The sequence below is a fragment of the Chanos chanos genome, chromosome 4, assembly GCF_902362185.1.
Source record: "Chanos chanos chromosome 4, fChaCha1.1, whole genome shotgun sequence".
Classification (NCBI taxonomy): domain Eukaryota; kingdom Metazoa; phylum Chordata; class Actinopteri; order Gonorynchiformes; family Chanidae; genus Chanos; species Chanos chanos.
This window is the reverse complement of record NC_044498.1, coordinates 42,736,144-42,789,880: the sequence shown is the minus strand read 5'-3', so window position 1 is coordinate 42,789,880 and position 53,737 is coordinate 42,736,144. Positions and strand designations below refer to the sequence as shown.

The 53,737-nt window shown below is 41.6% G+C and overlaps 3 protein-coding genes across 3 annotated transcripts; all 3 read right to left on the bottom strand.

Annotated features, from left to right (window-relative positions):
* Window positions 1-1,959: 1,959 nt before the first annotated feature.
* tdrd9 (tudor domain containing 9) lies at window positions 1,960-25,740 on the bottom strand. The gene is made up of 35 exons (XM_030772615.1): window positions 25,613-25,740; window positions 17,664-17,752; window positions 17,346-17,410; window positions 16,421-16,642; window positions 15,464-15,586; window positions 15,293-15,373; window positions 14,482-14,646; window positions 14,243-14,346; window positions 14,029-14,151; window positions 13,809-13,893; window positions 13,300-13,357; window positions 12,675-12,779; window positions 12,397-12,494; window positions 12,029-12,160; window positions 11,210-11,369; window positions 10,778-10,841; window positions 10,522-10,585; window positions 10,043-10,087; window positions 9,783-9,836; window positions 9,578-9,694; window positions 8,878-8,985; window positions 8,671-8,771; window positions 8,169-8,342; window positions 7,082-7,193; window positions 6,621-6,836; window positions 6,043-6,132; window positions 5,668-5,940; window positions 5,380-5,547; window positions 5,089-5,159; window positions 4,706-4,815; window positions 4,419-4,515; window positions 3,388-3,526; window positions 3,047-3,165; window positions 2,276-2,348; window positions 1,960-2,058 (listed from the first exon to the last, which is right to left on the bottom strand). Exons 1-35 carry the CDS (start codon window positions 25,738-25,740, stop codon window positions 1,960-1,962), a joined length of 4,032 nt encoding a protein of 1,343 aa, XP_030628475.1.
* Window positions 25,741-26,536: 796 nt separating this feature from the next.
* Window positions 26,537-39,035, bottom strand: kif15 (kinesin family member 15). The gene is made up of 35 exons (XM_030772342.1): window positions 39,017-39,035; window positions 38,711-38,747; window positions 37,745-37,931; window positions 37,498-37,574; window positions 37,324-37,361; window positions 37,103-37,200; window positions 36,619-36,798; window positions 36,272-36,481; window positions 36,008-36,133; window positions 35,590-35,712; window positions 35,293-35,445; window positions 35,081-35,143; window positions 34,261-34,470; window positions 33,921-34,107; window positions 33,472-33,613; window positions 33,248-33,389; window positions 32,728-32,913; window positions 32,415-32,543; window positions 32,025-32,130; window positions 31,605-31,770; window positions 31,292-31,442; window positions 30,806-30,891; window positions 30,603-30,681; window positions 30,288-30,374; window positions 30,101-30,205; window positions 29,636-29,758; window positions 29,346-29,492; window positions 29,021-29,113; window positions 28,600-28,764; window positions 28,364-28,461; window positions 28,117-28,168; window positions 27,983-28,020; window positions 27,611-27,743; window positions 26,831-26,962; window positions 26,537-26,605 (listed from the first exon to the last, which is right to left on the bottom strand). The coding sequence occupies exons 1-35, from the start codon at window positions 39,033-39,035 to the stop codon at window positions 26,537-26,539; spliced, it is 4,137 nt and encodes a 1,378-aa protein (XP_030628202.1).
* Window positions 39,036-40,083: 1,048 nt separating this feature from the next.
* Window positions 40,084-46,208, bottom strand: tacc3 (transforming, acidic coiled-coil containing protein 3). The gene is made up of 15 exons (XM_030772341.1): window positions 46,032-46,208; window positions 45,252-45,355; window positions 43,887-45,134; window positions 43,549-43,609; window positions 43,190-43,352; window positions 42,913-42,971; window positions 42,625-42,758; window positions 42,328-42,409; window positions 41,930-42,079; window positions 41,780-41,847; window positions 41,651-41,694; window positions 41,205-41,365; window positions 40,868-40,974; window positions 40,643-40,763; window positions 40,084-40,149 (listed from the first exon to the last, which is right to left on the bottom strand). Exons 1-15 carry the CDS (start codon window positions 46,206-46,208, stop codon window positions 40,084-40,086), a joined length of 2,745 nt encoding a protein of 914 aa, XP_030628201.1.
* Between the last annotated feature and the right edge of the window lie 7,529 nt (window positions 46,209-53,737).

Here is a 53,737-nt window from a genome sequence, read left to right as displayed (position 1 = left end):
AAACCTGTCCAACTTTGTACAATGTTCAGTGTAGTTCTTTTAAGTCGATGGACTCTTTAACTATTTGCACTTATGTATTTAATTGATGAATGAGACAATAAATGTTCCTTAATGTAAAGTGTTCCGCTCATTGTGTCCTAAGACAAAAAAGAAAAAAAAAAAAAGTTTAACAAAACATCTTGAAAAAGGCAAAATGCAACAGCGTCACTGGCCAATGTATGCTGCACAAAAAGCTAATGTAAATGTTAATACACAGTAACAGAGGGAAGTGGGTGTGACACAGAGAGAGCCGCTGCTATAGCGTGAAATAAAGACAAGTGTCTTAGGCCAGGTCCTCATGTCCTTGGCTGACCCTGTGGCTTGAAACATTTGGATGGGGTCTTTCCTCACCGCAGCTATTGCGAACGATGCACTATAAATACACCACAAAGCTCAACTACCACTAAAAATACACATCTCCCTCTGTCACGGACACCTTTTCATCTGGAGTTATTCGCAACCCCTCTCTCTCTCTCTCTGTCTATGCAGTGAGCATAAAAAAGGGATACATTTGTGTAACGCGCAAAGTATTTTGCCGTTTCGAGTATAACAGCTGATCACGGACTACGCAAGTGACATCCATTCCCGAACAGAGTAGTGACAATGAGAATTACTAATGTTTCGATTCAGGCTTGAAGGGTTTTGTTTTTTCTTCAAACCAGGTCTAAGCAAGTTGCAGAGGTACAGAGAGACTGTCAAAGAAGTCCAGCTCCAGTCAGACTTTGACAGAGGCCTCTGAGGACAAGGCTTTGTGTTAGATTACAGAATTGGGTCCAGAGGTGTGGTGCCTGCAGACTGGGCACCACAGTGGCAGTGTACTAATCTAGACTCTTTGTGGGCTGTAAACTGGAAATAAAACAGTTAAAGTGAAGCACGATATGCTTCTATGCTTTTTTACCAGGTCAGGTCTAGTCCGGAGCTCACCACAGTTCTGAAAAACTGTTTGAAATGCAAAACGTGAAAAAAAAAAAAACAGACAAAATGAGACTGTGCAGATATATACATGCTGATTCATCACTAATGGCTGGTATATACAAATAGAGTTACGCTGAAATTATATACTCTGAGTCAAACCAAAACAGAACTACATTATGGATAAAGGCAAGGGTGGGGGTGAAAATGGACACCGCATCTAAGACCATTCAGATTAGAGCAGTCAGAATGCATGGTTGCTATGTGACACAGAGTTGTTATGCCAACAGTGGAAACCAATATGTAACGCAGGAGGGAGTCAGGTAAGAGAACTGCAAAAACATTTGATAACCTTATCTGTGTTTAATCAGAAGAGCAAACAGAGGTTTTGTGTTGTAAAAAAAAAAAAAAAAAAATCTTTTATTTCCAACTTCAACAATGCCATCTGGTGGCTGGAGGCATAACAGCATTCTAACGATACCACAGGAAACAAAACAATCCAACAACCTCAAACACAGATTTAAAAAAAAAAAAAAAATTCCTAATACCTATATTGTCTCTCTAAACTACAGCTAAATGTCTTCTAAACACTGTGATTTGAGCAGTAACTCCTAGTTGTTCTTTAACCTTATCAAAAATAATCTGATGCCTCCACAGGCTGATACAGGGTAAAGTGCGTCGATGACAACAGCAATCTTCATTAATGTTATAATTAACATTTACCCGATGAAAATTAAACGGCCTTTTTCTTTTTCTAACATCCAACTACAAAAAGTGCAGATGCAACTGAAAGAACAAACATATCCAAGAGCCAGCTTCTCTCTCTCATATACTATGTACTGTGCTTTTACTCTCCCTCACTCATATGCTCGGCTGCGTGGGCTCAAAAGTTGTTAGTAATGCATTACTGAAGATTATTATTCTGTATAATGGTACAGTTCTCTTCATACAAGCAAAATCATGCATTATGGGAACAATGCATTTGTAATGCTGAATGAACACATTCTCTTATATGTCCAGGAGTGTGACAGGGTGCAGGATGAAACAAACATTTCTGCTCTTCCCATCAAACTTTTGTGGAACCTTCATTTGAAGAGATGGGTCAACCTGAGTCACACGCATAGACAAACACACACACACACACACATACACACACACACACACAAACACATTTAGTATTAATGTCAATCCACAGAAAGCTAAAATCCCAGAAAACACAAAAAAAGCACAAGCAATTCCAAAACTGCATAACTTATAAAGTTACAGGCAGTGTTTAGTTGTAATCAGTGAGGCAGAGTAATAATAATAATCTGCAAAGAATCACCTGGTTCCATTTTTTGGGATTCTCATGGAATGCAGGGATGCATTCTTTTCTGGGAGGAGACTTGGTGAACAGCCTGGAACAAATACAGTATATGTATATATACAAGTCTTTCAGTGCCATGCATAGCCTGTACCAGGCTGGTCTTTCATGAGATGTTGTGGGTTGAGCATTCTCATTAAGATTCCTGTTCTCAGCCAAGTTTAAAAATTCAGTTTATTTTTGCATGGCATTCACAACCTTCATGGACAAATTTTCCAGAGCCACCATTTCATGATAGAACTATGATAAGATTTTTTTTGCCTTCAGGCAAGCAACGTGTTTTACACTGCACGGTTCTCCAAAGCACCGCATTATCTACCATTACACGAGCTTAAATTTCCCATCATCCTCCAACCAGAGGTCAATTCTTCACAATTATAATTCACAAAAAAACTCTTTGTCAAGACTCCATATTCCATGTATCACAGAGTTACAACTGTTTGGACCAGGCGTCAGTTTGGTTGTTTGAATGACAGTTAAATTTATGAATTTATGTGAAATGAATGAATTGGGAAGGAGAAGTGAAAACGCACGCGATAAGAACATCGCCACAAATATCGATATCTAAACTTTCCTCTGGGCTTTTTTAAGCGGAGATTAGTGAAGAAACACCCTTAGTTTCGAGGTTACGGACAATCAGATGTGGCCTTCAGTGGGGCTCGTCTTTCAGCACGGGGTCTGCTGTGTCAGTGGAGAGGGGGGAGGGGGTAAACCTGAGAGGCGCGGGTGTACCTGATCAGGCGTTCGCGTGCATCCTCCTGCAGAGTCCTGATCCTCTCGGGCCCCAGGTGCAGAACGCCATTCGGCCCCTCGCACACCAACCTGTTGACAGCGGCTCTGAGAGCATTAATCTGACGGAAAAAGAGAGAAAGAAAAAGCAAGACAGAGTATTACACCACTTCATATGAAATACAGCGGGTGCACCTTATGAGTCCAATCGATTACAAATAAATGTAGATATAAATACTCCTTGTGTGTGTGTGTGTGTGTGTGTGTGTACACGTCCACAACTTCTATAAATTTGCATGAAGCTTCCATACACTTGTGAACAAACAGACTCGTGTGGCAGTCACCTCAGTGATGTCCTCCACGTCAAACGTGACGTCAAACGACAGCACGATGTCATGCTCTGGAAGCACAGGGTCACCGGTGCTGGGGTTCCAGCCCAGACCACAGAGGGCTCCCGTAAAACACGTCCTCTCCTCGTTCGTGCTGAGAACAGGGTTTGACAAACACCACACACATTAACAGTCTTTTCCGAACATGCTAGACCAGTTTATGACCTAGCAATCACAGCTTTCATGATTCAGAATGTATCAAAAAGTTCAAATGGTACAGTAAAGCCCAATTTATACTTCTGCGTCGAATCTACGGCCTACGCCGTAGCCTGACGCGCACCTCCCTAGAAATGTAACTACGCGTCGCTGCGAAGCGCGTCGAAACAGACCGCAACAACTGTGATTGGTCCGCTTGGTAGGATCACCCTCCTTCTGCTCAATCGGTTCAATGGTCGTACACACCATCTCCTCCGATGTCTTCTCTCTTTTCTGTGCTGCAGTTATTTCAGCAAAAGTAACTGCTGTTCAACATTTATTAGCTCCAACTCCAACAGGATCCACTCAGTTTCAGTCGCGACTGAAAATCTTCAGCAAACGGCGAACTGAACGCTCGTTATTTTGAGAGCTCCGTTTGTTTGTCCCCCAAAGAAACTAGTCTTTTAAACGCAAAACTTGTTTTACAGATATTGCTGTGCAATGACTAAATTCCAACTTTTTATTCAACATTACTCCATGGTTTGTAATGCACGAGGAAATCAACACGGTGGCATAGAAATCCCACTGCAAACGCAGAAGTATGAACGCTCACAATGGCGCAGGCCACGCGCGTAGGGCTACGTCGTAGGCTCCGCATAGAGCCCACGCAGAAGTATAAATCAGCCTTAAGAGACGGAAGAAGCTGTAATGATAAGTTTGCTGACTAATGAATATGCATCATTAGCATGATATGGATATGATATTCATAAAGTGACCTGGAGGTTTGTGGCGTGACTAATAAATGACTTTAGAGTGATGCTATTGCGCTTTGTCTCCATGGTAACCGATACCGTAACTCCATGACGGGAGTGAAGAGCATAGTGATGAGAGCAGGCAGACCAGGTATGTGAGGCATCAGTGTGGTCTCCTTTAGCATAAGTTTTGAACCTGCACACACATGCAAACACACACATGCACACAGTGACATTTCACCTGCTTATAAAGAAGGGAGGGGGTGTCATAGACAGAGACAACTCAGCATTACCAACAAGGAATAGCACAAGAACCAACATAGTGTGCTTATGCATATGTATGTATGTATGAATGTATGTATGTATGTATGAGACAGACATTTCACCTGAGGAGCTGAGAGACACAGATCCAGCCACCAGTAACCTCTCATATTTGTCCTGTGGATTCTCATTCACCAGTACAGAGTTAATGCTGTCTTTCTCTATAGCAACTGACCTGTAAACAAACAAATAAACAAATAAACAAACAAACAAAAACAATTCTGCTTAACACTGTCCCTTATATAAATCACAGTCTTAATTCATTCCACTCCCGTCCTGAGAAAACAGAGTACTTTGAGGAAAAACTTCATCATATTACATTTATTCAGTGATACTGAATACTTAAAACAATGTTTGAAATGCTTTAGAAAAAAAAAAAACACAGTATCCACAGCAGCTGTTCTGTAATTACACTTTGTCAATACATTTCAGCCAAACACTAATTCACCTGTACTGGGAGACACTAAACATGCTGTGGAACTTGACTCTGTGAGGACTCATAGGACCATGCACAGGAACCTAAGAGAATGTAGAACAAAACACAAATCAACAGTCATATCGCTCTTCTTCATATTTTAGGAACTGATGAGCACCTCCATCTGATCCTCTGGGTTCTTGTTTAACTGAATGCCATGAGCTCCCTTGTTAGTCTCTCTCTCGAGACAGGGAGTTTCAATACAGCATGGGTCATATTTTTGTCGTCTGTGAGATGAGCCGTGGTGAGGGGAATTATGGGTACCCTGATCTTGGGGGCGCTGTGACTGGTTCTGGAGAACGCCTCCAGGAGACTATTGATGACCCGTTTTTCCTCCTCTTTCTGGTTCTTCCAGGAACTGCTGGTGGAGTTGGGTGTATAAGTGCCATCTTGAAGGTCTTGGTACAGTGACATCAACACTCCATGACTCTGCTGTAAGCGCGCACACACACACACACACATGTACACATACAAGATGACATTCAAAAACAAAAAGTATTTGGAGCATAAAACAAGACATTTATAACCTCGTTACTATGACAGCAGCATTACCTGAGACTCAAAGCTCTCGGGAGCTTTACGGGCGTGGCCTTCCTGCACCATGATGTCGGCCAAGCTGACTTCGCCCGTATCCGTGGTGACGAAGAGGTCGACGTGCATCACACCGTGCAGGATGGAGTAGAGGGACACGATGAAGGTGTGCTGGGACGCTGAAGAAGGGTTCACCAACGTTATGAAACGGTTGCGGGCACGACTGCTCCACTGGTCTCCAAAAATCACAGACTGAGTCGACGGCCTCATCCCGGCGATGCGAAACTCCTGAGCCTGCGGGAGCCGGCGCATTGTCGTGTCACCAGCACCCACCGAGAACCAAGCTATAAAACTACAATTCCCAAGCACACAAACAGAAAGACTCCGACGCGGTACCTGAAAGGGCGGAGACAGCAGGTCAGCCGGAAGCTCCCTCAGACTGCTGCAAGGAACTCTGGAGCAATTCCCAAAATCCACAAAGATTACCTGCAAAAATGGAATGGTGCCATTTTATATTTTATGTCTGTGCCCCGAGGTTTTTCAATCTTCGATGAATCTAGTCCTCTCCATTATAGTTTATGGAAGATAACAGCATCCACAAGGGGTAAAACAGAGAATGTTCAAGTAAATGGGGGATATTTTATAAAGTACAAAAATAGGACACAGAATATTGTTGCAACCTTTTCCGTGTTTCATTCATTCTTTTGGTGGTATTTATTGCGATGTGTTGGTTGGTTTGATTCAGTGTGTTTTGAAGCGTATTAATCAAAACAAACAAACAAAAAAAAAAAAACCTAAAAACAAGACTACACATCCCACTCACCCACTCATCCCACTCACCCATCCCAATACACACACACACACACACACACACACACACACACAGAGTCCAAGCTGTGATCATGTTTCTATGATGGAACCTCTAAGAAACTGTGCTCTTGTATGTGTTTGTGCGTGTGCATATATGTCCTTACTTCCACCAGGTTTCCAAGCACATGCAGTATCTTGGCTCTGAAATAGTTGCCAGGCTCGTGGGTGTCGATGAAGGGGGCCAGGCACAAAAGGTTGGGGTACAGGGACTCTGGGACAGGATGCAGCTCCCGCATGTTAATGGCCGCCGTCAGCTGGGTCTGTTTCGCTATACTCGCCTCGTCGGCCTGGAAACCCCAGAAATGACCCACTTCCACCACCTGCAAAATGAAAGATGTCTTCATTCAGAGAGCTTATAAAAACGCCAGCAGAGCAGAAATACAGGACATGTTAATTCATGCACATTATCCATTTCAAAGACCCCGTGTAACAAATTGGAGGACTGGTTAAATCACCCATTCTTTCCACCACCGCTAAAAGCGTGATCCAAACAAAACAAAATCAAACCAGACCAAACCAAACCATTCTCAGTGGACTTCTTTAATACACATCTGCTGCTTCTGACCTCTGTGATGTTGACAATGAAGACTCTGTTCGTGGGCAGTTTCTCTGGGTCAACAGTACTGCTCAGAACTCCAACTGGGTACACAGAGTGGTTCTGAAAATCCACATTGACCCTGAAACGTAGAAGTAAGACCAAAAAAAAAAAAAAAACCCCACATCAGTCAGGTTGGAATGTGTCTCTGTCAAATCTTACTGTGACATTCAGCTTCTACCTCAGATCCCTCTGACATCTGACATGCTCTGATTCAATGAGATGTCAGCTGGACTTGAGTGACAAGTGCCAGCGTCCACTTGCATCAGGACAGACCATAAGACAGCTGTGCTCACACAGCAGAACATGCCCCATTCCAACCATGTAACCTAATCTAGCACTGAACTTCAGTCAACTCAGCTATACAAAAAACACCAGACAATTGCATCAGCTATGTGTTACGGAAAGCTGCTTTTTTTTTTTGTCGTTTTTAATTATTTTTATCCTGGGCCTGTCAGAGACTGTTTTTTGTGGTGTCAGAGTTTTGCTATCTGTGACCTGTTGGGGGCGTCTCTCCCAGACTATTCAGGACAGAGAGGCTGCTAGCCATGTGTTATACACGTTATGCTATGAAACTTGCTCCTGGTCACTGTTCCAGGTGTGTCACGGCTCATAAGTTGGACTGGTGTGTGAACTAAGAAGAGTTTTTCGTATCATACTGGTCATGTTTCCCCTGACACACTGACCGTATTGACTGACATAGTATGAGAACTTTATATGGAGTTGTAACAAACAGTTCAATCCACTCACTGTTGCCATATCTCACCTGAATTTTAAGGGGGAGATAAAACCTTCTGACATATGGGCTACTTAGAATTCTAACTCAGCTGGCAACTGAAACAATATGGGCCGATATGCCCAGAGGGTGAATTTCTGCTCTAACAGTATAACAAACATAAAACACTGACATCCTCAGGTGAGTCATATGCTCCCTTGTTAATGTGCAAATTGACTGTCTAAATCATTATGCCAACATGAAATGTGATAATGCGCTGCTTGTGTAATAACCGAAAATGTGTGGGAGGGGGTGTTTGTGAGACAGCGCGAGGGTTTGTACCGTGCATATCTCAGGTGGGTGACTGTCTTGTCCCCTGCTTTGGCCTCCACCTCATCTGTTCGATGCACGAGCAGGTGGAGAGGCAGCCTCTGCTGAGACAAGAGCAGGGCCAGAGAAACCTCCGGCAAAACGCCAGAGCCACGCGCCAACGTCCGGTAAAACTCAACATACGCCCTAAACAGAAAAGAAAAGCACAGGTTCGGCTCACAGAGGATGGACAGACACTCATCAAAGAAAATACAAGTTATTCAAATTTTGTTCAGTACTTTTATTTAACTTCAAAAGAATTATTGGTTCTATGCCAGGGGTGCCCAAATCCAGTCTTACACAGGCGGAGTTCTGTTTTCCTATCAACCAAACACTGTGGTCTCGCACTGGCTGACAGCAGATACAGTGTCTGCTACTTATGTTAAAATCACCCCCTGCTTAAGAAGTGAGGGCAACAAGTGGAGAGACTTCTTGTCACCCATGTTCATTACAGCCTTGTGGGAGAAATGATCACCTGGAACCATCAAAGGCGATGGATTTGACCTGGCCACACTGCCTGAACAGAGACTGCAGCTGCTTGTAGTACAGAAAAGCAAACTGAGGGAGATTCCGAACCTGCGGGGGGGGGGGGGGGGTGTCAAATAAGGATCATTTGAAATCGATTGACCCTAAGTTGTCCAGAAAACTTTCTATTTTGTCCACTAAATCCATGACACAATACCATTACGGTAGTTCTGGGATCGTGTCCTGAAAGCTCCTTGGATGCCATCTCTTCATCAATCTCTCCCTGAATGAAGTAGTTTGGGTAGAATGCTCCAGCAATGACAACCTAACAAAGAATGGTAGAAACATGCACAACAGGGAATAAGTACATCTGAGAGACTATAACAGAAATAACATTGTGTAAAACATTGCTTTTCTGCCAATAATCCCCTAATCTAGTAGTGTGTGTCCGGTTCATTATTTTAGGTTTTGTGTTATACTATATTGGAACACTTGATAACAAATAGGACCTGAATATTAGAGAGAAGCAGGATTTAGAGACTCAAAAAACATTTTCAAACCATCTTGGGAAGAGAACTGGGAAGATTAACTGTTCTTCACTCAGGAAACACATCAGTGAAAAAAATGAGAATTTAAGATATTCGCTTCTCAATCACACCTTCTTTTTTGCCTGTGACCAACTTTAAAGTGGACTTCATCTCTGCCCGTCATACTGTTGACAGAACAGTGGTAAATTCTCCATCTTTCTATCATGACAGGTTAGAGTAGTAATTTAAAGTTCCGATGGAATATTTCTTTTTTGTCACAATAGGAGGAGAAGTTTGGAAAAGATAAAACACTTCTGTGCATGGAGCAGTCTTTCATTATCAGAAGCTGACAAAGGCCTGTGTGTGGTGAGATTGCTTTTCTTCACTTACCTGCAGGATGAACCTCTGCTTGTTCACACTGGTGTAGTCCACTGGTGTAGAGCTCTCACTCACTTCCATGTTGAACTGGGACACACGCTTTTTCAAGTCCTCAAACAGCTCAGCCACCTACAGTTCAAAACAGTTTGATGAAGAAAGAGTTCTGTGTGTGTGTGTGTGTGTGTGTGTGTGCATGTGTGTGTGTCTAGCCTTTTACCTCTCTGATTCTTTTGATCTGAATGCAGTTCTCTTTGCCCCACTCTAGTTCGTCCTAAAATAAACAAACAAATAAATAAATACACATATCTTAGCAAACACATTTTGTACTCTTAATTTAGAAGCATTCCAGAGATTCACCACTTGGTTAGAACACTGCCACCCTCAAGTTACTGAATGTTCCAGATATGCATGCAGCTCTGGACAAAGATGACATCATAAATGTACAACACTGCACCAAAAACCAAGTCCCAGACTCACCTTTGGATGTCTCAGTTCCCCTTTACTCCTGGAAGTATGCCAAGCCTTAGGCACAAAGAAATAACACTTACATGCTCACAGTAAGATAAAGAAATTCTTAAATGAAAATTATCACAAATCTAGACACACCTGTTTCCAAACAACTACTCATACACGCACATTCACAACATTTTTACTTTATTCCCCTCCAGTCATGTTTAGCTGGTTTGAAGGAAACTAATAATAATCCGATTACCAGTCTCACATAGTGAAATGTACTTCCTTTTCATGTGTGCTCCATGACCCCAGAGCAGAGGGACAGAGTGACTGACAGCAATCAATTCATGTCACAGTATTGTCCCTATTAAGCAAGATCTTGTCTGTCTAAGCAAGGACCAAATCATTTGTTGACTGGGGACGAGACAGGGGAGTAGAGTGAGAACTAACATGAGGGAGTCTGTCATTAAATGCATGTTATCGGTCTCTGCTTACACTCCTACCTTGAATGCATTGACGAAGGCAACAGAGTCACTGGGGACACCTTGTGCAAACGTCAGCTTGCTCCTGTGTTGTCATATGGATGACATGAGAGACATGACACAGTATCACCTAACATGACAAATCACAGTAGAAACAACAGCAAGAAACAAACACTCCACAAATATCACACTGCAACGGAAGACATTACTGTAGTAACCCGCTCTGCGTTGGCAAGGCAAGAGAGGGTTAAAAAAAAAAAAAAAAAACCCTACTCACCGGTAGCCTGCCAGCTGCTGTAACGCCGGCATGGAGAAGAAACTCTTTAGAGAGAGAGCCGCAGCTGAAAGGGAGAGAGGAAGCATAATAGTCATACATTTTTCAAGACATGCTTAAGTCATAATGTTTTACAAAACACACCAAATCCATTCTCAGCAGTAGCATGGACATTTTTAAACAATGCTCTATGCACAAAACAGAAACATGTCGTATCAGATGCAGCCTTGTACACAGCTTAAATATATCAGTGAGTGAATCTATTTGTTTGAATTAAAATATTAGTTGTAGCACTGCACACAGATTACATACGTCAGTATATTAGCTTAAACAAACAGCTTTTGGGCATAGTTTACCCATACTGGTACATATGACTGTAGCTTCTTTTGCTAGCTCTGATTTAGCTTAAATGATCTGCTTTTATGGAGAGCTTGCCGATGATTAGGCACTCCTCCAAACAGCCAAAGACATGGCCCAAAACAACCATCTTCCCCAGGTAGAGGTCAACGGGCAGGTGAGCCAAAACACGACCCAGGAACGTCAAGTCTCCGTCAAAACGCTTCTCGCTGCTGCTCCGCACAGACAGGGCACCCATCTACACAACACACACACACACACACACAAACATCTCATCCAGAGCCAGTCAGTCAGTCCCAAAGACAAATCAGTTTGCCTTCAAAACTCACTTCCAACTCCCAATACATTCAGACAGTGAGAATGGGCATTATTAGGATCTTACTAATGCTACTTTCAGTGACAAAATGTCATTTTTCCCCCCACACTGCCAGCAGCACCATTCCCTGGGCTAGGCTACAGCACACTGTATAGCAGACTATGCCATACGTATGGTAGCTAAGGTAAGGGAGCCAATATCTAACTAGTTAACTGTGACTGGTGTAGTATGCTTGTATAATGAACATAACCAGTGTAAGGAAATGAAGTGTGGGAAATGCATATTTTGAAGGGCTTTTGAAAGTGAACTGGCCAAAAGGAAACAAAAGGAGCAATGAATTCTATGAACTGAACAAACATCTGAAGGAATTTATCCCTAAACTTGATTTCACATCTGGTGTTTACCATACAAAAATATTAACTAAATCCTTACAATTATAATTTGGAGATTCAAAATGAGTATCTCTCTATTAACCAGTGCCCAGGTTTACTGAACATACCATCCATATCCAACACACACACACACACACACACACACACACACACACACACACACACACACACACACACACGATGCACCACCTCCTTCAGCTGTAGGACAGTTCTCTCAATGTCGTTGAGATTTGGGGGAGAGAGGGCACTCGACAGGAGAGAACGAGGGTCCCCCATATCCAGCAACTTCACCTTCAACATGATACTGGCCAGTGGGGAACGCTGGACACACACACACACACAAAAGCATGCACAGTTACACTCTGAACGAACAAACGGGATCACACTGCAAATACAAAACAGTACATGTGGGCTTGTGCTAATAATAAGCTTTATAAAGTACACTCTGTGTCCTCTCTAGGTTTTCATCTAAAATCTTAACCTCCTTCACACGGATTCTGAGGCAAGGACGAAGAGACGGGAGAAAATAATGCAGATCTCAGAACAAGGATTCTTACCAGCATTTCAGGAATGACATAATCTGGGATTTCATTCTTCCAGAATTCTTTAGTCACCAGGCGATAACAGTAACCTTTAGACACCCGGCCAGCACGTCCTGAGAGGGCGCGGTAAAAAAAAAAAGAAAATAAAGATAGAAAACAGAAAAAGTTCAAGTATCACACGTCAGATGTGAGTTAAGTTACTAGTTGTGGGGTCACCTCAGCGGATAAAGTACTGCAGCTCTAAAACCTTCTCTACAAGTCTGAGAACACTGTAACTCTGTTAAGGACTTCACCTCTCCGCTGGTTACTGCTGGTCTTGGATGCCCATGTCAGACAGAGGGACTGGTAATTTGTCTCTTTGTCACAGACCAGGTGTCGTGCCAGGCAGAAGTCAATTACTGTTAAACACAAATCCATTTCATGAACAATACGTCCATGCCGTAGTCTGTCCTTTCAATACACAAATTTATTTTATATGAAAAAGAGGCTTTGCGTTGACGAGTCACACAGACAGATGAGCCTGTTGGATTTAAAGCTGCCTGCCATACAAGCTGGAGTCAAAGCTCAGTTTTAGTCTAAGTTTAATCTAGACTTCTTGACAGACACCATTCGCTGTCACCATCATTACCAATCAAATGTGCATCAAACTACTTCAAGACACTTGTATAAACATTTTTTGGACAGTGTAATTTATCTCTACTGCAACAGCTGTTGTAACAGCATCAAAATCGATTTATCTCAAGTCTAAATTATCCAAGATATTTGTCAGAAGGAACATTTAAAGACTTCAACATTTTGACAGGGTGAGAGACAACTAAATCTTCTATTTATGACAGAAATCATCCATGACAGAATTTCACCTATATTTAACACTTTATAAAGCAATATGTGAAAAAGACCACTAAAAAACTGTCTCACCATACTTCACATCAGGCACTGTGACAGAGCTCTCTGCTATGTTAGTGGAAAGGATGATCTGTGGATATATAAAAGAAAAGACACACTCCGTTTGAGCGAAAGCAAAGGTTCACTTAAAAAACAACTGTTCTTTGAACGCTGTTCTCAACATTTTTATTCTCTCTCATGTGAATCTCTCAAAATAATAATAGCAGGGTTTGTTTTTTTCTTTCAATTTCCTTTTTCATTCCACAAACTTGATCTTTACACTGCTACTCTGGGTTGAATGCTCAGATGCAGAGGTAGACCACACTAGAAGTGATACACAGATGATTACGGCATCGGCTAGTTTGTCTGACTGAAAATGGAACTCTCTTCCTTGGTTCTGACTTAACGAGTGAAGGCTTCCCAAACAATATGACATCAAATTACAACTGGAGGACTGTAAACGGCAGTGTGCTGTAATTTTACAAACTTTACAGGATGTTTAATGTTTTAGTTCTTATGGTACAGGTTTTACTCCACGTCACCTTCCTGTATCCAGGCACTGGCACCAGGAAAACCCCGTTTTGCTCCTCTAAGGTGACTGAGGAGTGGAGGGGGTACACCTGCAGTCTGAGAATGCACCACAAACACCGACAAAAAACAAAGAAACTGGTGAACAGATGAAGAGAAAACAGACAACAAAGACAACACACGCACACACATACACACACACAAACACACACTTCTAATTAATGACACACTAACCTCTTGCGTACAAGCTTAGAGAGAGCTTCCTGCATGAACTGGATCTCAGCGAGACCAGGTAGGAAAACCAGCACACTTCCCCTCTCAGGCAAAGACAAGGCCTCCTCCTTCTCAGCCCGCCCACTGAAAACACACTCACACACTCATCTTCTGAACATGGGGGGAGGGGGGGGGGCAAGGATGAGGGTTGCTGATTCATACCATGACCTCTGACCTTTGATCTTTGGTCTCCATTTCATCGAAGCTCTGTATAAGACTGACTGCCACATTGTACATTTCGGAATTGATGCGAGGTTCGGCACTCTGGAGAGCCTCCACCTGACACAGGACGATCATTATCATGACAGTCGTAATCGTGCAATACCTGTTGTTTCCATTATTGCTACATCAGTCATCAGTCTTGTTGCGTTGTCATGGGCGAAAGTCTACTTGAATAGTCATTAAGAGTCTTACTCTAAAGGGTAAGATGCTTTTCAAGTCATCCAGATAGAATTCATCTACAGTGTAGGTTGTTCCTTCCACCTCGAACACGTATGCAGGATTCATCTGGCTACGGACCGGCGTTCCAAAATACTCCGCAAATTCCTTACAATTGATTGTGGCTGACATTAGGATGACCTGGAGTAGAGGGAGAGAAAAAAGGTGAGTTTTGGACCCTGTGTGTATGTCAGGGTTTCCGTTAGCCTGTAATTCAAAAAGTCCGGTAATAATACTCATATAAACCGTCGCTATAACGAAGGCTATCCCTAAACAGGACATTTGGGGTTTGACAGCAAAACAGCCTGGAGGAGGAGAGAGTGACGCGGCTTATGCGCGTTGCCAGGTGCAAAGACACACTGGAGATATTTGATATATGTTTGCCACAACGAAAAAGAAGGAGAAAATAAAATGCTACCTGGTAGCCTATAGGCTACATTTGATATGCCATTTAGGCCTAGCGTTTTTTTTAAACAGGCTACAGATGTTACAGATTACAGATGTTTCGCAATAGCCTACATGTTTAGCGGCTAATGTTGAGGTTTTGCTCAATCGTTACTGTTCGTTTTAATTAATCATTGCTGTTCATTAAGGAGTCAAACTGATTTGAAATCATCATTCTTTCGTCCATCTAGGTGTACATTATATTCACATTAGTAGACCGTTATTGAAACATGACCGGTAAGTTTGTCCGGTAAAATAAATTCTTTCCAGACACCGGACCGGCAAGAAAAAATCCTAGCGGAAACCCTGGTGTATGTGTGTGTGTGTGTGTCTCTATGTGTACCTTGACATAGCGGGAATTTGAGTGCAAAAGCTTTCTGACAACCAAGAGGAGGAAGTCCAGCTCTTCTGTCCTCTCATGAACCTGAACATAAAACACAAGTCACTCCAGAAACATGGCCTTGCTTCAGGGGAGGGGGCATTTTTGGCTGTGCACTTCTGTGATGTGTACAACCTCGTCTATAAAGATGTGGGAGTACTCTGTCAGACTCTTTGCTCCCACCAGTTTCTGCAACAGTACCCCAGTGGTCATGTAGATCAGCCTCGTATGCACTGTTGCCATCTTCTCCAGTCCCACCTGAGAACACACACACACACAATTTTTTTTTCTTTTTTGTGAAATGCACTGTATTGCTGTATTTGTGTGTGTGCGTGTGCGTGTGTGCATGTTTGCGTGTGTGTTAGCTGGATGCACTCAAATCCTTTTTCCCTCAGAAAAACAGTTGTCAGAAGACATTTCTGTACCACCCTTCAGAGAAACATTCCCCTCCAGCCTGGGCCACCCAGACTCTCATCTCTCCCTCTGCAGGAGGCTTTTTGTGCTTTTTACTGTCAAATAAATCCCAGGACTGAACAAATGTGCTATAACACCGTTAGCTACAGTGATTATTTCTCCACCAAATAATAGTGCAGTTAGCCATCATGTGTGTCCTACTGTTCACCTGCACACCCCTAAAATCTCCTTTGCATTTGACAGATTAAGTCAACATTAACTTCATAGTCTACTGATAAGTCTTTTTTTTTTTTTAAATATCTAACTGGATAACTTTAGAGAGTTTGGTACTGCAGCTTCACATTAACATATGCACACAAAAAACCCCCCAAAAAAACAGTCCTCTATGGAGGTATTTGACATAACTAAAAAAGGCAAACTCTATTCGAGAAATACTACGCCCTCCTGATCACATCCTTCTTTGATCTCCGAGATGTGCCTTTGGCTGTTTAGAATTTTGCTTTTGCTTGAAGATTCATTTCCTAAGCATTCTCGATTAAATGTTACATACGATCAAAGGTTTACCATCAGAGAAAGATCTCAGTCGATACCATGACACAGGCGGTCTTTGAAATGCCTCTGCCGAATGAGTAGGAATGACGAACAGTCAGTCATAAGGAGTGGTATTCCATCCTGTACCTGGTATCCCACTAGACTGCCAAGGGTGCACTTGCGTTCTTTGGCAACCCAGCGTGCGATGCTGGAGGCTCCGATCTTGCGCGGCTGCGTCACCACTAGGTTGCAGGGAGCGTTTCTCTCATTGTAGTAGTCCAGTATGAACTGAGGCAGCAGGGTGGTCTTACCGCTGCCTGTGGCCCCACGGATTATCACCACAGAGTTATTCTCTATGAGGGAGATCAACTGGAGGAACACACACACACACACACACAAACACACAAAATGATACCTATTATTTTATTACTGATGTATGGAAAAGCAGCCCAGCATTCAAACATGTTGCTGCTAGGAGACTCATGCTTCACAAACAGAGACAACTTGCTGCACAAATGACATTAAATTGTTATTGTCTCATGACGTGACGATTCTTTGTGTAACTGTCTTTAAAGACATTGTATCTTGAGACCATCTTGCTTGAGTGTGGAACATTCTAGTAGGAAGTTAAACGCGTTTAAAAGATGGCTGTTTAATTTGTTTGTTTGCATAGGTTTGAGTGAGGACAGATACTGGTGCAACAACTGTCTGTCAAAATCTCCAGATGGATGGGACATTTTATACACAGAAGAACAAACGGTATCTTTTATTACTGGTCTTCTAAGACAGATTAGGTTTCAAAAGACTGTAATTTATCTTAACAGAACAAAACAATATTCAAAAAATTAATCAGAAAAATCATGTTGCCAATTTCATGAACAGGAGAGAGTTATCAAAACAGACTCATAGCTCATCAAGAGTGTCCATCTCCTCGATAACACAAGCAAGGCAGTAGTTTTGGTTCTTCAACATGACCTTAAGTTGTCTTTCACAATGAGCAACTCTATGTCTTACTGTGTGTGTGTGGGTGTGTGTGTGTACGTGCATGTGCACATACAGTGTGCTTTCTTACCTCTTGTCGGTTTTTGGTGATTGGAAGAGCTGGATACTCATAGTAGGCCAGTGTCGGAGGGGTGTCTGGAACTAAAGTACAAAAAAATTGAGCCAAATCCACATAAAAAATAGGACAGTTAAGAGTAGAATCACAGTTCCCATAAGTAGATCCAAACTGAATGGCCTTCAGAATCATGAGGTGAAAACTAACCACAGTAGTCATGATTAACCAAGTTGGTTTTCACTGGCCTGCACTATCAAATAACTTTCACATAATCAGTCAGTTTGTTTCTAATCCCGGTGGACACCCTGGGACACTTGTCTGGTGATGACTCACTGGTCAGGAGGGCGGCCTTCCTGCTCCTGATCCCTCCATCTGACGAATCTTTCTCTGGACTGCCTCTCTCTGCTGGGGTTTTCACAGGGCTGGACACACACACACGCACAGCACACAGCAAGGGCTTAGTCAGCAAGACAATCAGTTTACAGAGTAAAGAAATAAGACTCTAACTTTTATCTGGCCATTCATTCATTTACTTTTAAATTTATAAGGAGCGGCAGCTTGGCTCACGTCAGCACTAGGTAGCATCTTTCAGAGTTATTTTAATAAGAGTTTGTCTATCAAAGGCAGTTATGTTGTATTAAATTGTCTCTTGAGGTCATCACAAACATTCAAAACTCTTTCAAAGTGCATTACCTTTCCGAAATTAAAAACGCGCAAAGAATCCTGTAAAAATGCATAACGGCAACGAGCACATTTTTAAAAATGAAACATTTCAGTAAAGACTTGCCCAGTGGCTTGGTGCCTTGAGGCATTGTTTGAAGATGCACAGACACATCCCATACCCATGAGTCACGGCTCAAATCCCTGCACCGTCACCCTCGAACAACTGTGGTCAGGACTTTACATGACTGAACATGACTGTCCACGTTCCCAAGGTTGGGGTGAGTTTTTAGATTTAAGCAAGGTCTTTCTCTGTTGACAGCTTTGTTTCCAGTGTATTCCAGTGCAACATTTTTGGCCTTTTTTTTTTTGTAGATGTCTCAGTATTTCAAAGGTAACAATACAAGTAATATACATATCTTTACATGGTCACAGCTGCTCAGAAAAAAAAAAAATAGTGACATTGCTTTCCCAAAAAAGTGTCACATTCACAAACTCAGTAACATCAATGCAACACTGGTTTAAAAAAAATGGGGGAAAAAAACTGCCTTACGGTAGACAGAATACACAGTGAGGTGGGGGTTCATTTTAATAAGGAAAGTCCAGTATGCAGTTCTGTACATCTAAAAACCTGACTGTGTTTTGGAGAAATGAACATCTCCAGATCCAACACAAGACTGTACATAAACACCAGCAGGGCTTTTCAAGGATCATAAAGAAACATTCCCAATGGCACAAAGCTGTTCCTCTGAACAATGACCATGATCCTGTCAAGGTGCAAGCTATGCCACTATTACCATTCCTTCTTTTGCAGGAGGATGAAACACACTTTACAGAAACACTGTGTGTGTGCGCGTGTGTGTGAGGTCATATAAGGAAATGCATTGCGACAGCGAGAGGATAATCTCGAGAACGTAGCCATGAGTGCATGCGTGCATTTGTCTGTGCCTGTTATGGTCTATTTGATGCTGCTTGTCCTTATAATATCTAGGCTAAGCTCTGAGCCACATGTTACACAAACACAGACCAATGCCCACACACACACGCGCACACACACACACACACACACACACGCATGCACACTCACAGGGTCCCTCCTGTAATGGCCGGAAATTTTGTCTTTTTCACATGTGCGGACCTGAGCAGCTCACACAGAAATAGAGCTGTTTGGAGGGAAAAAAAAAGAAAAAAAAAAGACAATTCATTCTCACTAAAAATAGAATCAGCTAAACCTACCCTACAGTGAGAAAGTAGGTGACCTTTACGTAAGCCTGGTGGAAGATTGCTTAATATTGACGTGGTTAAAATATTTTTTCAGGAGTTTGAAAATTGTGCCGTCTCTCGAAGATCCCTTTTATCAGCCATCCTCTTTGATTTTTCTCCATCTCTCTCTCTTTCCATTTGGCTGTTCAAATCAGGCCTCAAATGTTCTGTCTCGCACCCTTACTGTCTCTCTCTCTCTCTCTGACCCACCTCCCCACTAGCAAAGCAGAGTGAGATGACAGCCCTGAGTTAGGCAGCTGGAGAGGCAGGGATCAGAGAAACAAGAGGAACAACAAAAACTAGAAAGAGAGGAAGGCAGAAGAGGGAAGAACAGAAAAGGAGGGCACAGACGTCAGCCACATTAGCATAAGCCCAGAGAGAGAGAGAGAGAGAGAGAGAGAGAGAGAGAGAGAGAGAGAGAGAGCGAGAGAGAGAGAGAGAGAGAGAGGGGGGAATAAACAGAGCAGAGAAAGAGCCAAAAGCCACGAGGGTGGGAATGAGTGCAGAGAGACAGATCATCGGAACATGAATACGTGTGAGGACAAAACTAGTTTAAAACAAGACCGTTTCCACACTTCTACGTCGAAGATTCGAAGTTCCAAGACCGCGGATGGGAACTATTAAATATGGAGAGATTTCGCACAGTGTAGCACTGATCAGACAGTTGTAAGACAGAGTAAAATAAAACAAAACAAAAATTAAAAAAAAATAAAAAACGGCACGGAGAGGAGCAGAAGTATGTTGGTAAAACTGAGGAGAGAAAGGCATCAATGCTTAAAAAGAAACCAGGAGTAATCCAGACCCGTCTTCTGCTCCAGCGAATGAATGAGAGATGTTCTGCCGTGGGTGAGAAGATAACGTAACGTATCGACGCTGGCCGCAATGATCGCTCACACTACTGCTGATAAACCCACAGAACAACACACACTTTCTCTCTAAGACTTGAATGCTGTGAGTACTTCAGTCATAATCTGGGTAAGCGGTTGCTTTCATCATTGATAACATGTTATGGAAAAAGAAATCCTCATTTTTTTTTCTAAAATGACAACGAAAATGTCAATGAAAATGTTTTTAAAGCTATTTATTTATGCTTGCTAGTGTACGACTGAGGGTTCTCGTCCAAACTGAGACAACGCGTGTTTCTCTGTTCTGAATCTGTGAGTCAGTACATGTGCGTATGTGTGTGTGTGTGTGAGTCTGTGTAAGCGTGGTCCTTCAAGTTTGAACCACAGGTGTGAGCCAAAAGGAAAGCTGTTTGTTCTCATATTTCACTCCTGTCTATGTGTGATCCCAAAATAAGCAAAGGATATCAATACTGCATACCTGAGAACAATCAGTGTAGAACAGAAATTAACATATTCACTCCAATGCTTCACCATTGCATAAATGCACTTCTGAGGTTTAGACGACTATTTTCTATTCAAATACTTTTTTCTCCTTAATTTGTGAATTTTCAGTTATTTCAGCCATCTTCCCTACAGCTTCACTGAGTTAACACTGTCAAGTACTGTGAACAGATGGAGCAGATGCAACGACCCTCTATATTAAAATCCATTTTTTGAGATCGGATTATCACCGGCAACATTCAGGTCACCACGGAAACAGGACAAACTCCTGCATTCGCGACTAAACTAACTCAATCAAAATCCATTCCATTCCATCAGCCAAAGAAATTGGTAGATTCACACAAAATACAAACGGCATCAGTTAATATTCTCTGGTGTGTGTTCTGTAAAAACAAGAGAATTCAAAACTACATCTAAAATAAATAAATAAATAAATAAAAGATCTCATATATCATCCTATAAGAGTTTTTTTTTTCTTTTGTTAAGTGTCCCTCAACCATAAAGTTTTAAAAATGCTCTCATAACTGTTTAACATGTCATCATATGTCTATATGAATAATGGAGTGGAGGGCTTTGGCTGACAGAACACCAGGGCTAAGCCATCTCAGCACTCAGCTACACGCTCTGACCTAGATTAGCAACATCGCCCCATACACAGCCTGCCGCCGAAAAAATCCTGACAGCATGTGCGTATGTGTGCGGACACATGTGCGTAGCCAGCAGGGACAACAGATTCCTGTCTAGCAGGGTAAAGAATGAAATACCCAGATTGTGTCTGTGTGACGCCTGGGGGGGGTATTAAAAAAACCCGTCAACATACCGCGAGGTACTCACAAAGACTCACAAAAAACGGCTCCTTTATCTTTGTTACCAGCTTTTGATTCATCAGTTTTACAATAATTGAAAAATAAGGGGACAACGTGAGTATTTTTGGCCATATTCACAGGAACAGGTGTGCCTGTACTCGTTATGATGGATCACATGAGGCTGAAGCTGTTTTTCAATAAAAACATATTTCGACAGCAAAAGGAATTTTTTTTTTCCTCCTTTTAATTTTAGCACTTTGGTCAGAATGTATCCTTCAATGTGCGTTTGTTCTTCTTGTTCTCTCTTCTTAAACCCAGCGTCTCTCAGTTCTCCCATCATGCCTCTGTTCAGCTGGATGAGATGGACACGCGGCAAATTACAAGAGCCCAGACATGAGGAGGTCTCCCAAAAATCACCGACGGTCAAAACCTCCGTCGCCGTGGCACCAGGAGGCACGCTGATGCAAGAGCTGCTCCAGCACGTGGAGGAGCACGAGCGTGTATCTCGACAATACCCTACTATACACTCAGACAGCACACCTGGGCATCAGACACTGTACCCCCAGATACAGTCACTGATGCCAACCTCCGAGAGGAGACAGCTCGAACTACTGTGTGCACAGATTCATCCAACCCAGACTGCAACAATACTGTGCAGGTAAACACACACACACACACACACACACACACAGACAGACATGAACATTTGCTTCTGGTTGGAGACTACAGGAAGAACTGTGTGCACAGTAATAAACACATTGAGATAACAGAGGGTCATTGAACCACAAACCACGTTCTTCATGCCCTAATCATCATCAGGGGACACGACTGGGACCAATCAGATGCTGGAAACTATTTTTACCGCATATGTCAATCCTGTGTAATTAAAGCATCTGAGATGGTGGGTGTCAAAATACACTTTTCTGCATGAATGGAATGGCTCCAAAGAGAGAAAGAGAGAACAAAAGGGGAGAGAGGGGGAAAGAGACAGAGAGATGGAGAGAAAGAGCGATAAAGCAATGGAGAAAGCGAGAGCGAGAGAGGGGGGTGTGCAGTGGTGCAGACAGCGAAAAATTCCTGCGTGAATAATCTGTGGGCATAACACTCTTCCACAATGGTGAACATCAGTCCTGTCAAAGTAATAACTCACGCTCCACCAACTGCTGCACAGAGAAATCACTGATAAAACCATACACAGCGCACCAAGACATCCTGCGGTACTAGACGGGACTCTTTGTTGTGCTAATTAACATTATAAATGAAAATGATATTATCTCCAAATGATTCTGGAGGGAAAACTAGGACAAGTGTGTGTTTGTGGGGGTGTGGGGACTAGGAAGTGGCTATGTGGTGTGGGATCACATGTTGTAAGATGACAGGAACATGGTTCTTTCCCTCGAACTGGAGCAAACCTTGCAGCTTTTATTGATGAATTTTAATTAACGTAATCCAGGTCTTTTCTCTATTTATTGCTTGGAAATCTGACACTCTCTGTCTTTCTCACATCTGTCTCTCTCTCTCTCTCTCTCTCTCTCAGGTTTCGTGAGGTGCTGGCCAGTAACACGATCCTACCCTGGCAGCTGGTATCAGTCTTTAAGCAAGTCTTGACAGATTTCCTGGAGAAGGAGGGAGGAGAAGGTGAGCAGAGGGAAGATGAGGAGACAAACCGACATAGCTCTCTTCAGCGTCCTTCACTACGGCAGTCCATCGAAGTCTGGGCAAACCAATGCCAGACGAAACAGGGATTTGTTATGTTGACCACACCCGACGGCGGAGAGGCCCAAAGAGAAGAGATCCCCACAATCTCTCGTTATGTGGACTGTGCCACGCATGACCCTGCTCCTGGCTCTGTTCACAGAGACCGCAATCTGCCCTACTACTACTCTACCATAGCCCATTCTGACTACTGTTCACGCCTATGACGGCTGGTGACCAGGACCAACAGAATTCATCTTTAGATGCTGAAGAAACCAAACTATAGTGTATTACTAGAAAACGATGAAGTAGTCAAAGAAAAGTAGGAAGACAGAAAATCTCCATAAAAAAAGCACCAGATTTCCATGACTTGAGACCAAATGTCTTTGAGCTTTAATATTCCCTCAGAACATTGAACTGATGCAGTATAATTAGACCCTGGCGAAACAATAGAGAGTTTCGAGAAGAATTGATTCTACAGTATACTTTCCTCAAACACATATCCAATGGTTGAGGGCAACACTGTTGCTTTTATTGTTCAAAAGGAACTCAATGAAGATAAATCTTCTCGAGTAAACGGAGGAACTGAATACATCTGTACTCTGAACAGTTAAAATATGACTCGGACAGAGAAGATTCTTTAAGATGGTATCTCAATGGATCTGAGCAGTCCATCGCTAAAGATGCAAAAATCTCAGTTAGTGTTACAGAAACCAAGAACAATAATGTTCTTTTTTTCTGAGCCATCTTTCAGAAAATGTGTGGGGGGTTTTTTCTAGCTTTGTGAAAGATGTGACACTGGGTGAGAAACACGTTCTACCAGAGAAAACGTCTAGCTACATGTTTTTCACTTTAAAAAAAATGAGAAGGGCAATCAGATTGTAAAGTTCATGTGGAAAGTCACCCTTTTTGATATATGGGCTCATTGCAACACTTCTTTTTGGTGTTAGGTGGTACCTCAGGCAGGGTTTTCTTTTTTCAAAAACACCCCTTTACCATAGCATAATAAAATATTAACTTGGTAAACTTTTTAAGTACACCATTTTTATTATCTGCATTTGTTATGTGCAGGGTTAGGTTAAAATTCATACTGATATTTGCTAAATACTTCAATTCGGCCTGTCAAATATCAGCAACGAGCTGATATCAAACATGAACATCTTTACACAAGAATATGCAGCCATCTAAACATTCTAATTTCACTAATCTAAGTAACCGAAATAACTAAAGAAATCCATGCAATAAGAAACAGAATATTGTGATAAAGGGTGCGAATAAAAGTGCTGCTACTGTGGTTTGATATGTTTAAGGAGAATTTTGTCAGTTCAGTAATTGGTGATGTAGATCAAGATCGTGATGCTATATTGCTACTTGGCAAAATCCATAATTTGCATTAATGCTATATGTCTAAATGTTCAATTTTTGAACTTCAAAAACAAATTTTCTCACCTCAACTTAAAGACAGAAGTGCTGCCTAACCCTCCGAAGCACCAAAATAGTCATATTATGACAGTGCCACCTCGCTGACAGGTAGTGGTGTGGTCACGTTAGGTCAGAGCGCGAGAGACACACAAAGGCTTGTCATAACATGACAGTCGCTGTTAACGGGGTCAACACACTCCCCGGAGCTAGCTCACATCATTTTAATGCAAGGGTCAACGAGCTTTTCACAAAAAAGAGACAAACGAAAGGAAATATACAGGTGTTTCTTTTTTTTCTCAAATTAAGTTTATTCTGAGGAGCTGCCATGTGTGCACTAACTTTAGAATAACGGTTTAGAATAAATTCGTAGGACGCGTGATGGCACTGACTCTGTTAGATGTCCCAAGATGTGCACTACTGCAGAACTTACTAAAAAGTACACCGTGTCCTTGTAATATTTAGAAATCTATGTGTAGGTTATTGATCAGTAGGATCTGTCTGAGCAAAATCGATAGGGAACATCTCAAAAGTAGTGGACTGCATTGAAAAATGGAACTAACACGCAGGCTAATTCTTACTCGCCAAACCCTGCGGTCATTTATAACAGACATCCGGCAAATACACTTGCAATATATTCTGATGAAATGCATACCACACATACTAAAGCAAGCAAATACACTACCTAACATTTATTTTAAACTTCTAAATATTTATCAGCCGTATAAAGTCTCGAAGAGAGCCACGTGCAGCTGACTTCGCAAGTGTATTTGTTTCTTGAGGACTGAGGTTTGCCAGCCAGTTAAATTAACCGGAACCTTTTCGAAACAGCATGCAATTAAAACATAAGTAAATTAATATAAGTACGCGTGCTCGCGCTCCAATCCCGTGCAAACTGTTTGTGACATTCCTGCGGCCTTCACTACTCACAGCTACGAAATAAGCTGACTCATCATATGGCTGTAAACTCAAGTTTGCAAGCCAACATGCCTCCTAAATACATATAGCGCACTGTCGCCGGCCACTGGTATTTATTAAACTATGTGACTACGAGAAAACTAGCATGTAGTTTGCATGCGAGAGTATTACGTACCTTTCTGTTGTACTGGCAGACTCCGACTTTGCCTCTTTTTTGGTTTCATCGGTGATCCTAACGCTAGCAAACTGTGTCCCGATCGTGAACCACTCGGCTATCTGCTCAGATGTTACCGCCTGCTTCATTTTAAATATAACCACTCAGTTCGAATAGACTATACTATGTTTCTAAAAATTTAGAGGCAAATGAAAAAACAAACACATCTAATCGAGAGAAGTGAGTTTCCGACCGAGTTACGTAAATTACATTTACCGTTACTATTTTTTTTCCCGACTTTAGAGCGCATGCGTAATCAACCATAATTTCCCCCCATGTTTTTGGTAATGAATTTGCGACGTGTCAATGTTAGATGTAATGCAAACTTCATAAAACTGTCAGATAACGAGGACACATTATATCAGATGGTAGTCGTTCATTTAAAAGTTTTTTTTATTAATAGGTATCTTAAAAGTATTTAGGAAAAAAAACATGTAATTCATCACTACCACACAATTTACAGTAAAAGATGTAATGATCAAAGGATTAAAAGATAGTCGAAAAGATTAAGACAAATTTGACTTTATCAGATCTTTTAAAGAGGACATTCCAAGAGACAAGGTGTGACTTATAAGGAAGTCAAAGGAAACAGCACATGTATATTCCTGAATTGACACTACTGTCAGACAAACATGACAATTAAATTATACCAACAGAAAAAAAACGAAATCAAGACAACAAACAATATTTTCGGTGACAAAAGGACAGTGACAGAAGAGCAGTAAAAACAGAAACATACATACCCACATTTAAAACGTGAAAACTGACAATTTTACAAGAAGGAAGCCGTACATTTTTGGTATGATGTATAATCACAGTTCACCTCAAATGTGAAGGCTCATGTAATGCCCAGCTGCCCAGTAATGACACACTCTTGTGTGCAGTTCAGACACTTTCAGGATTTCTTGGCGTTTTATCTGATCCTCTCAGCTCTGACCGTAGTTTCTCAATTTCCTAAATGAGACAAAAAAAAAGGCAATTAAATTCTGCACTGAACAAATTTCAAATACATTTCTTGAGGAAAAATATCCAGTAATGGGCCTAGATTCAAACAGGCATTACTCTTCCATCCTTCAGTGTTTAGGTGTGAGTGTTGATATCCTTTTACAGTAACTCAAATGGAATTGTCTTTGGCAATCCCATGAGTTAAGTTCATGATGTTTAAAGAGGAAAAACTACCTCGTGTAGTCTGGTGTTCTCCTTCTTGATTTTGACCAGGTACTCAATCTTCTGTTTGTGGTTCTGATGGCCCACCAGCTTTCCGTTCTCCTCTGTCAAGTAGTCCACCTGCTTTCTGAGGACGTCCACCTCCTGTCAAACACCAGAGGCAGTGGTGGAATGGAGACAAGGCCCCAACGAAACAAAACCATGGAAAAAAAGAAACCCTGACCCAACACAGTTAATTGAGATTATAATCAAAGCTCACAAATTTAAAACGGGAGGTTGGAGAATACAGAACTGAACATGCACCAGAGTGTGTTTTTGGGGGAAATGACGATACTGGAAAATGAAATTGCGTTACTCTGAATGAACTCTTAATTATGTGTGTTTATTCAATATAGTGGACTGATGCCTTGTGCTGCTTTGAGACATCGTTTTCTCTCCTCCCCCATATCACTCTCTCGTAGTCTCTGTCTGTTAACGTTTCAGTCACATTTTAATCGTGTTATTTGAATCTATTTTCGTCATGACAAAAATGACTAAAATCACATTAAATGCAGTCAACAAAAATGCCTCCGCTGGAGTCCTATTTTAGTCTTTACTTTATAAACCTTTTCTTTTTCTTGAGGGTTTTCATCACAGTCAAAAATCAAGTGATCATGAATGAAGTATTTTCCTTCATAGTCTCAGTCGACAAAAACAGCGAGGCTCACTCATCTGCTCTTCTGGTTCCCTCTCTAATCCACAGTTTTTTGTCAGTTTATTTTTGTCCCATTTTTATTTTCATCCTTTTCCTACCTGTACCAATTTCTCCTGTTCCTGGTGTCTGTTCTGAAGGTCTCTCAGCTCCAAACAGCGGTTTCTGAGCTCATTAGTAAGCTCTTGTACGCATTTCTGAGACTGAGACAGCATGACCTCTTGGTGCTGCAGCCTGATCCCAAACACAAACATTCATCTAAGACATCTTGAAATCAAATGATGATGGTTAAGCAGTCAAAAATGGAAGTGTTGCCTTTGCAGTAGTAATAAAAGTAGTTAAAGTAGTAGCAGTAGTCGGAGTAGAGGCAGTGAAACCTCAGAAGTGACGAACATAGTAACAAATAACTATAAAAGTTAACAGAGAAGGGCTGATTCATAGTAGAAACACTAAATGGCAGGACAGTATCTTACTTTTCTTGTGCTTCAGTCAGCCTCTGTGTAAGAGAGCTCTGTGGGAGGGGAGGGGAGGGGAAGAAGGTCATGTGGTCACAGAATCAGGGAGCTGTGAAATTTAAATAAAGATTGTATGAAGGATTCATACACACCTTTGCATTCTTTTCGTCTTGGAGCTCCCTAAGGACTACGTGATGCAGTCCACTGTAGAAAACAAACCACGTTCGTGCACACCATTAAAAAGGAGGAGAAGAGAAGAACATGACAGAGCAACATTCAATCAACGGGAACCTTAATGGACATCATAAAATGTACTCTTAATGCCTCAGTAAGTAAGTGATCAGCATGTGAATGAAGGTTGGGCTAAATGGACAGAAGATTTCTGTGACAGGCACTCACTTCTTATCATGAGGTGTCTGAAGGTTCCCCTTTCTGTAAAATTCGTCCAGAAGGTTCTGGATTTCCATTCGAATGATCTCCTTCTCATTCAGCTGAGCCTAGAGCAAAAAGACACCATTAAGTGGGACAAATACGACCTCAGCTAAAGCCAACACCTAAAGCATCAATTTAGGTTTTAGAACAATCTCAGCCATCAGAGAAATTAAGATTAAACTTCCTCTTGTTTGATTCATTACCTTTAACCTGTGGATCTCATCGTCTTTGGCGCTGCGTTCTGCGTTGAGCTCGTTTAGTAAAACTTGCATGGTCATCATGGAGGACCGTCGATTCTCCAGCTCTCGTTCCTGACTTTCCAAAAGCTGGGACAGATTGGAGTTGAAGCTCCGTGGTGTTTGAGGCGTCTGGACAGACAAAATGCATAGTTTACTGAGGATCAGATCTTTCTGCATGTGGACGTTATTCTGAGAGAGAAGTTTGAATGCAGTCTTCTTTTGCGATGTGTAATGGCTCGACTCACATCAACTCTGATCGCATTGTCATGGTCGCACATTTATAAAGATGTGACATGCCAGAGAGACTCCAGAGTGTCATGAGATTCAGAGAGAAGAGGTATTCTAAGTATGTATAGATGGCTGTTATGTGTAGAGTGGCTCTTACATATGGCTGTGCGTTTGGTGAAACTGAGACGTGTGGAGAATGTTTGACACTCGCGTTCTCATTCTTCTTCCTCTGCTCCTCCTGCTGTTTTAACTGCTCACACACGCAAACACACAAATACACAGAGAATAAAAATGACAGGTCTAGTTAAGTAAGGAGAAAAAAAAAAAAAACTGTTCTCCAGCATCTCAGGAGATTTCATCACAATGCAGTTACTTCTAATTAAAAAAAGTATGATTCGGAAAAAAACGATTTTGAAAATGAAAATACATGCAAGGAACGAACACAGAATGAAATGTCAGACAATAAGAGAGAAGCACCGGACCTGGTCCTGAAGGGTCTGGATTGTAGCTTCGCTTTGTGCATTCTGTTCCTGAGCGCTCTGGAGTAAAGCAGTCTGCTCATCTAAAACTTTCGTGAGACGCTCCACTTCCTCTGAGGTGTACGTCAGTTCCTCCTGAAGCAGCTCCAGCTGAGGAAAACAAACACTTCTGATTGATTTCACCATGGTATATAAACTAACGGATGACCAGAATGTCATAGTTAGTTTCTGTGAGTAAATGACTAGTATGTGCTTAGTGTGATGCTGTCCTGCTCTCTCCTCCTTCTCCTCACCTCTATCCTGTCAGAGGCCACTCGACGCTCCGATGCCTCTCTGTGCTGCAGGACTTCAGCCTCCATGTTTGAGATCAGCGCCTTCATCTGCTCTCGCTCGGAGCACACAACACTGTATTTTTCCTATCACACACACACACACACATGACACAAAAGTCATTACAGAGGAGCTCCCAGAACCGGCCCAAATATAGCTTCAATTTCACCACCCCTGTAGAAAAGTCTTATCATTTGGTTAAAAAACACAGACAATATCTCAAACTGAATTCCTAAAAAAACAAACAAACAAAAAAACCCATACAAACAAACAAAAAATGCCATAACAACATTCCCTGGTTTACCATTTTAATCTTATGTGTAGGAAGAGGCAAAAATTTGTCCTACGTGTCTATAATTCTGTCAATAGCTTCACATGACTATCCTGTCTACAAATTTGTCTATGTCTGATCAGTGAGAGTTGCCTACGGTGATGTCTTTGAGGTCACCAGACAGGAGGGCCAGACTCTGGTCTTTCTGTCCCAGCTCACTACGTAGGTCCCGTGTCTGGCTGATCAGGTCCAACACCACCCCCTGTGACATGGAAATATGACTGAACTGAAAGCCCAACACAGATAAAAACAATGAGCAAGTCACAAATGAAAGAGAAACTTACTTTGTCCTGTTCCATCTTCTGCTCCAGGCTAACGGCTTCAGCATTGGCAGCACTCAGAGACTGCTCAAGGGAAGCTACCTTTGCAGCCTTTAAAACATTCAATAATTTAAAACATTAAACCACTGAAATATTGAGTTATTCTGTCAATAGTCTAGTATATCCAACAGTATCATAAATTACTATTATTCTCAAATTATACATGAATATAAAATAGATGATGAGGCAGTCATTTCCATAATACAATTTAAAAAAAAAAAATTAGTGGTGCTTTATATTTTACAACACACAGGCATGAGATCTAACACAGACACAGACCTGCTGCTGCATTTCTGAGGTCAAATCCAGTATCTGTTTCCTCAACAAAGCATTTTCCTCCATAGACTGCACCAGCTCCCTGCACAATGGAATGCCACAGTAAGATTTCAGCTACAACAACTGGAATTATGGATCTTCTAAGAGGTGCATTTGAACGTGTTACTGCATACAGGACTATGGCTCTTATTCTGATGCAAACTCACTTGGAGGTACTCTCTTGGTCTGCCTTTAGTTTGGATGTCAGACTAGAAGTGTGTTCCCTCTCCGACTGTAGAGAATTCATTAGTTCCTGAAATTTGAAAAAAAAAATTAAAAAATATAAATAAATAAATAAAACCCATTGAATACTCAGTGTTGCTGGGGGGAGAGACTGAAAAAGCAGGTGTAAGGACAAGATAAAGTGAGACAGGAACAGAGAACAGAATGAAACTGTTCAAACGTGGGAATGCAACAGAGAAAAGACAGAGACAAGCGTGAATGAGAGAATGAAATGGAGAGAGAGAGAAAAAGAAAGAAAGAAAGAAACAAACCTAGAAATAAACAGAGCAGAGAAAGAGCGAAAAGCCACGAGGGTGGAAATGAGTGCAGAGAGACAAATCATCAGAACATGTGTGAGAGGACCAACTACTTTAAAACAAAAAGATTTCCCTACACTTCTCTTGCTGGAGATACAGAAGAGACAGACTCACGGTAATTTGAGCCTGTTGGGTGGTGTTCTCCCGTGATCGTTCTTCTAGCTGTTGTCTGTACTGGTCGGCCTCAAACTTGGCCTCTGCCTGCAGCGTGTCGTAAGAATCCTGCAAAAACCTCTGCTGCTTCAGCACCTGCTCCAACTCCAACCTGAAAGAGAAAGAGATAGAGAAGCCGCATAGCCATAAGGCAACATGGAAAGGCCTCTGTTCACTGCCTGGCACAGGGAAAGGACTGTGCTCTCTGCTTCATCCTGTAGTTTTCCCATTAGCATCTACAGGTGTGTGTGAGTGTGTGTGTGTGTGTACATACTGGACTCTGTCAAGCTGTAGCTGTGTGCTGATGAGGCTGTTGGAGTACTGGGTGTTTTCCCTCTCCCTCTCCACTTGCTGCTCTTCCAGCTCTTTCTTGGCACCTGCCAGCTCCTTATCAGACGACTGAAGCACCAAACGCAGATCACGCACCTCACTGCGCAGCACTACAGGAGAGCAGAAGTTAAACAGTTGCCCGATTTGACAGCATTCCCTAAATCGGGTGGGAGGTTCATGTATTATCTCCACTTTCTACAGCACTATCTGTGAGGCAGTATTATGAAGAGTTCATTTACGAGAACAATACAGTTGCCTGCATGTATGATGTGAATAACTAACGAATACATGTATATTTATTATACATTTACATCTAGTCGAGTCAAACTCAAATCTCCCTTTAAGAGTATAATGTTACACTGACCATCCCCTGTTCTTTTCTCCTCTGAGAGTTGATGTTCCAGGGTGCTGATGCTCTCCTGCAGTTTCTGTCGTTCCTCTGCCCAGGAGCTCCTCTCAGCAGACAACTCCTATAAAACCATACAGAGGGATTTAAGAAACAAATGAATTTTAATGTAGAATGTGGCGAAAAGTGAGACTATATGCATTTGATTACACAAACACGGTGAGACATTTTATTAATGCTTAGATGAGCTTCTGCTCTCTCTCTCTTCATTTTCAGTGTAGATGCATTGTGAAAGATACTGGCATCCAAATACCAAACTGCATACATGACTTTTATTTCATTATTTTATCCAATCCCACATTTCATTCATTCCAACCAATCCTGCAGTCCAACGTCCACCCACTGTACCTCCTCCCTGCGTTTGGACTCCTCTGTAGCCATGAAAACTTGCTCCTTCAGCTTGCTGATATGCTGCAATAGCTTTCTGCTCTTTGCCTCCTCTTCGTCTAATTTGTTCTGAATCTGGCTGGCCTGCTCCTAAACATTGAGAGAATAGGGCAAGTCCTTCACCTGTTCATATGCAAGGCATGTCATGTACGTACAGTATGCGTGAAAGGAATCAGACTTGATTAGTTATGCCAATGAGGATCATTCTAAATCAGCGTCATTATAATGAAGACCCTGTCAGAACACAGAAATAGCACAGATGATGGTTTCAAACCTGCACCAGCCTCAGTTCCTCTGTTAGGGCCTCGCAGGCCAGCTCATTCATCTCAGGGGGAGGCTGCTCGTTCTGGATGTCGTCTACCTCCTCCTCACCCTTACTGTGTCCATTCAGGTGTTCTGGGCTGGACAAGGGCACCAGGCGATTACGCAGGTTATAGGCCTTGGTTGGAGTGGTGAGGATCTATGGATAACAGGGGAATAGAGACATTTAGCATATCTAAAGGCGCTGACAGCACATATTCAAAAATAAGTTTTCCCTATCAAAACGGTTCGCCCGTGATAAGAAAATACCTCATGTGACCTCTGGGTCATGCTATAATGTCTAACACATAGATGAAAAATTTATTTACATTTATGTTAAGAATGGATAAGGGAGATCTATGCCTCCACTAGACACTCTGAACAGTGAGCCTGAGAAAGACATAAGACATATAAGCAGGGATGTAAGAACCACATGCTACTGTAATTTACACCAAAAATAACTATGTATCATCCAGGAAATGGCAGATCTATACCTTGATGGTTTCCACATGAATCTTATTGAGCTGCGAGACCTCCTGCTTCGTATGGGCTTTGGTGGCTTCTAGAATCTTCTCCAGATGCTTGTTGGATGTCTCGAGGTACCGCTTCTCAGACTCCAGTTCTGCTAGCTGCTTTCTGTTCAAGACAAGGAGAGACGTTGACATATGGCATTTTCGACAAGCCTGTTTGGCACTGTCTACCAGTCCCAGGCACTTACTTGGTGACCTGCTTGTACTCTTCAAAAGCCTGCACCGTAGCTGTGACCTCAGACTGCTTTTGCATCAACTGAGCCTTTAGCCTCTCCACGGAAACAGCTGACATGGTCTCCGCAGTGACCGGAGTGGAGAACGTGGGTGGAGCTAAAGGGGTGTTCAAGCATTCAAAATCAAAGATGCAATAACAAACTGTGATCACATACAAGTTCTGTCACAACTGAAATCACATAGTCCACAACAGCATCATGATTGCAAGAGAACGTAAGCAACTGGGGGGTGGGTTCAAGAAACAGCTGTGTTATTCATTGGTCTGTAAGACTTGCCAACTTAATCTCAATTTACAACATGAGAGGCTTAGGTTCAACTTTGATGCAACCGTGTAAACCAGTGATATCACACATGCAGAACCTCATTACAGCTTCGTCGGGTTCAGAATGATAATAGGACTGACCTCCTGGACCCTCACTGTTTTTCTCACTCTCTAGAATGCTCCGATAGGCTTCTTCCAACTCCGCAGCCATCTGAGCTTCCACAGAACTGGCAGTTTTCACTGAATCTAGCGCACGCAGCACGCGAACCTCTTCACGAAGGCTGTAGTTCTCTGCAGCAAATCGCATCATACGCGGATGGTGTTCCAACTAAGAGAAAGGCAAGAAAAGGCGAGAAATTCAAATGCGATGCGCTCATCTCTTCCCATGTCTACACACTAATGATTTAGCAGCAAATCATTAGTGTGCACTGTGCACTGTGATGGTTTAGAGTACACCTGTACAGATACTCTGGTCTTGTACCTGGTCACGCAGGATGCGAATCTCCTGGTTTAGCTGGTCCAGTGAGGCCTGGTTGTCCTGGTCCGGGTCAGGTCCCTGGGCACGCTCCAGGTCCCTTTTCAGCTGGGCTATGCGGTCATCTCTGAACTTCAGGATCATTCTGTTTGACTGAATGAACTTCTCCTTCTGGGCCCAAGCCTCCTCCAGCCGAGAGAGCTTCTGCTGAAGAACCTGCGCACACAAACTCAACACTGTGGCTGGAATCCAGCGTACCAAAAAACGGTTCCCCTTCTGGGCTGCTCTCTTTTACGAAATATGATCTTAAAAAAATTCTGTGTACATGGAAGGCATCTGTTTTCAAAGAACGCAAACAAATGAAAAGCAGCGAGGTAACTCAACAAAGAAACTTAAAAATAGAGGAAGAGGAGGCTGCCGGGTGGACTGAGGTAAGTCTTTTTCCCCCACAGCTGTTAGTCTGAGGCCAATCAGAACATTCTAGTGACTGTGAACCAAATGTTCACCAAGTCACAGTACCAGAATACCAACTTTCTACACCCTCCACTCATTCAAATACAAAAACTCCTGTTGTATACAGATGCATGGAAAAAGTACTGTATTTTATCCTCTTGTAAGTTCAGTTAAAAGGCATGGACAAAATCATAAACTCCAAATAATCTGTCATTCACATCTCTTATTTAAAAAAAAAAAAAAAAACGTTTCTCACAATTTCGAAAAACTGGGCAAAATAAGATATTCCCATTCCTACAATGGTCAACATTTCCCTAAAACGCGTTTTGTTGACTAAACAGGCAGAATTTAAGATTAACAGTTCTCTCGGTACCTTCTTCTCATCTCCACGTTTTCTCAACAGCCGCACAGCCTCTAGGAACCGGGTCTTATAGGACTCAGCCTCTGGTGCGCCATCACAGGGACCTACACAAAGACATACTTCAGTTCCAGAACAACAGTTACTCAATTATTCAGGTAATATAATTTTCCAGGCGTGCATCTTGAGCCTTAATGGAGTGCCTACTGCTCAAAGGATTATACAACACACTCTTCACCTATAGGCAGCTGTGGTCCACCAGGGGCAGCGTCAGTCATGTTGTTTCTGGGAGAGAGTGCCTGAGCCAGCTGCTCTCTCAGTTTCTTCACCTCTGCCTGGAGCTGCCTGACATTGCCCTGAGTATCTTCATTTATCATGGCCTGATGGATGAACACGACACACGCATGCATAGCCTTAGAATCCACCAGCAAAATGTGGGATACATACATTTAAAGGAGTAATAGATATTGATGCCAAATTATTATGTATAGTTACATTTTGTATAACGTAATACTGAACTTCACCTTATTCTTAATGAGTTTGGCCCTCTGGGCAAACTGCAGAGTGGACAAGGTCTCTCCAAAGCACTTAGAGCCAGGGTGTACATTGGCTATGATATATGTTTTAGCATTTCCTCCCAGGGAGTCCTGGAGTAAAAAAAAAAACCCCACAATTAAACATCAGTTCTGCTTGGTCAATGTTTTTGTTCAGTCAATAGGACAAGGCTGAGTAAGTTTCTAACTTAATTTGACATTTTTTCTATTATTGCAGTTGGAAATTCACCAAATTTGTTGGGCCTTAGGGGAGGATGAGGCATAGTTTAAACAGTTGGGTCCATCTGTTCTGAACCAGTTTTTGAGAGCCTGTGAGCCTCAACTCTGGACAATCTTGTCTGCTGCCTTACTTAAAGCTACCCTGACTGTTGTGCTCGTTGCCTTTTACCTTGAGCAGAAAGGTGAGTTTGGAGTCCCTGTAACAGACATGTCGGCTCTTCCCATTGGACACATCCATCAGGGCCGTGATCACCTGACCGAGACACATCAGGGAGCGGTTGATGCTGCTCGCCTCCTGATTGTGACGTTGGACGAAGACAGGAAAAGCATTAGCGTCGTAGATGCACGAGACGTTTATTTAAAAAAAGAAAAAAAAAAATCTAACAATCGCTTAAAGATCATTCCTTGCTCCGTCACACACCGACTCTCCTACCTTCAGCCTGGAGCCCTCAGTGTGTGTGTCCCGTTGTCTCTCTGAACCAGCCAGATCAACCAAGTTGAGCTGAGACGTGCGGATATTGACCAGTTCTTGGCTGGTGTCTTTAGACTCCAGAGACATAGTGAAGACAGCATGTGACCGTGATGACTCGCGGTTCATGGACGTTGCCGCCACACGCCTGTTCCGCCAGCCCATCGACAACACCTAAGGGGCATTGATAGACAGACACACCCATCGCCCAGACTCAGACCACCTTTTAGTATAAATAAATGTATAAATACAAAGTGTGTATAGCAAAACACTTTTTTTTTTTTTAAACGTGAAATTATGAGACTGCAAACCTGATAGGCCTCTGCGGCGGAGGTGGCGTACTTCTCGACGGCGCCCTCTACGAACACGCCCTTCTTGATGTCCTCTCGCAGAAACAAACTGGCAGAAGCACTGTCCAGCAGATCATAGATTTGCTCATTGTAGATTTCAATGAAAGAGCACTTACACAGGAAGCTCTTGGACTGTCCAGACTGGAAGAGAGGGAGAAAGATTTAAAGAAAATGTATCAATCAATAGGAATGTACAACTGCTATTTGTCAAGAGTTTAAATGCTTTGTTAGACAAGTGCATTTTATTGGAAAAGCATGTAAATCAACTCTAAAAAGAACATTGAACTGTGCATCTATTGTTGAAATCTCACTAAATAACAACTCTAGCACACTCTTACACAGTGATTTGAAGTAATAAAGGCATAATTTACTCTGGTTAATCACATTCAACAGTTGTGCTACGGTAGGATAGAACTGTTTATAAACACAAGGCCATGGAGCTCACCCTCTCCACCTCTCTGTTGATGAGGAAAAAAAGATACTCAAAGCTACGAGGGATCACTCCTCGCATGTTGTCAGAGAAGTTATCCAACTCTGAAGGACCTGTAAGTGACCAATACAAATATATACTTCTAAAAAAACAACAGCAACAGTATATTCAATAGATTTCTGTAGAAACATGTTAAAATAAATGTTTGTCTTGAATAAAAAAAAAAATACCCTTACCAAGCATTGTAAACGTCTTTCCAGAGCCAGTTTGTCCACTGCAACATTAAAAATACATCATTACATTGGTAACTGTAAACATCATATTTCAACATCATATATTATCAGATATTGAGTTCAATAACTGCACCCATTCAAAAAAAAGGAGGAGAAAAAAAAGTGAAGAGAACTCACTAGGCAAATATGGTTCCATTGTAACCGTTCATGCATGACTCCACAATGTCTTTAGCAACACTTGAAAAAACAGACTCCTACAAAACATAAAAGATGATGATTCAACAGTTGAGCTTGATCTAATCACCGGTTGCGGTCGCTTCTTAATTATGATACTCGGACAAATTATGACAAGACAAGCCTTCAAACTGAATCCTTAATGCGCTCTAACTCCTTCATAAAGAATCCACAGCCAGTTTTCACCTACCTGTGAGGTGTCCATGTCTGCAACATGATCGTACGTGAAGGTACGTGGCTCAGGTTTGGAGTGGAGCCGGATGGTCTGTGGAGAGGTCACAGTCAGACACAGGCTCTGGTCCCCATCTGTGGTCAGACCAGTTCCCTGAGTCAGTGGACGTACACGTACATACACCTTGATGGCATCGCCATCAGTGCTGTAGTGGGACACAGAGGAAGTAAACAAGTAAGGTGCCTTTCAATATAAATTTGATGCTCATTGAAAAACTCAGTATCAATTTGCAGACAAACATTAAAGGAAGGCCTTCTCATACGAGGTAGACAAATTCCTGAGCTGATGCGGTGTAACACTCATTAGGCACACGGATCATTACAGTTTACTGGGTTTTTAAATTATTTCGACCCAGGTTCAATCTGAGGAAAAAAGGTTCTGTTGACTCTAGCCCAGTCCAAAACAAGTTCATGATTAAATACCTTTCTGACTCTAGACATCCTGCAATCACTTGTAGTACAAAATGACACGTGTTAGTGTTAAATATCTTGTTGTCACAAAAGTCGATTGATGGAAGTTTGCTCTAACTGAATACTGAGCAGCCTATTCTTCATGCATAAACGTTTAGCACACAAGGTAACTGCTTACAATGCAGTAGGGGCAACAAAATCAAATACACGCGTAAATAAAAAACTAACGTTGCTGCTTCGCAGGGAATACACAAAAGGAATACACCTGTAGGACGAAACTGGGTCAGGCCTTTATACAGAGCAGTCATTAAGGCTGAAAACATGAGCAGTACAATTCAACATGGCATGACTTCTGCAAAGTATTTCAACAGTGCTTCTCGTTGTTAATGTAAACGCCGCACTAGAAGACAATATTACCAAGCAAAAACCTTCGTAATATTTAAGAACAACATAAAGTGGGCTTCGTCGTCTAGCTGGTTGCATCGACTAAGTAGCGATTTAAAGTAACGGATACCTGTTTGAGTTTACAGGCAGAGTTGTATCTCCGGACCCTGTAATTAAGAAACACAAGACAGATCAAATGTAGCACTTGATAGAAAGAATCAACAGCACATTTCTTTCGCACCGGTAAACCGAACAACATTAAACCCCGAGAGCAAAGTTTATAATCTGACTGTGGTATCTCACTTGCTTCAAACACTAGCTGGTTTTGTTAATTTGTAAACAATACTTTTCCGCATTGGAATACCCAGATATCTAACGTTACTGACACAACTACGCCAAGCCGAGGATTTACAAATACAACTAAACTCAACATTACCTTTTCCCTTCGTACTCATTTCTAGTTTTGTTTTGTTTTGTTTCTTTAGAATTCACTGCGTTTGTCAAGACATTTCAAAATTGGCGCGAGCCTTCGTGGACAGTTCTTCTTATTTATGGTTTCGAAATAGGGACAGAAACTTGGTGCATTACCGCCACCTACTGCTCTGGAGTAAGCATCTGCGTGGTACTTAGTATAAGGCATAAGGCGGTCTTAAAACGTTTTTTTATTCCACGTGAGAACCCATGTTGCTAGTGAAGCTTTCAGACCAAACTTGTAAACAAGACACTGCTATTCTTGTTTTAAACTCCCTTCATTTCCGTTATGGACATCTTACTATGTATGATGATTGCAGTACAATGAAGTGCAATGGAAAAAATTCAGCTGCTGAAATTTCCCTAATATGAAGCTTTTTATAAAAAGGTGATGGTACCTTTAAGACATTCAAACCTGGATATTTTCAACACTAAACATAGAATTTTTTATTTTTGGTGGGATGGCATCTTCAAAGGCTTAATAATTTGTTAAAAGCTTAGCCTAAAGCCCTAAATCAAACTAACCCAGAATTGATGCAGTTTTTTTCTTCCAGGTGCCAACTACTGTTCATTTCTCTCCAAACTTCCTTTAAACTCTGTTACTCTGTGCAATGAGTACCTATAATTGCTTCCAAAACTGCATTTCTCTTTGAGTTTAAGACATTCTCTCTTAACCTAGAATAAAATTACATGAACGCACGATAACTGTAGTAACACTGGACCGTGCAAAGTGGACAGACTTCAAGTACCAGGATTCGTATTTATACACAATCCAGTAGCTTCAGAATATAACAAAAGGTACTGGCTACAGTGCGGTTCAGCAGTCTTAGAGCAGTTAATTATATTAGTAATATAACGCAATCATAACTGACAGGACACGTACTTACTACATATAATATGTTACATCCCAAAAGAACAACCACTAGTGTGCGCTAGTAAAAGTCTTTATTTATCACTTATTTTATTACTGACAGAAATAAACAACACAGACAAACATGTACATAGGACAAAACACAGATACAAAGTGGTAAATCAACGTTTCTCTACATTTGCAATTAATTCATCGCACAATTTAGTGACTTCTTCCACTTCTTTCGTCTGAGAGAGAGAGAGAGAGAAAAGAAAGAATCATTCATTAGAAAAGAGGCTCTAAAAACAAGTAGTATAAAACAAGTAATTCATGAAATGGCAGATATCATTCAGTTCTTAAACTGTTATCCCTGTTAACTAAATAAATGCATTTCAGAGTCTTCAACCAATTATTCTTTCAGTTCGCTTGCTGCCAGTGACATCTGAACTTAAGTGTTTTATCAAAGCTGATTGTTTTTGTTGAAGACTGAAGACCACTCTGTGGGTCAACACAACAATTGTTGTGAGCTGTAACACAGTACAGTAGTTTGGGTAAATGTGTGCCTGTAACAAATATGACACGTGAATTCCCCTACTTTCCAAACAGCCAGTTGTGTTGATAATTTTCAACAATAAACTCAAATGACAAACTGCCAAATTACACATTCATCTGTCCCAAGACTTCATACATGAGAGGTGGCACAAGATGCCATCCGTAAGTTAGAATCCATGCACCAAATACCTTTTGATCAAGACTCTTCTCAAGTGACTGCACTTTAAGTTGTTCCCGCTTCAGCTGAACCTTCAGTGCAGACACCTCTGCCTTGAGCTTGGACCGTACCTCAGCTATCTCCTGATTTGCCCTGGTCAAGCACAAGAGCACACAGTTTAAAAAAAAACACCACCACACAGAATAAGAGCTCTGTGAGGTAAAAGGTAGCCCAAAACAGCCCTGTTGAACCCTTACTGGTTGATCTTCTCCTCAGCATGAGCCTTGAGTGACTGGTAGCGCTGTTCCTCTTTCTTAATCCTGGCCATGTAGTCCTGAGCGCACAGCTTCAGAGTCTCCTCATTCTGGAGAAAGCAGAGAGGACAGTGTTCTGTGCTTGGGTTCGCACGTGTGCTTGGCTTTGCACTCTCAAACGCAGACACATTCCAAAGACTCAATTTGCCATGGAGATTAAAATTTGCAGCCCTCTGTTACTGAATCCCCTGGTCTTGATGTGGTGCCCTAAACAATCATGCTATTACCTGCACTGTTTTAAACATTCAAGAGCTCTGAAAAGTGAAGCACTGTATCCTACCTTCTTGTAACCCTCTATGACTTCCTTGTGTTTGTTGAGGCGTTTGAAGAGCTCTGAGAAAGAGTGTTCCATGGCATTCAGATCCATCACCACCTGTTCCTTCTCCTGCAGAACTTTATTGAGTTCTGCCTGGGCGGCCTCCCTCTCTTTTTCACGCTCGGCTAAACATGCGACCACACAGAAACAGACAAACCTCAGCACTATACTGTCTTTGGTTTTTTCCCCCCTTTTCTTTTCTTTTTGGAATTGTAAGGTAAATGTTCTAACAAACACATATGCCTCCCTAATAGAGAATATCTGAGTAAATATTGCTGTTATTTTGTTTCCAGTTGCAAGATAAAATACAACTGATTATGGGCAATAACCCAAATCTAGTTTTTACACCCATTCAACAAATAAAGCAAGATTAACAAACGAGACCAAAAAAAAAAAAAAAAAATCCTTACCCATGATCTTTGCGACTGTGGCTTCAAACTCAGACATGACAATCCTGGAAAACAAGGAGTGAAGCATTAATATCTGAAACATGCTTTGTAACTTTCTAACCATGTTAATTTGGGCTCTCACATACTTACCCCATGTGATGATTATCCTGGCGTAGCTGTTCACATTGAGCTTTCCACTCCTCCTCTCTTGCCTGTGCCTATGGAAACAGTACAAAGTAATTATGACACCAGTAAATGTTGTTGATATAAAAAAAGGAGCACAGGGACTGAGGAGCTCGCCTCTTTTTGGACTGTTTCCAAAGCAGCATCCATATCTTTTTGACTGTACTTTAGGACTTCAATGATGGCATCTTCATTCTTAACTGGCTGTCTGAAGGTTGGGACCAGTAGGTCCAGGACAGCGGGATCTTGAGCAAGAGGGCCAGCATCCTAGGAAACCATGGAGAAGCGAGAGGAAAAAAAAACATCATTTAATAACGGATAATGTTGACAGAGCTGTAATGGTTCCGATGTGACTTTAAACGTAACACTTAAGCAGGTGCGTGCAAATACAATGTGCAAAATTATTGAAAATTATCCACGGAATCCTCTGAAGAATGCAACTGATTTGACCATGGAGCTATGAAACTGTACAACCTTACGCCTGTTAGGACTGGTGAATAGACATGATCACTCACTAGAACAGGGAAATCATCCAGCAGCTTGACTTTGTCTGTCTGCAGTTTCTCTTCCTGCTTCAGCTCAGTTTTTGACTCCATTCTTAAAAGAAACATAATTGTCTTTAGTGTCCTTTGCTTGGAGACAGTGATAGCATATGGAGGACACAGATTGAACAATGGTGTATTACTAAGGGTGATCAATTTTAGAATATTGAGACAATTGTTACAGTAGAACCAGTCAGTCAGTCATCTAGAGTTGTTTTCAGGCAAGACAGTGACAATGCTGACAGTCACAGGGCAGGAGAAAGAATTCACCTGGCAGCTAGGGAAGGCCGTGGCAGATTGAAGCCCATGGTGCAGGTGGAAGCTCCCGCTTTCTTGGGGCTCTCTCTCAGCAGAGGGTCAAATTTCAGGTACAAAGACTGTTTCCGAAGGGCGGACTCCTTAAACTGCACATACAGGAGATAAAAGCACAAAAAATGCTCAAGCAATATAGAAGCAATGGAATCTCAACCTTCACCAACATTCAGTGTTAGGAGCACTCAAGTTTAGGACAACTGAACTGAGTAGCAGTGATTATAATAACAATAACTCAGTACTCACACTGCTAGAGCCAAACTGTTCCAGATAGTCAATCTGGCCATCAAAGTCACTGGACATGACTAAGCAAGAAAGACAAAAAAAAATTACTTATGTTGTTTACAAACAGTAGCCAACACATGTAAAGATACACTCTCCTGCAGAATTTTTCCAACAATCCTGAACAAACATACTGACTCAACTAATCAAGGTCTTAAGCAGAATAAGAAAAACCAGCACAGTTGGCTAAGCAATCCCAAATAAATTCTTTGTTAGGACCTAACACTCATCAGTGGCTTACACATGGTCCCAGGCACAAACTCCTCATTGGCCCCAGGGAGGTCCTGTGAGATCTGGCTTGGCTGATCAGGGTCAGATGGTTCAGGGATCATTGCTGTATGCTGCTCCTGTTTGACTGGACTTTGGGCTACTTGGCTCACAGATGATGAATGCTCCTTGTCCACCTGTGAGAGATTGTAAATATTATTCCACAAGCTCCACTATTCAGTTATTCAGTCAATTTGCCATCAATACAGATCTAGGGAGACTAGGGGAAACTAATTCTTTGCGTAATGAGGACAACCACTAAACAGTATTCTTCGACATTTAGTTATACCTTTATGCTAACCGAGGGTTTACTGAATGACATTTTATTGGTACCTGTTTTTCAGAAGTGCTGGTTTCTTCCATCTTTGGAATTTCATTTCCAGTGCTTGGCAAACTTATCATCCGGGGACAGCAAAAGGACACAGGAACATTAGAATTATATCAAAGCTAACACAAGCAAACCATAGATGAACAGTCATACCACTTATGTGCTGCTAGTTCATAGATTCAACCTAGCAAATCTGCAAGTAAACAACTGTGAAGCATACAAGAACAAAACTAAGCATTTATACATTGAAAAAGTGCCACTATACTTTACATTCTTATTAAAATAAACTTTACCCCTATTTAATTAACACACACATACAGCTGTTCAATTTGGTTAGGCCTACCTTGGGTTCCCAGAAGGCTGGTCAACCTGCTCTGCTGGAGCCTCAGGTGCCTGGTCAGAAGGTTCATCTTTTCTCTTTATTACAGGGCTGGCAAAGCCATCTCTTGGTGGTGAATTAGTCATTCTATTCTTTGTGCCAAAGGGGTTGAAGTTGGGCTCATCAAACTTATCAAAGTCAAAGGAGTAGGTGCCCTTACCAACTGGGATGTCAGAGGGAGCACTGTCCTCTGGTTTCACCGGAGATCCAAGTGTTTTTTGCTTGGAAGGACTTTGCCCTTTCTTTTCAGCAGGAGCAACAACTGTTTTCTTAGTTGTTGATTTGGTACCTGATGGCCTTTTGCCAAGATGTTTGGGAGGTGGTTTGCGCTTGACCTCTGTGCCATCGTCAAAATTGAATTCCAGAACCATGGGGCCTCCCTTATTAGGGACAGGACTGGGCTGGGCTGGGGGCGCTTCAGCTGGTTCAGCTGTTTCTTTCAAATCAGAGACAGTCTCAGTAGTGCTGGGTTTAGTCTCCGGCACCTCCTGGACAACTTGCTGTTGGAGTGCATTTTCAGATTCCTCTTGTTTTGATTCGGAGATTTTGGCCTCGACTTCGGTAGCTGGAAAACTGTCGCCGAGTGGCTTCTTCCCCAACACAGGAGAATTGCAAATTTTAGAGCCTCCAGTTTGGAAAGGATTGATTGAGTCAAAGTTGTCAAAATCAAAGTTGTAAGAACCTTTTGGGGGCAAAGGAGATTCCTGGACTTCTGGTATATTTTTATCAACAGGGCCTTTCTCCAGTGATGCAGCTGCTTCAGAGACCTCTGGCTCTCCAGTGTCTGAAACGCCCTGTTCATTTACAAGGGTGCCTGGATTCTTCAGTTCGATGATCACACTGCTATCTGTTGAGCGAACTTCTGTCGATACGTCAGCAATGGAATTTTCAACAGAGGGGATGAATGGGAGCGTCTCATCAAGGGCGTTCTCAGATTTGATGGGTTTTTCTGAATCACTGTGCGCTTTAGGGGAGCAACCGTCTACAGTCGGCTCATTCTTCTCCGCTGCCTCCTGAGGTGTGGGTGATAGAAAAGGCCTGGGTGGGGAGAGTGTCATCTTTGTCGACCCCTGGAAAGGGTTTATGGCGTCCAGGTTGTCAAAGTCAAAATTATATCCCCCTTTGCTTACGATAGGCATATCATCATCAGGATAGGGCACATCATTTTGGTCTGATACGTCAACTGACTCAGCCCCACCGTTTTTCTGAGTCCTAGAAAAGAGTGGCAGGCATTACCATTAATACAACAGTTCTCATTTAGTAATCATTACTTGGTGCTGAACTACAACCACTACGAGTACTTACTCAGGACAGGATATATTCAGAGACTCTAGCGCTTTGGTGCAGTCAGCCAAAGCAGACATTTTCCCAGTCCTGTTTGGAGACACAATCTTCTTTGTGATAGGATCTCTTCTTGGGGTCTGAAAACAAACCTGGAAAGCAAAAATAAATGTCAAAGAATGAGGCATTTCAATGTATCAAGGCATAAAAACAAATTTTGGACAGACACTCCATATGAAGGTCAACATCAGCTCAAACAAGTATGACAAATATATATATTCACATCAATGCTTGTAAACCAAATGTAAGATTTATTTTATTTACATATACTTCCACCCTAATTTGGAAAGACTTTTTGTAAGTCTCGTCCTCTAATGGCAGCCACCTTGGAGAAGTCAAGTGAGGCATCCAGAAAATTCATCCAATTCATGTGATGCCTGGCTCTGCACTCTATTCACACTTCAACCAACAAAGCATCACTGAGCAACATAACTTACATGGAGAGTGCTAGTTGTACAATGATACCACCAGCTACAAAGTAACCTACTAGTCAGTAGCTACTGACAAGTAGTGAGAGGGAGTAACCTTGGCTGACATGGCTGCCAATTGTATTCCCTTGGGTCCCTGGCCACAGTAAGCATGTGTGGCACCAGAAGGACTTAATTAAAAAAAAAAAAAAAAAAGCTGAAATGTAGGACTCACTTGTACACTACAAGACAGTTAAACTTAACCTGTGTGCACCCCTTTGGCCTCCATATGTAAAATGTTCAAGGAATATGAACACAGATCCCAAAACTCTTCATGATCCAAACAACTCAACGAAACTACCTTTACTCCCTTGGGCCCGGGTTTGCTGGGCACGTTGTCAACTTGAGACTGGCGTAGTATTGAAGGCCTGCCTGTGGGCTGTTCCAGGGCAAAGATGTCACAGCTTGTCTCAGATCCACTGTACTTTCGTCCGGGGTAGACCCCACGATTCTCATCATTAACCGGCAAAGACGTCATACTAAACAGCAGGGGGGGAAAAAAAGACTGTGAGTGTGCCATAAAAAAAAAAAAGCCACGCCCAGTGGGCACTTCACATGCAGCTGGGTATACTGATAAGAGCCTGTGCCTCACTCAAACTAGACCAAATATTCTGTAAACAGCACATAACGTGCACAGCTCTTTATAAAGGTCTCTAAATTCAACTTTATACCCAGGGGCATGACTTAATACTGTGCCTGTCTTAACGCGCCCAAGAACAATAAGAACCAAAGTCCAAAGTCTGTCTTCAAAAATTGCCCCATACAACAACAACAACAAAAAAAAAAAACTCAGTTGGCTACAAAACTCATGAAAGTCTCTACAGACACTTCAACAAGCTTATCAAAAACATTTGAAAGCTGAAGAATAAAAAGAATGACAAGTCATTCACAATTGTAAACCGTTCCGTACACTGGTCAGACGTCATATGTAAAGTTTTTTATACAGTTTGACCCGTGTCAACACTCAGAGTTGTGACAAACATGTGATCGCTCACCCACCAGCAGTGGTCAGTGACTGGGATTTAAGGGGAGTGCAACCAGTGCATGTGAATCATGACAAGAGATCTAGATTGTGAATCAAATGCAGAAGTTTGTCTACACCGTTACTGTGTGGGTAAAACAGCTAATTAATAAACGGTGGGAAATTCTGTGCACTTGTCTGGATGAATTGGCTAGGATATGAGAAGGAAAATAGAAATGACTGAACTCTTCCATGTTGTTTACCAACTAAGTCCACACCCCGAAGAAGAATCTTTACTTTTCCGGGATCTTCTCCACTAAACAAAATGAATGATTAAATATCAGCGTTGCTTGAAAAACTGTAGAGGATTTCAGCCCTTGAAGTATGCATCTTATCCTCCAGCACTTCCACGTTTCATGAATGTGGGCCCGACAAGGCAATTGTGCTCACCACGTAGGGCAAGTCGTTAACTTGGCAGACTCTCTTGTCTTAGTCATATGAGAATCCGTTAGAGACTAAAGTCTGCCAAGATTTGTCAGCCTGTTCAGATCCTGAAGTCAGCTGAGCAACAGCATTCCAACGCTGCACAGTGAATTTTAGCAGTTGTCTAGCTACTTACATTAATGTCAGTGGTCACTAAGGGAGCACACTGTTTAGCTGACCAGGTGGTTGTCTGCGTTTTAAAAAACTTATCCGAAGACAGAATAACAACAGTATGAAAGCAGACCCGAGGTTATTGCATAAAAGAACTCCAATCCTTTCATCACAAATACCTAATTTAACGATAAAACGGTTTGCTTATGATGACAAAGAAAACACGGATAGCTAATTTAACCCAATGTCAAGCAAAATTTTACTGACTTGCACTGAAATGTTAATCCCCTAAAATAACTACGCATGGTATATGCGTTAATTTAGCAGTCCAAGTTGGCAGATATCTATCCTAAAATGGTGAGCATGCTTAAGCTAGCTAGTTAGCCAATACCCTGACAACATTTGAAATAATTTGAAATATGCACCATGTAGCCCAATTTCCGTGCGATTAAAAACACCATTTACAGTGTCCTATCAGGCAAAAAGATGACATCGTTAGGATAACTGACCAAGCTAGCTTTGCAAAATCACCAATAACAGTTGATTTCCAACAGCTGGCGGCTACCTAACGTTATTTGATTTTGTTTATTGTTGTACGTGAAATAACGCCAAATTTCAAAAAGAACATACCTCTTTGACTCGAACAACCAGTGTAAATTTTGGAAATTATTTTTCTTCGGGAAACAACTGATCTAAAGTTAATTCTTGTCCAAAGTGAAATACCCTGCCTTCATCTAGCGCGTCCAGTAAGATTTGAATTTAAACGTCTGTGCATGGCCCAATCAAATCAATGCTCCCAGACCAATCACCTATGTCGGGTGGAGCTATAAGATGAGTCTTCCAATAGTGTTTCAACGTAGTGCGCAGCTGCGTGCAATATTGAATGAGCTGCTTTGTAAAAAAATAAATAAAGAGGGAATGACGAAACATACTGAAGTGAAGTAGGAATTGTTTCAAAAGATGAACTGAAATGTGATTGGAGGCGGAACTTCCGGTCCTGTTCTTCAGTTTTGGAACGAATTTTTCTCAGTTGCAATAACTCTGAACTATTTTTTTATGATGATAAATCACTTACACAAAGGAATTCACAGGTCACTAACAGCACGGAATTATAAGAGAAGTTCGTTGAACTGCAGGCATTCATCTGTTGTGCTGGCGAAATGCGTATGCTTGTATCAACGTTTCTGAGAATTTGTTTTACTATCAGAAATCAGTATTTATGTTTCATTCATTCACACACATATACGTATGTGTGTGTGTGTATATATACACACACATACACACATATATGTATGTGTGTGTGTGTATATATATACATATATATAAACTCAGCATTTGACTCCCTCCCATGTATATCTTGCCCCCTCATTCAGAAAGGAGTTTGATCCGGTTTGATTAAGGTGCGTGGCGTGGTGTTTGTTTTGTGTGTTAAATCGGCCTTTATTTCTTAGTCAGGTGTGCAGGAAACAGATCTTGTATTCTCTGGCATTTTTTAGCTGAAGCATGTTCTCACAGTTGTGGACTCAAGAGTGTGGACGTCAGTTTTGGCTTAATTTCCTTTGTGCAATACTTATTCACACCACTAGAGTACAGCAGCTGATAATGCCTTACAGCAGAAACCCTGCTCCAACTGGAGTGTTCAGACTAAACTTGGAGACACTTTAACTCATACTTTCATTACGTGAGCATGATGTGAAGACCTTTGAGTAATTATCTCTGTGATGGAACAGAAAAGCATTTCAGTAAGAGAGGTAATGATTTCCCACAGTTAAAAAACAACAACAACAGAACATTAATAATTTTGCCCCTCTGACTGAGTAGTGGGTAAGCAGGATTCTTTTGTTAAGCATTTGCTGAAATTTAAATTTTAAGACATAAACATAAATAATACAGCAAAATAGTTTATGAGTGATTGGCCCTTTCTCAGAAGTCTGTCTTCCTGTAGAACTTTGGCTGAACTCTAACCAACCAGGTTTAACTGATCAACGGCTTAAACGACATCTAAATATCAGATCCAGGGTTATTACAACATCAAGGCTGGAACAAAATTCTGTATGACAAGCAACTGTCTTTTGAGAGTACACTACAACGCAGGATTTCAGAGTTACCTGGATACCATGATGCAATAACTGAATACCACTCAACGGTTTTAAACCTGGGAGAGAGTTGGCCTCAGTGGTCATTTGAAACAATAAACCAAAATGATAATAACTGCACATCTCTGGAATTCAAAGTCAGAGGACATTCTCTGCTGATTTTACCCTTATTTGAACATTAAGACCGATCTCTTCATGGTTAGTCAGGGACATTTATGGATTGTTATTATGAACAGAAAGTTTTGAATTTGAGGACTGATAACAGACTATTTTGTCATTGGTATTGTTTTGTAAATCCAAGTTCCAGCTCTCTGATACTGAAAGAGTTAACAGCGGCTGTAAGTGCCCTGACAACAAATCTTAACAACAGCAGTTCTGCAAAGTAAATGCAAGCCTGTTCCCAACAGACCACAAAGGGGAGGAAAGGTTACTGAGACATGAGAGTAGTGAAATTATACAGTTAACTGTCAAAATAAAGGAAACAGTATCACTAAGTGTCTTGATAGTGGGCCACCATAAACCACCAAAACAGCTTCAGTGTGCTTTGTTGTATATCTGTTTGGCATGGATAGTTTAGAATTGTACCGGATGGATAGAATTCTTTGCGTTATTTCACTTGTAAATATGTATTTTTGGGTGTAATACAAGGTTTATGAACTGTGCCCTGACATGTCTCTCTGAAGTTTGCGGCGGAGTGCTTTTGATGAAATCACACATCGCAGACTGGTCTTTGGATTCAAATGATTGACAGTTTTTTTGTCTTTTTCTCCCTTTGCATTTCAGACCAATGTCTGCTGTCGATCTAGAGGAATATGAATTTTCATAACTGACCCAAGCCGATGATATCTATCTACACTTTCATAACATCACCTTAGGCTTTTTGTTACATAAAACATCAGTAACATAAGCCATCCTGATCACAAAATCTCTTGCAAAACCTGCTCTAACAATGACCCCACTTTTAAAATCTATGATTAATACATTTTTACTCATAACACTAAGCATGCTAGTCTTTAAATTGCTTAATTAACTGAAAAAACACACCTACGTTGCTGCTTGCAGTTGTTTACTTGAGTGTGTCCTTTATTTTGGCAATTACAGCATATATTCGGAATCATCAAGAAATGAAAATGAGAAAAAGGAATGAAAGCGTCGGAAGACATACAGTTAACATTTTTGCTTCAGCACGCATAAACATACATTTAAACCATCCTGGGGTTGGTAAGAGTTTTTGTTTTCATGATGACTTTTGTAATCTCTCCCAGATTTGACAATGATCCGACACACGTAAACGAGGACCTCCTTCATTAGACAGGAAGGCTGTACTTCCTCATATGGGCTACGGAATGTGTGGTGGAGTGTTGCGGTGGTGAATGCTGAAATTCTGAGTCTGCCTACCAGGGTGGGGAGCAGAGGGAGTCTGTTACATAACTGAGCTGCATTTGTATAGAGGTCAATCAGTACAGCTGCAGTCAAGCACACACGCTCATTCCACTGACCCACATACAGGCTACTGAGCAGTAAAACACACCCAGCATATGTACATGACACTGCATAATCATGTGTTGAAAACTCGTTGGACAGTTGTTTACACACAAGAGCATAAAAATTAGACAAAAAGGACTTTGGACTTTGAAAGAAAGGTATATGCATGAGATATCTTTGTATGCATTCAGGTAGCTATGAAAGGATTAAAATACCTCTGTTCATATTTCTCACCCTCTTTCTAACTTTGTGTGTTTAGTGTTTGAACATACAGAGGACAATTCAGTATTTGCAGAAACTGATGAATTCCACTCTTCCCCAAACTCCTACACACTCTCTTTCCATTGTCTATGTTCCCTTGACCTCTGATGTTGCTATTCTGGACATAGCAAAACATCACAGAACCCTCTTTTAGTATTAAAATTCATGACATCGTGACTTTAACTTAATCAACCAAGATATAACTAAAACACTAACTAAAAGAAACTGAATGAAGTTATTCACAAGTATTGTGGTGGGGCCAACTTTACAAACCACTTTGTGTTTGATCCAGGTTCGGTTAACCGTGGGCTCTTTGGGTGATTAGTGTGAGTTTGGCTGATGCCTCATTAAGGACAAAGGGCAAGGAGACAAAGAAACATTGCCCCGCAGTGTCAGAGCAGGAGTTCCAACTGCCAATGAGATCAGATAGCTGTTAAATGGGGAAGGATTCAAATAATGCCCAGACTACTCAGACAACCACCGCTGAATACCGTTGAGAGCACTTCCCATTGATCTGGGGCACTGGCTCACACAAAGCTGCTCACCAGTGATGGAAACAAACATTTTAAAATTATCTCACAGAGCTTCATCCTAAACAATTCACAAGACATCACAGTCCTTGATGGATTTTGATCTTCTAACATGAGATAAGCTTTAATCTAAACAGTTTAAGAGCAAATGAATAAAATTGTAAATTGTTGCATTGTGCTCACATCATATTACAGTGGAAATAGATATAAGAATTCTTTTACTGCTTATTTGAACGAAAACCCTCATGAGGACACACACAGAGGGAACGCACTGTACTACCCACAGTCTGGGGCATCTGTAGGCTTACCGCAGTGATATAAGGTCAGATTCAGTGCTGATGATGTAATTGCAGTGAATAATATATGTTTGTCTGTGAGAGGCAGTAAACCTCAAAGGTGACAGCTGCTCATCATCCATCAGTGTAATAACATCTATCTATCTATCTATCTATCTATCTATCTATCTTATCCATTGTGGTTTTCCGCTAATGCTAATTGGAGGTGGATGAGCTGGTTTAATAAGTTTCTCATCAAAATCTTGTGTTGCTCCATCTTGGTATACATGGCTGCGCTGGTGCTAAAACTAATACGATTGGGATTAGCACAGATTAGATAAAAGACTTGCAAGGCTGATCCTCTTCTATTCAGTCTGGCAATATTCTCTCTCTCTCTCTCTCCCTTTCTCACTCTCTCTGTAACTCATTAGGTCAGTTGCCTGCTCATTTACCAATTGGTTTTGTTTTGTGCTGCTGCAATACTGAAGTTTACCATCTGAGTGCTCAGTAGAACAACAGATTAAAATGGTTACACAACGTACTGAAGTCCAATCAACAAATAATTGTATTTGTCATACTGGGAGACTTTAACATGCTAAGAGAACAAGCAGTGAGCAGGAGAGTATGGAGTTACCAGTACATATATCCCATTTTGTTAGGGATATATATAGAGAGAGAGAAAAAAAAGAAAAACAACAGCTCTGCTGTATGTTTCCAGAACAGCTCTAGTTACATAACAGAGTACAACACAGAGAGAATGGGGGGAGAGTGGGGGAGAGAGAGAGAGAGAGAAAGATTGATAAGAAGAGAAAGTGTATCTGGTCCCCAGCTACCTTCCTCTGATACTTCAGGAATAGAACCTGGGTCACTAGTCAGTGTGCCTGACAAGTGTGTCTCTGTGTGTGGTGTGTTCAGTGGAAGTGAAGAAAGAGAAGTGAAAGGAAAGGGGGACTCAGAACAGTCAAATGCACTGTAGGTGTAGGACACCAAGCAACACTTCATAACAAGCTTGTGTTAGCCAAATGGAGCTTGGCCAGATGTCAAAACGTACATCCCTGTACATGGTATATCTATTAACGTTTAAACTATTTTGATGTGCGTATCTAGAATTTGACTGTAAAAAGAAATTAAATGTGTAGACACGAATGCCAATGGATGGAAAAAAATATGTTCAACTACATATAACTCTTCAACATATTCTGAGTCAAATATGACAAAAGCATTCTGACAATGCTGTGATTTATGTGCAGACACAAAATAGCCATTACAAAATATCATCAAGAAAAGGGAGTTGGTCCCTTATTTCTTGCTCAATCAACCAAAGACGGAAGTGCTGACTGTTTAAATCTTAACCATTTTCAGCTTTGTGCTGCTTAACTCCCATGTTCATTACTTTTGCTGTCATTCGCCATTACAATGTTGAATTTCTCACCAGCGCTTTGAAGAAATGAAATGGAAAGAATAAGGATAGACATGTAAGGGTGTAAAATGTTCTCATGTGGCATCAAAAACATGTGGTATTAGCATGAAATAATAGTTAAGTAATCATATACTCTCTGCCTTATGTTGCAGTGCATCTCAAAAACAGGGGGCAAGCAGGTGTGTGTGAAAGAGAGACAGAGAAAGAGGGACAGAGTGAAAGAACGTTAAAGAGATGCACTGTGCTCCCTCCACATTACTCTTCCTGAGCAACCTGAAAAACAGGAAAGAGGAGAAAGAGAGGTTTAACTGTCAGGGATCTGTAATGAAGTTAACACTTGACTTCCTTCTCAATCCCATTTGGCGTATAAACACAACCGACCAAA

Bases quoted from the DNA above. Each gene is read 5' to 3' on its own strand.
- tdrd9 (XM_030772615.1), bottom strand. From the start codon at position 25,740: ATGAAGCAGGCGGTAACATCTGAGCAGATAGCCGAGTGGTTCACGATC. The intron at 15,587-16,420 runs GTACAGGATGGA...GTGTGTTCTCAG, and splicing joins GCAGTCTAGTGGGATACCAG to GTGGGACTGGAGAAGATGGC. The intron at 5,548-5,667 runs GTAATGCTGCTG...GCGCGCTTACAG, and splicing joins CCGAGAGCTTTGAGTCTCAG to CAGAGTCATGGAGTGTTGAT.
- tacc3 (XM_030772341.1), bottom strand. From the start codon at position 46,208: ATGACGTCTTTGCCGGTTAATGATGAGAATCGTGGGGTCTACCCCGGA. The intron at 41,366-41,650 runs GTAAGGATTTTT...TCGCATGTTTAG, and splicing joins CACAGTCGCAAAGATCATGG to CCGAGCGTGAAAAAGAGAGG. The intron at 40,975-41,204 runs GTAGGATACAGT...TGCTTTCTCCAG, and splicing joins TCATAGAGGGTTACAAGAAG to AATGAGGAGACTCTGAAGCT.
- kif15 (XM_030772342.1), bottom strand. The intron at 37,362-37,497 runs GTGAGTTCTCTT...TTAATGTTGCAG, and splicing joins AATGGAACCATATTTGCCTA to TGGACAAACTGGCTCTGGAA. The intron at 26,606-26,830 runs GTAGTTTTTCCT...TGTCTCATTTAG, and splicing joins AGAACACCAGACTACACGAG to GAAATTGAGAAACTACGGTC.